A 72,089-nucleotide genomic window follows, 5' to 3' on the forward strand; every position below is an offset into this window, starting at 1 on the left:
TCCTATAAGTTGTATCTGTATCTGCTAATTTGAACTGTGTACATACAAATTGTGTGGAGTCATTCAAGCTAAGACAATTACTTTGTTCTCTGTTGAAATGCCAATGCTTAGCTTTCTGCATGAAGTTTCCCTCTGAATAATAGCAGATATCCAACCAAGAACCAAAAGGAAAAAATCTAACTGCTGATTTTCTGGAGGGTTTTCCCTCCAGTGACAGAAGGATATAAAGTACTGTTAGTTTTATTTAAAAGTAACACTCAGAAAATGTGAAACCTAGAAGAAAAAACAGACACAAATGGGTGAAATCATTGGCTACCATATGAAGAAGATAGCTAACAAGAGTGCAAACACTCTTTTTCTAGGTAATGGCTTTAGTGATTCATAATAGTTTCCAATTATTTACTACCCGAATAAATGACAGCTATAAACAGAATATATTCATTTTCTAGAAAAAATACCTATGAGTGTTAGGCATTAAAAAGTTTCTTGAGGCAAGATAATTTCACACAACTTGCTCCTACTTTAGTTATCACCATGCCAAAGATGTTAAATCTTCCAGACTTACTCATAATTAAAATTCTGACACACTATGTTATGCTATCAAAACAGAAAATAAAGACAAACACTTTGGAGTTTGCCTGTATTACATTATTCTTTAATATAAATGACATATAAGTTTTACAAATTAGAGAGATTGACCTTGGAGTATTAAGAGGCTGCAGAAGATTCTCTTAAGGTGACATTTTTATTGAGTATATGTTTAGCTTTGTAGATTGACAGTAGAAATGTGCAGCCTACCTTTGATGTGCTTGCTACCTACTGGTATGGGTTGAAGAATCCTAATTTGCAGAGGGCTTCAAATCACTCTAAGAAGATACTTCTACGAATGATGTCCCAGCAATGTCCGGCTAGGCCCTGCAGTTATTTCACTTCACATTTTGCTATACTTATGATTTTGCTAATAATCTAAATTTCACAAATTCATCAGATGGGAAGCCTGCATATCTCTACTTGACAATTAAAAACATTGTTTAAAAAACAAAAACAGTAAAGGATGCTGACAAATGTACAATGCAGAACAAGTGAACAGTGAACTGCTATTATTTTTGGTTTAGATACATACATGGATTGATACCAATGACTAAACCCTAATACCATACCCTGCAAGGCAGTCTCACTGAAGTCATTAAAACTGCTCTTGTGACTAAGGTGAGAGGGATTTGCCCTAGAGAAATTTAGTCATTGAGCTCCAGACATAGGTTACAGGTTTTGTACTGCAGACTACTCGTTATTTTTTTCAATAGGATTATGTTAGGCTAATCCTGATTAGCGTTGCTCTAGAAGAATGGCAAACTTTAAAGAACTATGTGTACAATATGAATTTATCTTATTTTTCCCAAAATAATGACATTAGCAACAACTTTATTTGCATCTGCTAAATAGATACATTCAGAATTAGCTTAGTGTTATAGTGGATATTTTTAAACCTCCAGGGCTTGAAATAAATTTAAAGGAGGTAACTCTCACCTTCTCAAGTCTCAAGATGATTTGAGAGTCTTTTTTCCCTCTACTATTTCTTTTTTGTGTGGCTATAAAAATAACCTCAATCACTATCTTTTTTTTAATATCATAGCTTGACAAATATTTACTCCGAATCTCATATACAGTGGAATCTGAAAACCTGTAGCATTCAGCAAACTGAAAAATACCACAGAAAGCATGCTGGAAAAGAAGGCTGAAATAAGTCAGTTTAAAGCACAATTGGCAATTCTTTTTGATGGTATGCTTGACCTTGTACATCTGCAATGATTCATTTATTCTACATCAATGGATCATCTCCACTTTAAAGTGAAGTTTCTGGTGTTTGGCATTAATTGTTAGCAATAATTTTTTGAACAGGCCTATTACAACAGGTACTTTAGCTGAAACACAACCGAACCCCATCTTTAGACATCTATTTGTAATTTCCAATCTGTACTGCAGAACGTTCATGGATACATCGGAAAGCAGAGGGTTGGATTTCCCAGTACTGCACGGGGTTGCTGAAGAGACTCACACCGGAATAGCTAGCCTTTTTGGTGTTGTACCCAAGAGGGCAAAAGTCGTTGATACCAATCGAAGCAATTTTGTTGTTATGAAGATAGACCACCTGAAAAGCATAGAATTACAGAAGTGAGACATAGAGCTACCATGGCAAATAAGATAAATTATTTGATGTCAAATATTAGGTATGTATTGTGCAATGTTGTACAGAGTAACAATATATCTTTTTTTCCAAACAAATGCTTGATTCTGCTTACCTTTTGCAATTCCTAGAGTATACCCAATTAGAAATAATTTCTACAGAAAGAGCAGAAACTGTGCAAGGCAATCTAATAACATTACTATCATTTGATCATACTGCAACCAAAACAGGAGTCAAAGATGTGGAATTATTAATACAGTGCTGTCGTTCAGAAGCATGTGCTGTATATAAAGAATGAATTTGGTGCTAATTGGTTTCTCTCCAGCTCTAATAGTTTCACTGTCATGACTCAGAGTACAGGACTGTACAGGACTCAGAGCCAAAGTAATCACTAATGATGATTTAAAATAGCTGATGAATATTACTTTGCTCCTGAATCACCTTTTCTGATGAATTTTCCCAAGCTACATGCAAGTGGTGATTTACATTTGGGAGTCTTCATTCTTTAGGAGCTTGTTTTCCCGTAAAATCTTAGTCCAAGTGAAGACAGATTTCAATTCGTTCAAAGAGGCCATATTTCTAGCTATGCAGCCACACAGACCATAAAAATACGGCTGATGAGAAATGCATATTGCATCTCTTTGCCCTCCTGAAGGCACAGCTTTGTGAGATACCAAAGGGAAGGTTCTTGGGAAAGGTTGCAAAATGTCACTGAGTAGAATCGAAAAAAAATAAATAGAAGAAATGTTCTTTGAAGGCATTTTTGAGTAAAGAGGAAATCAAAGTACACAAATAATCCCATATTTGTTGTGTTCCCTCAGACACACAGAGATAATTAGGCACACCTCCAGACCCATACACCTCCATAGCCACATCCACATAAAAATCAGAAAAGAGTCTTCCTGTTGTATGCAACATTTCCATGCCTATTCAACAGTTTATGAAACTTGCATCAAGTTACCTTTTGCACAAATACCATATATGTTTCTGTTCAGGACTGAATAACCACACAAATACCATTTGGAATCTTTCAACTTTGGTCTCTGAGGCAGTATGATAAACTTTACCTGGATATATTTGTGTTCACCCAGCCCATTAGGTACTCTGACAAGTTCATTGTTGTTCAAATGGAGCTCTCTCAGATGAGGTACATTGTTAAGAGAGCCATTTTCAACTGAAGAAATACTGTTGAAGCTGAGACCCAATCTGAAAAAAAAAACCAACAAACAAAACCATATGTTAAATTTGCCCACATAACCATCTTTCTTGGGTTGATTATTTCTCTACACTACTGTTATAGAACAGACCAGGCTAATTTTCAGAATTATGTATGAGGTACAGAGTCACCACAGAAAACTAGTTTAGTTAAACATATTTAAATAAGTTTGACATGTGATGTGAACATGTGATAATTATCACGATATCATTCAACTTGTGCCCATGGTACTGCATACTTTCATGAACTATATGACTAATCCCACTGTAAATACATACTGTGTACCTCCATAGGCACCAGTCTTTCTTTAAAAGCTGAATAAGAGTTTCTTGCATGACTTCAGGAGCACTGACTGTAACTTTCTTTGTCAAACTACATAACCCAGGGTGATCAGAACTGTTATGTTTAAACCTTCACCACATCCTTCTAAGATACTTATGTAGTTAGAGCTGTGTTACAGACTGGAAACAGGAGCTGAGTCATACATAATGATTTGTTCAGCAGGACACAGAAGTGGGACATACACATTTCCCCCAGGTTCCAGTGCAGAGCTTTCATCACAAAATCATCCTTCCTGCTTTACACATCCACATTCTGGGTTTACTAGCACAGGTAATGTCCAATTTGGAAAATCTGGTCCTATCTGTGTATTTCTGTGTTAATACTATTTTGGTTTGCAATTACTGAACTACAGAATTTTTTCAAGACACTCTCATAAGTTACAATGCTCTGTGTTGCAGTAAGGAATTCAGTGGTAATTCTGCAGGAGTTGTCATCATCAGGAGTGTTGTCCTTTGAGAAAATTATTTCTATAAAGGCTAAACCTACTTCATTTAGTTTGCTTTATCTTTTTTCTTTAAGCAATCTTTTTTAACTTTGAGGGAAAAAATTCCCTGACATTTATTAATAACTGAATCAAGTAAAGAATTTAATATAGGTAATCAGAATCCTTGTGATAAAATAATTTGCTATGGATGAGTACTTTTAAAGAAAGTCTTATTCATAGTAAACTACTACCTGTAATTCTCTGTGGCTTGTGCCAGCTTCAAAAGTCAGAATCTGAACCTAGTATAAAATCACAGAACTAAAAATTCTTCTTTGATCTTTATGGCAGATATGTTTCCAGAAATAATGCTGTCCAAGAATAGAAGCACATTTTATAAATTTCCTTTTAAAAATAAAAAGTCAAAGAAATATCTTGTTAACTAGTATTATTTATAATACAAATAGTCATATCATACTCATTTAAACATTGCAATGTTGTCAAACTGTTAAATGACAAAGGAGAGCTTACTGAGATCTCCGACTGACATCAACAGGGATTCATTTCACTCAGAAATCAGTTAACAGTATTCCACATCTTTGCTAGAATTTGGTCAGGAAGACTTTTCATTTAAAAGTTACTAGAACAAAATTCCTTCTGAGTACATTGAGATTTAGGAAAGCTTGGGGGATTTGATCCTACAGAGCAATTTGGTCTGAAGATCTACAGAATGTCTACAAAGGACTTCAGTGATGGGTGCTCATAGTGAACGTCTTTAAAAGGATTGGGAAAACAAAACATTTTGGCAGAAGGCTATAAATTCTTGGTTGACACATATCTAAATATATGCTCGCTACATATGCAGGTCTACAAGCAGATGTGTCACACCTAGGGAGACCAGAATGAAAAAAAGCAGGTTTGACTTTCGTATTGGTCTGTTGAAGCAAAAGTAACCACTTTACACACCACAGGGATGGACAAGATCCAACTCGGCATTAGCTCATACAGGGAAAGACTTTTTAGGGAAAGAGTAAAATTAGAGGATTCTGTAGAAAAGTGGATCTAACTCCCACAAGCAGTGAAATTATGTGTAATTACATCTCATCTAAATGTGTTACAAAAACTCTCAGTCACTCCCGGCTATGTTTACAAATGAAATAAGTCAATATTAGTGTGGAAAATACAGGGTCATTAAGAGTGTTAGGAAAGAATATGGTCTTTATCTCTGTTCTTTTTCCTATGGGAAAAAAAAAAGAAGAATTTGAAAAATCACTCTTGCTTAATATATTGACATATTCCTGCCTTTTATGTTAGTGAATAGGTAACATTTTTTCTGGTGTTTTAGCTGATCTAGTCACAGTGTTCTAAATCATTGAAGCATATCATCAAAAATGTATCTAAAAATTGAAGAAATTCTCAAATATTTTTCACCTTCTTTTGTCTCCAACATCCCTGCTGGCCCATTTCCACTTTTTTTTAACAGACTTCATGTTACTCAACATCATTGTTATTCTGGGCTTGATGCAACTCCCCGTATATGGACCTAGATCTTTTCAGTAAACTTTAATAGGGTATAGACATTAGTAACATCAGTTGTGTAGTGTGTATATCCTCCTGTGGAGCTCATTCCTGCACGTAACCAGCAAAGTCTTTGTTCGGTTTACATTCGTGAGATAAGTTTTTTTTCCACTGCAACACTATATGAAGACTTTTGAAAGACTTAAGAGTAATTTTACAAGGAAAACAAACAACAAAAAGGACAAATACTGGCGGTCTGCTAGAACTCAAAAATTTAAAAGAGAATGAGCAGTAGATCTACACCGAGCTCTTATGTGGAACATTTTACAGTTCAAAACACCTTAACACAGTCAGAAAAATGACCTGTTTCTCAAAGTCCAACTGTGCTTTAGGGCACCTATTAGACTGTTGAGCATGAGTTGACACGATCCAGGAGGAGAGTGGTCTTGACCCCGTACTGATGTTCCTGAAGACTTAGATGTGTAAATAAAAGCTGGTTTTTGGTAGCTTGTTTCTGTGGCGTAAGGGGCATGCTGTCCTTTAGATTTATCCCATATGCTGTCCTGCAGCTCTCCCATAGCTCCCTCCTTTCTTCATCTGTCTGCTCTGTTACATCCAATGTACTCCTTTTTGGCCAATCTGTATTCTGCCTTACTTTTCAACTTTGCAAAAGAGCATTTCTGACCATGCTTAGGTTGCCTGCTTAAGCACAGGCCAGAGAGCAGTTTAAAACTCGGTGCCTGCTCTGAGCAGCTCCACATTTCCACACCATGATCAACAGAGTATCTTGTTTCTCCGTACAGTACAGCTACAATAGAAGCAGCCCAAGGTTAGATATTTTTAGTAGTTCATCAGCACTTGCTGCATAAAACTTTATGTCTTAAGAAGGACTTCCAACAATGTTGTCCATGTAATGTTGCCTGTAGTGTTTCCCAAGTGTGAATGTGAAAATCAGAAAAAATCTGTCATCTGCAGGACAGCTGACACACCCCACTCCTCCCTCCTCCAGTAAAGTAAATTACAGTCTACCTGAGTAGTTATGATCTTGGTTTGGGTTTGGAAGGTTTTTTTATAATTTCTCTGGAGGATGTTACATTTTATACTAAGCCTCTATCATAACCAATAACTGCTTCATAGTCCTCTAACCCGTAATTATGGTATTTTTATTTTTTCATTAAAATCCAGGAGCAGACTTTTTGTTGAGCAGGGATGAATCTGTGATCAAATATGAACATCAAACATGAGTTGAAATGTCTTATTTTACAAGTTCTAGAAAGCTGTTCTAAACTTTATCACTTGGAATTGCCAGATTCGAAATACATGTTAAGTTACTATATAGTTCATTGCATTGAACTGCTGTCCAAGCTACCATAAACAGTGATAAACTTCAACTTGAACTCCTGTTGTTCAGTAATCTTTCTTTGATTTCAGTTTTCTGCCTTCATTATGACAAGCAGAATAATTAAGATGAAAATCCAGGAATTAGATCCAGTAATCTGATTAACGGTCTTTTAGATCAATTACACTTCTATTTTCATACAAAGGTTTAAAGTATCATAGTATTAAAATACCTTGTAGTAAAGGTCCATTTTACTATTTTAGCATGTTATCTAATGTGAACTAATTCACAAATAATTCTGTATGTCTATAACTGCTCTTTGGGAATTCTCCTTACAGTTTCCTAGAGTTAGAGAAACTTATTCAACAACATATTCACAGATTAGCAAGGTACAATCACTCTGAAAAAATGACACTTTTTCATTTATATTGTATGATTAATTTTTTGTCATGTTCCTAGACTCATTGCAGACTTGCCTTTCTTGAGAAATGAAGGAAACACTTTTGCAAGCAGTTTTGGTTCCCATGTGCTTTTTTCCTCAGTTTCCAGGGCAAATTGCATGAGTAATGCAGTGTCCCAAGAAAACTGCATAAACCAAAGATGGAAATACAATGAAAGAAGCATAACATAATTTAAAAATCTAATTGCTCTCTTTATCTTTCTTTTTGGTTTTTTTTGTTTTTTTTAAATCAAAGAAACAGTTGTCCTGGGCATACATCACTCATAATCGAAAACAGCTGGAAAGTGTTGCTAGAAAAAAAAGTGTTTGTTCTCTTAAGTCAGTACACAAGTCCTCAGAAGCTTTTCCTGCTAAGTTATGTACTGCTTCAGTGATGATAACGGTCATGAAGCTCAGAATGATGTTTTTTAATTGTGTGTGTGGTGGTTACAATTTCAACTAATATTTTACGTGAAAAGAAGAAATGAATTCTTACTTCGCCAAGTTAATGAGTCCAGACAGACCTTCAGCATCAATTTTGCTGATTTTGTTGCCATCAAGATGAAGTTCAGTAAGGGATGGGGGAAGGCCTGAAAGAGAGAACACCATCAAATTACTTCTGATAAAACTGGATTATTATATTTTTTTAAAGGACTTGTGTTATACCGAGGCTCTTTTACAGTAACAAAAAGATTTTTACTAGACATGGCCAAGAACAATTCACTGAATGAAACAAGGAACTTTCACAATCAGGGAAATTGAAAACAGCTAGTAACAATTTATTTGGCATGAAATAACACCAAGCTCCTAAGGTCATCACAGAAGACTTAATTCTTTAAAAATAGCTAAATGAAATTCTTCTCAGATATGAATTCTAGCTTTCATGATTAGGTAAATGGGACATATATAATAGTATAGATAATAGAAAGAGCCTTCACTTTAGCCAGACTATCCACATACATAAATCTACAAATATTTGGCACCTAGATATTAATAAATAACGGCAGCAGAAAATGAGATTATAAAGATGAAGTAAAATAATTTAAATGTTATTTTATGTAGGGCACATACTAGTTTGCAAATTCTGTTTACCAGGAAAAAAAAATTGGAACAAAATATTTTAACTATCTGAGGTCCCTCTAAGGAACATCCGAAACAGGAAATGTGGGAAGAAAGAAATAACAACTAGTATTAACTTTCAAAAAGTTTCAGCTATTTCAAAACAATCTTCTGGCTGAAGTATGAATAAATTGAATATAATTTCCTCTGGATTGGAACCATTCTGGTTTGTTTTGTTTTGTTTTGCTTTAATAGGTTATATTGAAGTTGTTCTTATTTTGTAGCAATTTGCAATTAAGTACTTTTAAAAATAACAAATGTTTCTGTTTTGTATAGGCATAGGATTTTTGGCTTCGAATCCACAGACTTGTGGAGGGCTGATTTTATGCTTGTAGAAATTCAGTTAATTCTACATGAGTTTACATCTGTGTGATGTTGATCAGGCTCACCAGCCGGGGCTGGAGGGTGAACACATTCTTCCATTTTATGTTTCAGCTATGAGACAAGAAAAGCAAAATAAAATAAAATGGCTTACTCTTGACAGTGCACCTCTTGTGGAGCTTCTCATAATAGAAAACCAAAATTTTCCAAACCAATAAAAGTCAACTGACCAAAAAGTGAAGTAGTCAAGTAATGGATACTCTACAGACTGACTCAAAAGGCTTCCATAATAATTTTTTTTCGAGCTGCCTAGAAGTCACTAGATTATACCTGTGTAAATCTCTGAAATATTAATTGAATTTCTTACCTTTTGGGATGCTAGTAATGTTGGTGTCTGCGATACGGATGTAGGAGAGCCTCTTCATCCCCTGAAAAGCTCCGTTTTCAATGCCTGAACTCTTGATTGGATTGGTGCCTAGTTCTGCCAACAAAACATGGTCGTGAGCTGTGCTGCAGTGTAGGTACCTATATCCTTCAGGTCAAAGCTAATTTGGAGGTACAATTTATTGGAGCATTTCTTGGCTTTCTACATAAAATCACTGATTGAACTAAAAAGAACATCTTGAAAAAACACTGAGTTGATTTTGTTATAATTTCTCATGCTCGTACCTAAGACAATCACTTGATTCAGTCCGTTAAAGACAGCTTTCCTCAACTTGGAGATCTCATTCTCATGAGCCCGTATCTCCTGAAGAGACTTCGGCATGTTTTCTGGGAGTTCCTTCAGGTTGTTCTTGGACAGGTAAAGTCTTTCCAGTTTCTTCAGAGGAGCAAAAGCTAACGGGCTTATTTTGCTGATTTTGTTGTTAACAAGGATCAATGCCTGTGGAGTAATAATGAAGGAGATCTCAGATGAACATTAGGGCAATTATTTTAGGAATGAAACATTTTAAAATTATTATTATTTTCTAGTGTCTTTTGATGGCCAATCTATTGAGCTGAAGAAAATGCAATGCAGTACTAAAAGAAATAGATTAAAAACTTCTGAAACAGTGAAAGATAAACAAGGCCTACATAACAAATACAAGTGTAATTTCATTGCTGAGGTATATGCAGCTTCTGTTAACAACAATAGTTTATACCTAAGAATAAGTACAACCCTTCCATTTGAAAGCTCTGAAGAACAAGACATTCACATAAAACTAAAATTATCAGCTTTATTTGCTTTTTTTTCCTGATTTTGTTTATTCTGAGGATACTTTAATACCTTATCCATCATCACACAACCATCCTAAGCAGTTTTTCCTGAACAGAAAATTCTGTGACTCAATACAGTGAAAGTGCAACCCAGCTTAATAAAAATATGCATATCCTCACCTCTTTCCTGTTATTCTTATAGACTACACTTATTAGATTTCTGTCTGATAATAACTTAATTTTTGCAGAAATATGCGCTGTTTTTTTGGTAAGCATAACTTGGTATGGAAGGGAAGCAGTGAATTAGGTAGAATGGGCTGTATAAATATAGATATAATAGCTACCTAAATTTATTACTAGAGAATAGCTATATAACGTCTTTGTTCACTAACTCCATTATGGTATTTTCAGAAACAGAAGACAACAGTTGCTGCTAAACCACAAATTTTTATATTGCATATACTATAGTTAACATCCAGTACATTTTTAGTATTTTCAGAATTAAACTTTAGTCTGCTTCTTGGAAGAAAATTGAGCATTCAACTCTTTCCACAATAAGTTAAATATTAAAACAGTGCCAAGAAATGTATCGGCATGTGTGATAGCACCTCTGCATCATGGGAACTGAAAGAGAGATGAGAAGACAGTTTAAAATGGTATTTGATGTATGTCTTTTCCCTAATGGACTCCTCTTGCAGATCATCCTGAGCAAAGCAAGCAGCGCGTTCTGTATATATGGTTTCACTGAGTATATGTAAAGCTGAGCATGTCTGGTTTTAATTTTGTATGCTAGCTAGCAATAACACATTTGCAAGAGGAGGTAGAAAAGGTCACTCACAGTTCAGCAGAGTATTTCCCTAACAATAAGCCTCTCCCAAAATAAATATATTGGTCTGTGGAAGCCATGGTCCCAACTCTCTTTTATTTGAGCCTGAGCTATAAGAACTGCCATGATAACACATGGGGTACACATGGGGTGTGGTTTCCTGAGTCATCATTGCCAGAATTGTGATAGAGATGTAGATTCTGCCTGTAGTGTAATACAGCTACCTGCACAATATTCGGGCATGGGAAACAATCCAGTTATTATGAGGGATACAGCTTGAATTATGCAGATGAGTCTCTTTCATTGTTTTTATCATAATAACTGAATAACTAAATGTGCTACTGCTAATTAGATTTTTTTTTTCTGAATTTTACCATGGATTTCTTTTCCATAGAACTCTAAGTCAACATTCAATGAGTTTAGACTCATCTTATCAGCACTTGAAATTTTTATCCTGCATCCTGCTTTGCGCTGCCTGGTCATTTATGTCAGCTAAAAGTCTGCCTTATCTTTTTTTCTTTTTTATTTGATTTGTTTTTACTTTGTTGCTTTTTAGATAAAAAGTGTTTGGGCTATGATTTTCACAGCTGATGATTTGATGTGAAATATTTCTTGCTGGAAGTAGATAGGTATACATTCAGCTAGGCACTGCAATGTAAATATTCTCAGAGTAGTTGAAGTTAAGAGGATTGTTACAGTTCTTCAGAGCAGAACTGATAGTCCTGACCAAAACCAGAAATTATCTAGGTAACTAGGATGAACGTGTTCTGCTTTGCCAGTGCTTTCTCCTGAATATGATCATGTTATCTTGGGGAAACACACAGAACTGTTGTTTTATTCAAACATTCAGAAAGTGCCTCATTTAGAAATGATGGTATCTATCACAGGTATGTTTAAAAATACTGATTTCACAGTGGGAACGTATGTATAAAGTGGGAAGGTATCACAAGCCTGTAATTTTCAATTTTTTTATACCAGAATATCATTTCCCACTTACACCCTGCTCTGCAAGTCCCTGCTCCCAGTATTTTAAACCTGCATTATTTTTCCACACTGTTATGCAGCTGTAAGAAGAAAAAATAACCCCACACTTCAGAATTTGCAAGAGAATTTTTACTGTCTCCCAGAGCAACAGCAAATGATGAGGATAACACACCAGCATAGCACCTGGCAAGCCATACCCCTGGGTTCCTTTCCCACTTCACAATAACTCTATTATATGCAAGACTTAAAGAACTAAGTTATTAGCCTTGGAGCAATGCTGTTTACTTTCCTCAGAATGTGCCCCGTATGGTTTGCATGTAACAAAAGTTAAAACAAAACAAAATAAAATAGAATTAAAAACTCAGGGGAATTTAGAGGTCAGTGAAAACAGGAACCAGAGGAGAAAAACCTAGGGAAAACATCTGCAGGCAGTGCTATTGAGGAAGGGATGTTAGGCAAAAACATGCCACATGGACTAGCTATCCTGAATAAAGCCCAGATGGCATGACGGAGCATTATATTAATCTTGTTAAAGGACATATAAAAATTTTGCACAGGGCAAAAAGTACTCAGAAGGAAAAATAAGGGTCAGCCTGAAAGTGCTGAAAGTGCTGGAGCCCTTGGCTACAGGTAGCACTTGTGATGCTGCTAGTATGAAATGATTTGACAAAAATCTGACAGCCTAGAACAGAGCCACAGGAATTGATACTTTTATTCAAAAATCTATTTTCTTCCACACTTCCATCTTTAGTGGAGGGAAAAAGATATTTCTTTTAAAATAAATGTACCTCTTCCCTGCCCCCTCCAAAAAAAAAGAAAAAAAGAGTTGAAGCATATCACCAATTCACAATACAAAAGGCTGAGCACATGAATGTATAGCTTTCAACATGACCTGGTATGGGTGTGAGGATATTTAGCCACAGGCAAGAAAAAAGGCAAGAAAGAAAGAAAAAATATAGAGGCACAAATACATCAAGTATTAACATCAAGTGTCTAAGCCTGACACTTAGTCAGGCTTAGAGGGTTCATAGCAATTTCCTATGGATAAGAGAAAAATTAGCTTCCATCCTCATTTTCCTGAGATAAAGCCTTTTTGCCTTGTCTTACATAACATGTAAACATTGCACGGTAAACATTGACTCTGTTATAATATTGCACTGTGGTAATATCTACGGACCACCTTTTCATGACCAGAAGTTTAAGCGGTGCTCAGAGAGGAAAATAAATCCAAGCTTTGCTCTAAAGATGGCTTACTTTTACTGAAACAACTCTGGTATTAGTGTAGTCAGGGAAAAAAAAAAAATCACTGTATGACAGGAATAGATGCTGGCTCCATTGAAGTCAGTGGGAGTCTGGCCATTTAGCTCCTTCTGGCCTGGTTTCTACCTCAAATATTTATTCCCAAAACACAAAGGAGGATTCACAATTCAGGAAAATTTTGGAACACTTGTTGGCAGGCTTTTGTCAAAATACACCCTGACAAACTGCAGAGGGAGTTTGTGGCAATCATGTAAGAACTAGCATAGGGTTCTTCTTCTTGGGATTACCAAAACTTAGAATTTTTGCCCTGTCTGGGGGTGGGGAGCAGGGGATTGTATTTTTTGGTGTAATTGCATTATGTGAGAATCTCATGGGATTGTTCCGAGGGGTTTTCATCCCTACTTCTGTTCGTCTTAGTTTAGAATAGTTTGAAGCGAGAGCCTTGCCAAAATCAGAAGTGAACTGTAAAATGATCAGCAAATTGTTATCAGCCATAATACATGGTGATACATCTGTTTTGCCAGCTGGGGATGGTACTCTTACCTAACATCAAATCTTTAATGATGCATGTGTCCTTCAGGGTTTAAACTGAAAAGTCAATCCGCTGACCCGATGGAATTTCTTTAATTTCCTGGGTTATGTATTACATTATTACCTGGTTTTTATTACAGTTCTGCTAGGAACAGTAATGCCTTAAGAATTGTAAGCTCAGGAGTCAGGCATCCAAATAAAAATAATAATAAATTTTGTCCTTTTTGTTTGCCTTACGTTTTCAGTCATTAAGTCATACTCTTAACCTGGACATATAGTTAAGCTTTTCTGCCAAATTATTAGGAGTGGATGTACACTTAGGAAAAAAAATCACAACAAAGAACACAAAAAATATAAAAGAGAACTTGACTTTCTTCTCTAATTGTGTTACACCAGGAGACAGAATTCTACAAAATAAGTATTCATTTTAAAATTAATTTTAAAAATCATAAACATTGGTAAACTTGAAGGAACCAAGAGCCTCTGAATCCAAGGAGGTCTCTGAACAGAATTCCAGATGTTATTTCTCTGAAAGGCACATGATCTACAGTTAAGGAAGGAAAAGGATAAAGGTATAAAAAACATGATGCTGTAATTATTCTTTATTTGTTCTTACTTAAATTCTTTGGTAGGGTTTGGTAGTAAACCTACCAAACTAGGATCAAGTGGACATAGCTAAGAAAGGCAAGGAAAAAGGGATGACATAGAAACAATAGGGAAGTGATGAATGACCTGTGAGGGAAGGAGATGGCAAGGCACTGAAACAACAGCCTGTCAGTATAAACGAAAGAAGATTGTGGAAAGCAGTTTGATCACATCCACAGTACCATGTTGAATAATCCTACAAAGCCAAGGAGCCTGCTGCAGATCTGATTTGCATGGCATTTGAGCTCTCACTGATAACTCTTGTGTAACATGACTTGCACAGATGACCAGGGAGCAGCTGGCTCCTGCAAAAAATAATTTTCCTACTCCAGAAAAAAATAATCCTAATGCTCTGGAGTTCTAGAGAATCTTTCAACCCTGTCCTTGTCTACTGAGGCAACCATTTTGGTCATTCATTTTATCACAATTTACTTGTTTATTTTAGTGTTGTATACCATAAAATTTCCTTTTTTCATTAGCTTAGTATGCTGACTCTCTCCAGAATTTTACGGACCTCAAAGTATTTTCTTCTGTTGTTTTCCTCACAGGAAAAGATCTTTACCCTCTGCACATTAAAAATGTTTTGCATGCATGTGGTGTGTTGCATGCTTGTTTCAGTGGAAAATCTCATTGTGTGTTAAGCACAATGCAAAGGAGAGTCTGAGGAAATGACAACTCTCTAAGGGAGTGCTGCATTTCAGAAAGATTAACTTTTTTTTTCTCAGAATATTTGTTGGAAACCTACAGCTGCACCAAGTGGGGGGAAAAAAAAAATAAAAAGAAGTATCTCTCAGTCCTGTTAAGAATGTCTGCCATTGATGATAGTGGGAATTGAGTCCAGAGGTAGAAACTGGACAGAGATATCTGTATTTGGTTTTTTACAGTATGCCAGTGGTTACTGATTCTTCATTCTGTGATTTGCAGAGCATATGTTTCCTTAACTTCTCTTTTAATTATGCCTGGGAAAAGGGAACTGAAGCTATAATGAGTCATCAGAAGACTGTGTTCTTTCATTAATATTTTTTGATCTGTGAGAAGTTTTTCTGTATCCCCGGAAGATGTTCCCAGACTTTTCTTCAGTTAATCTGGGCTCTTGTCCTTCCACAGGGAGCCTTCTTTCGGTTAAAAAAAAAAAAAAAAAAAAAAAAGGAGTGCATGAAACTTTTCTAATGCAATACATTATTTTTCCACTTGATATTATTACAAAGAGTGTTTCAGTTTATTTGCGCATACATTTAGTGTTGATAATCCCTTAGTGTGGATATGGTCATAACCTTAAGTCCCAAGTCTAAATCTTTTATCTCTTTCATGCAGGTGTTTTCTTTCGGTATAAACACAACTGGATTTACCACTGTTGTATGCGCAACCATGGCTTTGCATAGTTCCGCCAGCTTAAATTAAGCAATGTTCTATTTGATTTCAGGCCAATAGCACATTTGTCTTCTTTTGCTGTACTAACACTGTGCCATTGAAAAATTCCTATTGGAAAAGCATGCAGTCACTATTTTGTTGTTTGTGCTGTTCTTATAGTGATCTAATACAGAGTAGTTTCTTTTACCTCTTTTTCCAAGTGCCAGGCATTATGCTGGTTTGCTTTGGCTTTGCCACACAGCATACAACTCCATGTGCTGTTTTTGTAGACTCCTCCTTCACTCTGCATGAGGGCTTACTCATGTAGTATTTTGGATTCTTTATTGTGTCCATGGGGTCAAAGTACTGTACTCTATCCAGAAGTCTGCCTGGAAAATTCTGACAGTTTCATAGAAGATTTTTTTTCCTGGCTTTTCGAATAGCACCTCTCTGATTGTTTTGCCACAGGTCTAAATCATAAGCAAGTTTTTCACGTAATATCAGACAGTTTTCTGAAACTGCAAAACTCAGTCATCGGCCCTAAAAAAAGACTGTCTTCAATTTTTTCCCTCTTCTCCCAAGTCTTCTGGTAAAAAATATATCTTATCTTTCATTTTTAAATAGTGTGAAGTCTCACTGAGTTTTTATAGTACAACATTAATAGTTTAGCCACTTTTTCCTGGATAAATTAAAAACTATAAAAATATCAAGTGCATCAAAACTGTTGACTCGGGTGTTTTCTGGCAGGCATCTATTATTTGCAGATAAATACTCCCTTAGTTGCATCCTTTTCTAATTGCCTGACATATTTCCACAGCTGCAAATTTTAACTGCTCTTTTACTTAGGAAAATTTTCTGATACAATGAATATTTTTGTAGGTACTAATTTCTCTTTCATTTCTATCTCCGTGTGTTGTGCACTCAGAGCATAAACAGTTACATTTGTGCTGAAAGAGAAGCCATAGGTGAGTTTTAGGTAGATCCTTTCTTTTCTCCTTACTTCATCTGGTTTTTAGTACAAGTTGAACTTTAGGTTCAACCCAACTTGTTCATTAAAATCTCTACACCTCTGGTTGGTGATGTCTATAGGATTTAGGAAGGAATTTAAAAGGAATATTCAAAAGGAATAAACTGAATATACTGACCATATTTTTCAAGATCTATGAAAATTGGGATTTAAAGAATTGTTCCCTTAAGTGATCACTTCATGCAAGATGTTAACTGCAGTTCCTGATAATTTTAGGTTCTGGAATAATAATACAATTTATGTAAATCTTCCTGTTTTAGTAGAGTATAAGAAAGTCCAGTAAAGTCTAGGAAGTCTAGAAACTTTTGAACATCATTCTGTCAAGTGTAATGTTAACACAAGCCATATTCATCAGGGAATATGATTAAAACACATATACATGATACACACACACACACACATATATATACATCACACACACATATATCTCCTTAAAACAAAAGTGACAATGGAGCTCTGCCAACAACAAAGCTTTTGAGTTATATTTATCTAAAAATGATATTCCTCTTTCACGATGACTCTGAAGAATATTTAATTGCAAGGTGGGGAATGGGAATCGTTCCCAGATATTACACAAGAAGAAGAATGATGCCTGCTGAGAGTAATGATGGAGCCTAGTTATATAAATGTACTGCATGGCTAAATTATTATTTTGGGTAGGAGATGAGAGGATCGTTTATTGTTCTTGAGTAAATCCAGGAAAACTGCTTTGTTTTGAAGCTTATTTGTTAAAACTTATGTTACTATTGTCACTCTTCCGTATGATTTCCACTGGTCCCTAAGCATGTACTGGATACTTTTGGGAGCAACACAAACAAATAACCTCTTCCCTGAAGAGTTACCTATTTAATTCACTATTAAATTATATCTGCTCTAATAAAAGAAGAAAAAAAATCCATAGAGTTAACCTCAATGAGATGACATAGTTCACAAGAGCTTAACTCACAGCAGGATGTAGAACAGAGACCTGAGCTGCGTGCCAAGTAGGCAGAAGTCACTGAGGGCAGTGCTTTTCATCCGCAATGCCATGCTCTGACTCATTTCATGCAGTGTCATGAAGAAGGATTGCAAAAAGATTATTTCATTGACAAGACTTTTCTCTTTTTCAGCACCTTGCAGGTGATCTTCACTGAAAACACAGGACTTCTCTCCAAGGTGGAAGAAAACCAAAACAAGTGGGCAGGAATTAGGGTGTCGAATCTGTTCAGTAGCCAAGCAGAAGAACTGAAAAAGAAATCTGGGGCACAAGTCATCTCATTCTAAAACCAAGTCAGATGAAATGTGATGTAGAAGCACCTACTTCTCTTTGTTGACTGTAGAGGTTATCTATGTAAGTAGCTCAAGTATAGACACCTATGCTAAAATTAGATGACATGAACCTCATCATGATTTACTCATGCAGCTCCCTCCACTATGGACAGACTGGCATTGTGCCTATTCCTAGAAATTTTTTAAAACATTTTTCTTGATGTTGCATTAAAACAAAAATTTAAGAGGGAATTTGGAAGTAATTAAGGAGATAAATGTTTATGGAATTTTTTTTTCCAAGTATGAGTGGCTGAATGCAGATTCTTGTTTGGAACAGTGCTTGTTTCAGTGATGGCATTGGCATCATAAATGGATAAAAGGTGGGAGCTGGCTTCTTGGTTGTAAATGAAAACAAGAGAATAGAAAGAGGCTGTGAAGGGCCAGGAAAGCAAAGCCAAGTAGTTTATATTGGTTATACTCAAAAAGGATCAAATGGAATAACAGACAAAATAAATTGAATAGGTGAAAGGCTAGAAAAATAATATTTTCAGAAATATACTTGAGTCAGGGTATTACTTTCAAAGGCAGAGAAGTAATAGCCTTTTTCTGATTTGGAAAGAAAGAGATATTTCAACAAAATTGAGGCAAGACTATGAGGTATGAATGTTAAGATGTTGGTTAAAAGTATAGAAATCAGGGAGGAGGACCTCAGACAGAGAAACAAAAATTTGGAAACAGAGGAAAGTAGTTGTCTGATGGAAACTTGGAAAAGAAGAGGTGAACCAGAAAAAAAGGCAGTCACATAAACCAGGGAAGGAAAATATTTCAGCAAAGAGGAAAACAGACAGCAGTGTTGGAAGAGACTGGCAGGTAAAGGAGGATGAGGATGGAGTTTTGCTAGGAGAAGGTTATTGCAAAAACACAATTTCGTTGTAGTGCAGGGGGCAGAAGATTGATTGAACTAAAATTAGTACAGAAAAACTGCTGACAAACATGGTATATACAAATCTCCGTGAGCTCAGAGGTGGGAGGGGAAGGAATACCGTAATAAGTGAGTGAGGTGGCAGGGTTGAGATGGATCTGCTTTTGAAATAGAAATAACCAAGTCACTGTGCCAAAGGGACTGAAAACATAAATAAACAGGTGAGAGAAGTTATGATGCAGAGCAGGAAACTGAATGGACAGGAGACAGGTACGAAGAGCTGAAAAGAGATGAGAAACTTCTGTGGTATGAGAAGAGAGTTTGCAGGAGAGGAATGGGAAAGGAAATAAATAGTCTGGGCCGGTGGAGGAAGATCACAGAGTATTTCATCAGTTTTCCTTAAAAACCTGAGTACCAGGCCAAAACCACATTTTCTCCCCATTTTGCTTTTGGCAAGTGCTAGTTCATTTATACACTTACATGAAGATTCTTCAAGTTCTTGAAATCTCCTTCTTTAATTTCAGTGATTTTGTTGTTCTGTAAGTCCAGCAGGGTTGTGTCGGGAGGAAGGTCTTTTGGCACTTTTTCCAGACCTAGGGACAGTGAAAAGAATAAACAATTGACTTTGAAAGAAACTTTACATAGGGGTCAGTACTTTTCTTAGCAGCATTTACCTTTCAGTAAACACCATTTCTAGAACTCATTTCCTGAAGAAGCTTATGAAGACTTATCTGAAAGTATTTCTGTCTCCAGCCAGTCAAAGGGAGTTTTATTTTGCGATGTCAAATCAAAACTTATTTATTCACATTTCCATTATGCCCTTTTCTGAGACTATATCTGAGTTATAGCTTGAAGCAAAGGATTGAGTTTGGGAAAATTATTTCTAACACGTTTAATTCCACTGAATTGTGTGAATAAAAATTGCTTTCAGAAGGAGGTATGGTATTTATTAATTTCACTGTGTGTTAGCTTTTGTGGACAGAGAACATTTCCTGCTATTTAAAAGGTAGTAGGCTTTTTTGAAAGAAGTACGATAGTTAATTATAATCATTTCCAGAAAAAATACTGTTTGTTTGACAGTAACTGAGTAACTTGCAGTAAAGTCCACCTTAAAAAAACCCCAATCCACCTCCCCCCTTTTCTTTCATCTGAAACTATGTCCAAGTTTTCTGGAGAACAAATCTCTTGGTTTCACTACAACTGCCAAAAGAACATCAGACAGTTTAAATTAAAGACTCTCTTTGGGACTATTTTCTGAATAGCTGATATGTAAGTCCGATGAAGTCATGGAAATGAAATTATTTAGTGTTAAATAACACTTGCTTTACCCAGCTTTCCTTTCATACTGTGACTTGGAATAGAGCAAATCTTTTATAGTCATTCTGATTTACCACAAAATTAAAATGTTCTTTCCTAACTAGTCTTTTTTTTTTTTTTAACAGAATGTGAAATGCTAAATGAATGGTTGGTAGGAAAAATTTATAGACACTAATAAAGTCTCTATACGGGCATCTAACAGAAGTGGACTTCTCTGGATAGAACAGTCTTTTTACCAGTAAAATTTTTAACAAATATTTCTGAAGCTATATTTGAACCCTCCTGGGAAAGATCTCTCTGCAAGTATTGCCAGTGTCTCCCCAGTATGATGGTGGACTGCATGATATTGTTCTCAGATGAAAGATATATACCTATATATATTATCTTTTTAAACCTATATATTTTAATCTCAAGCATGGCATTGCAAACACAGTGAGATATGCTTGCCTAGAGATAAGATATGCTTTGCCCACAAAGGTTGTGGAGTCTTCATCCTTGGAGGTATTCAAAAATTGACTGAACACATTCCTAAGCAACCTGATCTAGCTGACCTTGTTTTAGCAGATTGGTGGACTAGACAATCTCAAGAGGTGACCTCTAAACTCAACAATTCTGTGGTTCTGTGTTGTTTAACATTCATCACAAATGTAAGTGTTTTCACACCTGGAATGTAGGTTTCTCTCAAAATCCAATGTTAAGCACAACCCCTTCTCTTTCAATCATTTTTAGAATATATATAGAGAGAGAGTTAAAAATGGTTGGCTCTTATTTGGAAGGATTATGGCAAACCATGAAAAGAAGTATATGTTTGGTACCATATTTAATCCTTTAAACCTACATAAAGAGCACTATTCTATAGTTACTACTATAAGACTTTACCATAAAATCTAGAGACGCCACAGTGATATGTACTGGAACTTTTTACTACAATTAGTGACACACTAAGAATTCATTATAGATTTGGCCATATTCTTAAAAATATCTGCATGCAGATGAGGCCTCCAATTCATTAGGTGCCTGGTCTGAATCTTCCAAAGTGCTGAGCATCTCACAGATCCCACTGGTGTCTGTTACTGCTCTTTGGTGCTTAGCAAATTCTAGAAACAAGATTGCTTTTTTAGTTATCTATATATGGGTGCAGGAGACCTAAACTTTTGAAAAGTGTTTGCTCCTTTTAATCTTACTTTTGAATTGATAATATTAGTCTGTATAGAACATATTCTGTTCTACCGTTACACCGTTCTACCGTTTGGCTCTGATATTTATTAAAACTGAGTACAATATGGATTAACCTGGCTGAGTTTTAATCACACCAGCATCTAAAAGTTTTAAAAAGCACAATCATCCAGCCTGGGATGAATTAGTAAAAGCTTCTACTGTACATAAAATGACAAAAGCCAAAGCTCACAACTCATCCTATTTACCTTACTGATATTCAGTGCGTGAAGGTATGATACAGATTAAGATTCTTCATATTACTAAAATAACCTTTCCTCATTCAGGCATGGACTTCATTTTTACTGAAGGCAGTTGCAAAACCCTCATTATTTTCAGAAGCGTAGAACTAGAGTTCCAAATATATAAAAATGTGATACCATATAATTTGTATGTTGGTTGTCTTTGGACGGTTTCTGTCCTCAGCGGACAGGAATGATGTCAGCAACTAAAAAATCTTTCCCAAAAAGCACTACTTTTTCAAGATCATAATTTTGTTATAAGAAGTTCTTACAGTCTAGCAACTTTTATAGCATTTTTCACATATAAATACAAGACATGGTTTAATTATTTGTATTCAAAATAATATTACTATGTTCTGGTTGTCAGTACATTAATATTAGTAGACTGGTATCTTTAAATAAGTTCTTAAGGCAGAAACTGGGGCACGAGAGCTATACAGCTGCCCTTTACATGATGCCCTTGGAACATACTTTGTAAGAACACTTGGATTGCCACTGAAGGGATAATTTCCCAGATACTAAACTTCAAACTAAATTTCCAATTGTACATTTCAAGCTTCACGTCAGCTCCTAAAAGCTCAAGTGTTATCCGTGAATAAGGTAGAACTGATAATTTCTCAGAGCAATGAAGGAAAACTTTAAATGTTTCATATTGTAACAATAAGACAAATTTAATAATCATCCATTTGTGAAAAGTGACTTATAAAAGCTTCCTATCTTGTACTAGAAAGTAGAAGGATGCACAATACGATAATTAGCTGTGCATGCAAAGAATATAATTGCCATCACTTAAAGTGTTAAGCTTGTTTGATTACCTATATCATGTATATTCTGTTATGCATTTCCTGAAGCTGTTTTTAAAAAAGTTTCAGAAAACAGCTACAGAAATTAGATTTTATTTTTCTCGTGACTTGTCTGAGCTTTGAAGAGTAAAGCATAGAGGAGTACAGCATGAACCCTGGGTGCTGGAGAGACATTGCGTTATCATTAAGTAGTCTAGTACATCCTCCATCTGAAAGCTACATCAACTGGAGCTCTCTAGTGAAGTAAGAGTTTATAAATGGGTGGATCTGGACGCTGCCTTGTAAAATCAGCAGCTAAATAATTCAGGACTAAACTGTGTTTGAGGTGTGGACTGGATCCAAGTGTTTCACCAATTGTCACATCTACATTGGCTTCAAGAGCTGTGCTTCAGTGTGCAGGTCCAGGTCTCTATATAGGTAGATGTATCTCCAGATAGATACATGTAGGAGGAGCATTGATGTAGTGCAAACTAGTCCCTGTGCTGGAGATTCCCTGCTTGGAGAGCAAACCTTCAAACCTTTCTGGTCAGGACAGGTCAACAGACAGCCAGTTCAGATGAATGGGGGAGCCTGAACTAAAATGACAGCATGACAGAATTTGAACCAAATTGAGAAAATTGTAATCCTGCTAGAAGCTGAAATGGCTCTTGGCTTCTGGGATAGAATTACTGTTTCCCAGGAGGATTTTTTGATTCCTCTGTCTGGGACACCGAGAAGTTTAGAGGGGAACTGTGGGCTGTCCTTACTACCCATTTCTGAGAAACTCAAGTGATGCCCGTATACTTCTGAAACCATGTTGTACAGTATGACTGCATGTCCACCTGCAAATGCCTTCCAGTGAAATTTATGTAATACCAACTGAAAGGGGAACTGATGTTGGAACATGTCAATTGAGTCACCTCTCAATCTTTTTAAGAACAGTTTACACAAGTATTCCAGCTCTTGGCTGTGATTTTTTTTACACATTAAAGCTTGCTTCTTAAAAAGCCATATGAAAATCTCTCATAGCAGTCTGACTTTTTACGTGAATAATCAGTGCTATGTAGCTTGGTATTCAGTTCCCTGGAAAAATTTCAGGCCTCTGGTTCCTAAGATTAACTTATAACTGACTAAAGATTTAGATTCTTCTGCCTTTCCCACTGTGTTTTAAATTGAAAATACATATGTCTTTATTTATTTTGGTTGAATAAAACTAAGTCAGTTATTATTTAAGTTGGTAAATACATTTTAAAAAATTATATTTATTCAGAAATAAGTAGAAATGGTATAGCTCCACCCTTCCAAAATCCCTGTTTACACCAAAATTAAGAGCCTAAATATTCTGGAATTATAAGATATTTAATAAACCAGTTCATGTGTCCTTAGTCATAGAGACCATTTCGGTTTTCACTAAAATATTTCTTTGGGAGAAATCATGACTTCCTTATAGAAGCTGAACAGCCATCAGTGCAGCACAGGTCAGATCTGTATTATTTTCTGCAGATTTCTACAAGTAGAAATTTTCTTCTGTTCTACATTATCAACCTGTAGCACTCAACTATTCCCACCAGTGTACATGTATATGTGTAAAAATGCATACATATGAAAACAAATAAAGAACAGAATATGCCATAGAACTACAAAATGGGGGAAAAAAAAGTGTGTAAGCTTGAAATATTTCCTTTTGTTAGTCAGGATTGGTTGAACTTTTATTATCTGTGGCAGAAGTTTTCCTAACTTTTTCTTACACTAGTCGTTACACCACAGATTTTTGGAATAAGAAACACAATTAAAATGTATTCATCAAAATCCAACAGAGCTGGATCATCAACAGATTTCTTTCATGCAGACAACAAGGACCCACACTCACTTTTGGAAGCACTGAAAGGCTCATCTACAGTCACCTGGAAGATGTTTGGTGGGGAGAGGTTAAGAGGACCAGGAATCCCTCCTTAGTAGGAGGATGGAGAACGTAACTTTGCAGAAATCAGGCTTGTCTCTGTGGGATCCTATCTATGTGGGGTGTAGTTTTTCCTGATAATTTCTTAAGCAAATTAGAGCATCTGGTTGTTTAGCTGTGATTGCCTCACATCCTGGAGAGGACAGAAAGCTGATGGGTCTGGAGATTTTATGAGACCAGAAATTAGGCAGAGAAGAACCAAGGCTGGTATAATTCAGCCCTTATCCAGCCCCTGAGAGAGCAGCAATCAGTGGCTAGCCATCTCCTGTGTAGCACTGCACCAGTCCAACTAGCATATGCTGCCATTTAGTCAGTCAAACAGGTGTAGGAGATGTAGCAAGGATTTGGGAATAGTGTGAGGACTAAGGGAGATTAGGGGTTTTGGTATACAAGACAGGCTTTATTACTTTTGCAGCTGAGGGAATAACCTGCTCAGCTACAGGGGCTGTGATCAAGTGGCTGTGGAATTGTTTAATCCACAAAAGGAGAAGGGTGGCTTTTGAACCCTCCTTGCTGTGAAGGGGTTTCAGTCCACTGCTCCAGTTTCTCAGAAGTGAGAGCCACAAGTTAGTCTGCAACTTGGCATGGAGCCACGTTTCTGCTGAAGCCATACGACTAGGCAGAAAAGGAATGCAAGATTTATGGGGCCAGCGAGGGAGACTAAACAAATGGGAGTCTGAGTCTGTAGCCCAGAGATGAGGACACTTCCCTGAGAATTGCATCCTTGCAACATGGAGACCACATAGTCAACAAATATGTGAACAGTGCCAATTATAAACAACTTTAACAACGCAACAGAGCTTGTGGTTTGATTTTTTTGTTTGTTTGTTTGGGGTATTTTGTTTTTTTTTCCTCCACCTACCCATTTTACAACCAGCAGGATGGGGCTTATTCCTCTGAATAAACCTTCCCTTCCCCAGCTGGAGAGAAGGGGCCAAAAGGCAGAGAGACATCTGAATGCCATAGCTCCGATACATGTGTTATTACATTGCAACACTCACGATTATTATCACAGGGGCCATAAAATGGGGCTCTTTTCAAGACTCCTCACAAACAGCTGCTGCCAGCTGAGGAATTTGGGCTGAGCTATATGGAATTCCCAACTGTGATCATCAGCGGCTGCTCTCTCGGCTGAGGCAGCCTCTCCAGCAGCTGCCTGCGCTGCCTGTGCACGCTGCTGTGTGCTCTCCCCTGCTCCAAGCCCAGCTCTGCCGCATCCCACTGACAGACAGCAACCCTCCCGTGGATGAATGCCCTTAGTAATGCCCTGAGTGGACCCTGGGGTGAATGAGGAGAACGGCAAGCTTATGGGTCAGGATGCTTAGTCACGGAAAATAACAGGACTCACAGACTGCTTTCTGCAAGGATGGCAAGGAGCTTAACACAGCTTTGAATGCTTTGACTTAGAAAAGTTCACTGATGCTTTCCCAGGCTATGTGCTTCAGTATTTACTGGAAATTTGTTCTCTATTGTGTAGGATTTGCAAATAGGAGTAATTTAATTATTTGCATCCTATCATCCATAAAATAAGAAACAATTGTCTTTCTCTCCAGAGAAGTACCCGCAGCCTCCTCTCTCCCACTTTCAAAGTAAAAGTTTGTTCTCCACCTTCCCCTCACTTGCGATGAAATCAGCATTAATAAATTATTTCTGAGAGATATAAAAAAGCAGTGTCCATTGGAATGCATGAGACTCTTAAAATACATCTTCTTAAAGGTGATTCACAACCATTTTTCAGACTTTTTTCCTGCTCTTCAGTCTATAAGACTCATCTTCCGTTAAGACCCATTTTGGACTTATTTTTAGCACAGATTATTATTTTTGTATACCTCTGACCTTTCCCATAGGAAAGAACAAGAAAATGAACTCCATTCCCTGCTGTGGTGGCCTCTCACAAAGGTAGACCTACTGATATGTTACTACACTGTTTTGGTTTTTTTTTTCCAAACATTTACAACATTGCTTCCCAGAAGAGTGAGGAACATGGGAAAATAGGAACAAAGTCACACATTATGATCAAATGCATAATTCTCCATTATGACAGTACTAATAATTATAAAGGCCCTAGCAAAGGTTTAAAAATGAATGCATTGCTTTAACTGCTCTTTTCCATTTCCACCCACTCTGTGTAGTGAACACATATTTCAAAGTATAACGGATATTGCAAGCTACAGATGTTATGAATTATTTTTCAGTGCTAGTCACATTTTTGGTACAGATAGATTCAGTCTCCTGGCTCCAAAAGCTAATACCTAAGAGTAATGGTATATTCTTGAAACTAAAAGTCAAACAACTTATATTTCTGTGTTCTTTCTAACTAACTTTTAATTTCAAAGGTCTGGAAGGTATATGTCTTCTCAAGAATCACTGAAGTATTTTAGAAAGGCAGAAAAATATTCTGAAATAATCATGAGACTTCAGGGATTAAGACATTAAGTAAAAAAAATTCAAATATTATGAATTTTCCGAGCTCCTAGAATTGCCAGCTTTACATTTCCCACTGTCATGGTTACAGACATAAAGCATCCCATCAGAGAACAGCAACTGTCCTGTGTGATTCATGCAATCTGCCAGCACCATTTGCATAATGGATTTAGTCAAAGTGGATGCAATGCAGATGTGCTATCTATGAGTACTCATCCATTAAGGTGAAACATTTATTTCTTACGAGTATTTTACAGCAGTCAGAAGAGAGCATTTCAGTGACTCAGAAAAGTGAGCATTATCTAACAAAATACATTTTGAATGATCCTTTGGAGTAATATAATTTGACTTTTGCCTGGTTCACAGTTTAAGCAGCAGGCAACAGATGACAATTTAAGGATAGGTCCCTCAATCTTTACTTTGGGATTTACCAGAATTAACACTAACATAATGTAGTAGCCATAAAGAGTCATTTGTAGGGGAATCTTCTCTGGTTTCAAGTAAACTTACCCCTTCCTGTTCTAACCACACAGTCATTGCACAGCCCTAGTTTTATTATGACCTGAGGGCAGAGATATGTTCCTGGTTATTTTGGGTACTTCTAAACATAACATGGCCGTTTTTCATAAATGTTGTAGGATTGTTTTCAACCTAATTTCATGCAAGCAAACAATGGAAGGAGCTGCTGTGACTGTGTCTGGACATAGTGAATAACATTTAAATAAATGTTGGGAGAGAATTTCCTGACTGAATCATGGAGTCTGCAGACCTGCTAGTTCCTCCTTTCTAATATACGATGTATATATCCTGGTAACTCTTAGGTATTTTTGCTTTGTTACTTATTTATTTTGTTAGTCATTTAGTAATAGGCTTTCCCTAGGTCAGCTATCGCTGTAACAGTCATCTCCAGCCCAGAGGATGCAAAGTCTCCACCACAGAGTGAAAGAATAAAGAAGAGAAAATAAATTTTGCCCCCCTGACCCTAAAAACAGTAAGATTTTCATTCATTTCTTAAGTTCCTTCTTCCTTTTTCTTTTCCTGAATCTGAAACTTTCTATACATCTCCTTTTTTAATCATTTCTGGTATAGTTTCCCTTGAAAAAGCAAGATTTTCCCTTTCATGTTCATATTATCCCTTCTTTTCTTTTTCTTTTTTGGGCTGCTGCTACTATACAAACGTTATTAGCACTGTTTGCCTTTCCTTTCCCATTCTTATTTCCTAGTGGTAAAGGATCAGTACAATCTTCCCAACTTGAAGGTGTGGAAATCAAAGCTGAAGACCAAATTGAACTTACAGAAAGAAATGGCATCAGAGCGGAATGATAACATAGCTTTTTAGTCCTGTTTCGCTAACTCACGCCTTTGCTCTTACACCTCTTAAGTAGAGATATTCAGCAAAGAGTTTGGTTATTGCACCACTACACACACTCTTCTTCCATGTCACCCTAAAATATGAATTCATTGAGAGCCTGTTTAGTTTCTGAGGCCCACACTGGAGCAGTAGAAGGGAAAACATGCACTCCAGCATGGAAACTGAGCCTTTCACATTTTAGGTGGTGCAGGAGGTGCAGGCAGAAACTGGTTCTGGGATGACCTATTGCACATTTCTGTTGTGCTGATGATGTATTACAGAACCAGACTGTAGCCCCATTTACACTTGCACGTTTTAAAAACTGTAGCATTTCTATAAATAATCTGTCCATTTGTTGTTTTGCCATTAAAACCCTAAAGTTGCCATGAAATTAGGTGGGCAGAAAAGGTTTCTTTTCACTGCTTTTTAAAAATATGACTATTTATTGCATTCCTTTTCTTATTGAAATTAAAACTGCAAGCATCCTCTCCTTAGCAGATTTTTATAGGAACTCAAAGCACTCCAAATAGATCCCAGGAAACAAACACAAAGCTGGTATGGGATGCTCTCTTGGGTGCCCTCTCACTTAAGAGCATGCATGCAGAGAGCACACAAATTATTTAAATACTGCTTTTCCCTTTTTTCATTCCCTATTGACTGCCTAAGAAGTTTGCAGTAGAGTAGCCTATATAGCAAATGTAACCCTGCTAACAACAGGTCATTTGTACAGAGCTGTTCAAGTCCCATAATTGGTCCCGTAAGTTGAAAACTCCAACTCAACCCCACTACCCCTCCAAAAAAACCCGTGCAGGCATGGTCCTTGGTCTTAAGGTCCCTTGCGTACATTGTTTCCATTTCTTTCCTTGCAGATAAACCAATGAGTTCTACTCCAAGTTCTACTCCATCTATATACTCTGCTTTCATAGTGTAAAGGACAATAATGCTCTGTATGAATGAGCCCTTAAATATAATACAACTGAAGAGACCTAGAATTCCACCATTTGTCAATATTGTTCATCATGGCAGGCATGTAAAACAGGAGAAATAAGTTTAAAAATAATTTCCAATGTATTTTGAAGGATATATTCTTAGATTTGAACTTTAGGAAAAGATAAAAGTATATTCAGAAAAATACTCTCTTTTTCTGTAACCTGATTACTCTCTTTTTCTGTAACCTGATTATCTTCTTTTGGCCCACTTCCTTTTAATCACATGACAGACCCAGGACATGGGTAAAGCAAAATATGGACCAGTCAGTCCAAAGCTGATAAGGAAGGCATACTCTCAAATTTGGGTTAGAGAGAGTTGTTTTGAAAATCTGCTTAAAACTAGAATCTTTTCTAAATACTAGGGTAACTGGACTCTGCGAGCAGAGTTTTCCTGAGTAGCTGGAGGCTAGTATTGGCAGTTCCTTGCTGTTATCATTGGTGTCTTCAAATAGGACCCAAATTCCTAGGTCTCCTCCCTGTTGGCAGTGGGTTCTCAGTGAACATTGGGAAGGAGCCTTCGGGCTCTTTAGCTCTTCCTAAGACTTGGCTGGGAATCTTTCACAGTTGAATAGCACAGGCTTTACGTTGTGAAAACGTTTTTAAATAGTTATATGTCTTACCAAGTAATACATCCTATAAAGGTGTTAAGAACATAATACACATACTATAGATGTCCATAACACTAGCAGGTGTCAGCAGTGATTACTTAGTATGTTTTAGGCACTGTAATCACCTGCTATGACTTATAATAGTTGACTCACATTTTACTAGCTATCTATTAGCTATTTATTTGTGCATTGGGAAATTTTAGAAATGAACCCTTGTCACAGTGCAAACCAGAAAACAGTCACTTCTTGTATCACTTAGACTTGGCAGTCAGGATTTCCATTCCTGCCACTAGGCTTTCTTAAATGGCATTTCCTAGTCTGAAGCAAGCAAACAAATCTAAAAAAAAAAAAAAAAAAAAAGAAACCTGGTAACTGTTACCTCGGAGTAAGCAGCTAATAAAGAAGGGATGTGTTTAGAGTGGATTAATTTTCACCTAGAATCATATTTATCAACTGGAACTGGAACATCAGCAATTCAGGTTGCGATGCAACAAGGCCTGTCTTTTACTGTTACACTGGCAAAACCTAATGACTTCTTGGTAATATAAAGCAGTCTACATCCAGGCCAATATATTTTTTTTCTTGACAACTTTTCAAGGGTGTTTTCTAATTACTGAGTTCTTGGCTTAGTAATTTTTCAGGATGTACTTTGTACAGGGCTTTAATTCATGCTTTCTTTAACTTCCAAGGCATCCCAAAAAATTGTATCTAAGCAGAATATATACAAAAATGTTAATAATCCATGGCAAATTTATTACAAAATAATGCTGGTAACCTGAGTTTATTTTTTCCATGCTTTAATTTTCTCACACATAACTTCATTAATCTGAAAGTAAGTTGTATAGGCTCGAGTGGTCATTGAGGCCCTGTGTTGGCCGTTTAATTCTCCAAGAGTGATGTATCTTTTCTGTCACTGACATCCACCTTAGACAGGATGAACTGCCCCATGAGGCGGCTGACCGACTCTCCCCATGGCTGTGAAAGGAGCCCAGATGACTCTTAGATAGCTAACATCACCTGAGATCACTCCTATATTACAGATAATACCTGTAAAACTTCATAGAGATCCTCCAGTCTGTTCTCCAACATGTTAGAGTATTACAATTCACCCAGTTAGCATGTGGAAAGCCCAATACTTGTGTTTGATGACAGCATAAGTTATGTCTGGCTAAAGAATGTTGTCCAAAAAGGCATTTAGTCTTCAGTTTTAAGGCCATGGTATTGTGATGCACAAGGTACTCTCAGTATAAGTGACAATGTACTTTCCCAGATTTCATGGTTCCATTTTTATTGATAATATTTTTGTTAAATGATCCAGTTCCGTGAATTCTGGGAATTTCATGAGAATCTCAGCTTCTATCAAACATAAAAGGAATAAGTCTCTAGTCCTTATTGTTAGAAGGAAAAAATGCATAAAACATGGAATAATTTGTCCTAAAGGCTCAGCAATTACAATGTAAATTAACAGAAACTTTTTTATTTAAAAATTATATTTGTTAATGTCTGACCATTTAAGGGTCTATGCTTTCTCTTATTACATCTTTTAGAAACCTGTAAGATTTTGAGCTGAACATTTAGCTTTAAAAATTATGTTTTTTGAAAGGTTGGTAAACATTCAAATAATGGCAGGGATTCTAAAGCTAAGTGCACAATAGTGAGTAATCCTATCTGTTTTCTTGAACTCATAAAATGACTGAGACTGATCACCAATGAGGTACGTATTATCTTTCTTTAAAAAGATTTTATGTTGACAACAGAAGTTCAAATCAAGGTATATGCCAAAGGAGATAATTTCCTTTATAATGAGAGACGAGGTTCCCAAATGAGGTCATGATCAGAAAATGGGTGTTCAGATGTTTCTGGAAGATTTTAAACAATGAGATAAATCATCTTTTGTCAACTAATAAATTAGGTGTTGTCACATTACCATGGTTCAGGTGTTGAAGAGCCATCAGTTAATAGAGTTTAGACACTGTATGAGTTCAGATAAACTGCCTCATGTTACCAGATCCCTGGAATAATGCTTTACATATCTGTGACCTTTTCACCCACTGATCCCAAAGTGCTTTTCAAACACACACTTCAGCACCCATGCTGAGCTTTAATATACCCTTCTTTACTTTACAACTGGAGAAAACCTGCATATCTGAGCTGTGAGTAAAATCCCAGTTTAAGCTGTAATACTGTTTGAACTTTGATTACTGACATCCATCTCTCACACACCTTTTGGAGACCACAAAAACTCCACGGATGTTCATGGCAAGAGGACTGGAGGGACCCCCCTATGTCCTGTGAAGTCCCCAAGTGAGGCGATCTCATTGCATCCTGCAGAACACAGACACTGCTCACTTCATAAGTGGTTGCCAGACTTATCTGAAGGTGAAATAAAGCTCTGACCACCACCTCCAAACACGCTTATGGAGCATTCTGCATCTGCTGCAGGGCTGAGTAATCACACATGCGTCCTCCTGCCTACCAGGGCGCTCTGGGAGGAATCTTTTCTTGAGACTCCCTTTGAGAGGATGAGACTTGAAATGGAACAGTTAATCCTTGCTAGGGCTTTTACAAGCCACGTTTGCCTGGCGAGCTGACTGCACATCTTCCCTGTATTTATTATTTTAAAACATGAAGAGCTGCCTCAGACCAGCTATATCAGCTACTCCACACCTGTAGTGTGTGCTAATAAGGAAGATGTTTGTGATTCTATGGAAAGTCTGGCTATAGCATAGTAATGCCTATACTGAGGCATGATTAAAAAGTGAACCTGTGTCTCCCTTTTAGCAACAGGAGGCAGATTCAGAAAAGGCAGCATTTTTATAAAGATACCATGGTGGCTTTCCTTGATGAGACCCTTAAGCCTGTTGCACAAAGGTAATACATCTCATATAAGGTAGGCACATGGGGCTCTGCTCTCGATCTGTCAGTAACCGCAGCTCAGAGAGAATTCTTCTTCAGGGTGTGAGAAGATGGCGTTCTGCTTCCTGCTAACTCAGCTCTTGGCTTGGAGGCAAAATAAATTAATTTAGAGTTATGTGCTTAGGAAGATGTGACTGAAGCTTAAAAGTACAAGAATGCAAAAATTCAGCTGACAAGAGTGTAATTGGACCACTGGGCATTTTTTTCACTATTTTCATTGGATTCGGCTTTTTTATTATTATTATTATTCCCATCCAGTGCTCATGAGACAGGGGACAAACCTGATCTCTGGACCCTGGATGTGATAGGTCTCCTATGGTTTATTCACATAACTCTGTGTCAGATGGCTTTTTCCTTATGAAGCAAGAGTTTACAAATAGCAAATGCCCCTTTGGGCACAAAAAGAAGCATGCTGAGGAAGAGGAGACGTCTCCATAAGTAGCCTATGTTAGGGTCCTCCAGCTGCCTTGCTCTGACATGCCTTCTGCACCCAGGGGTTCCAGGCTGCAAAGAGCCCTCCTTCCATGCCAGAGGGTGAGTGGAAGAAAGGATCTGGATCCAGATTTCAACTTTCCTTTGTGGGACTTAATTTAGTAAGCTCTTAATATATTCCTGGGAGGAGTCTTGTTATTGCCTGCAGTTTTTTTTCAATTAGTGCCCATGGGACTAGATGACTAAATTTGATAATTTTGGGGGAGGGAGGTAGCTAATTTGGTTGGGTCAGAAACGGCTGGAGCTGAAGGGAGAGGTGGGCCAAGAGCAGTGGTTAGCAGAGAGGTGGAACTGTCATTGCTGGTTTCATGGCTCCTATGTGCATATTGCCTTCTTGATTGCTGCACCCCAAGCACCCTTCATCCCACAGCCCAGGAGCATGCTAGGTCATCCTGGCAGGACCTCCAGTTTGCAACAAAATTTTGAGCTCTTGGGACCAACTCCTGGTCTTACCAGGAGTAGGTAAATTTGACCTTGTCTGAGTCTGAGTCACACAGAAATGGATTCAAGGCTGGAAAAGAGGAGAGCGGAGGGCAGATTTGCCTGCAAGCAGGTAGCACACACAGCTGTCCTGTCCCTGCTCGCAGGGGCGGCCATCGGACCTGCACCCTGGGGAGCCTCCCTCTTGGGCCATGACCCATCAGGGGCTGTCGTAGCCACATGTGACAAGGATGGATTAAACTTAATGCCAAGGCTAGGGAACTCTGAATTATTATTACTTCCTTGAGCTCTGCCAGGGAAATATTATTTATTTTTCAGGGCTGTATATTTTAAGCCCAGAGAGATCTCTCTTCCTTCTTGCCCAGAGGCTGGATGTTATCATCCCAGCCGCTTCAAAAGCACAATCTTTTCGCTGCAGTATCTGCAGCATGTGGGTTTAAACCAAGCTCAAAATATATCTCTTTCTTATCATCCCTCTCAAAATTATCTAGGAAACACAGACTTGGAGCCTTAATTGCTGTATTTCTGAGTCTCCTTGTCAGTATGGGACTCTATTAACCCAGAAGCATCCGTAGACAGTGGACTGTAGTGCAGTCCTTTGGAAACCATGTGTGTGTGAAGGAGAACTCAACAAACATGGGAGCAAGTACAGCAATAAAGGGTCCCTGTGTGAATATCTCTACTTTTTTAGCAAGTGAAAGCTCCTTACGTTCTGCAGAATTGAAGCAGACTGGAGACAAGTTCCCAAAATAACTTAAATTCCATCAGTGTTAGCCAGTGTAACAACAATAAAACCAAAGACCTTCATGGCATGTGGGGCAACCTCCTCCCCAATCCCTGTCCCATGTTTGCTACTATGTGGCACCTAAAAGGTAAAAAAAGAAAATATCTTTCAAAAGGGGCAGTATTGTGAATGCTTTATGAATGCATGGCTAGGTTAGTCCATGCTCATTTGTGCAACTTGGCTTGCATTGTTCTCTGGGTCTTTGCCAAACTTATCTGTTGTGTAATTATGTGGCTTGCATTAATAAATTCACAGAAGTTTCTAGGGATGTAACTAATGTTTCCCTTTCCTTTCTTTAATTATACAAGACCCACCACAATGAGACCCAGGTCCTAATTGGTGGATTTGTGCCATGATTTACAGTAATTATCAAAGCCAAAGCAATGGCATAGGAAAATAGAAACACCCAGCTATACATTTAAACAGCTGAGAGAAGACTTTTTTTAAAAAATAAACTCTATAAAATCATTAGAGAATTTATTTGTCTGTCCACTAAATAAACTGCCTAATTTCCTTTTGAGCAAAACCAACTTTAATTGATTTTCTGCACTGCACACTGGCTTAAACTGAATAATACTGGCTTAAACCAAGAGGAGTCTCACTGAAGTCAACTTCATTACTTGAGATTTCTGCATGGAAAAGTCAAATACAGTGATGGCAGGCATGGCTTCACATCCTGTTGGTCTGACTGTGCAGACAAGCCCTTGTACGTGAGGGAGTAAGGGGAGTTCGTGAGAAAGGTTCTCATGGTTTCAGCTTAAACAGTGTCTAAGAAAGATATTTAATAAGGAGCTCTAAAATGTGTTCATTGTTTTGGAGTGTTTCCAAGCCCTTTCCTCCAAAGAGCTGGTTCCAGCATATATGATTCAGGGTTGGTTATTCCGTGCTCATGTATTCCAATGGAAATGGGATGATTTCTATGTTGAGGTACTAGACAGTATGATTAAGGGTGTTGGAGCTTGGAGCATGCAATTTAGAACCTTTTAAAATATTTCCATCCCCACATCTGACTTCACTGAATTTCTTTAATACGCATTTGAAGGAATAGCCTTGAAAAGTTATTTTCTCTGCAACAGAAATCTGTGGTCTTTCAAAGAACAAATGAAATGTACATACACAAAATAGACATTAAAAAATCAAACATTCTTCGTGGTCACAACAAATGTCCATTTTGTCAGGGCTTTATGGCCTACTTCATATAGTACATTCTAGTTAACAGTAGCTGTAGCATATTTCTTTGACAAAAACACAGTTACAGAGTGGCGGTAGGTAGCAGCCTCACCATCTCAGCTGCAAACCTGTGGCTAGAATGTAAATATATACCCTATGAAGATACTCTTGGGCTTACCTAGGTCAGAGCACTGCACCACGCGAAGATGGCACTGGCAGCGGAAGGGGCACACTGGTCCAAATCCAGATATGACAGGATCATCCGTTGGAGGCATATCGGCCGACCCTTCATCCTCCAGCATAAAGTCAAAGAGGCCCTGCTGGTGGAACGGCTTGGCCAAGCATGCTGGCAGCAGTAGGACGAAGAGAAGAGCCAGCCTCATGGCTTAGTTCATCGACTCCGTGCAGAACCTAGGGATCAAAGCAGGGGATTTACAACAAAAGTAGCAGTTTCACTTAGCTGCAGAGATCCTGCTGAAGGAGGTCCAGCATATCCACCAATTGCATAACTGTTCCTCTCAATAAATGAAAACTGAATTGTGAAAATAGGACAGTTATGTGATAGGAGTCTGGTAACTGCTTGTCAATAGGCTTTTTTTTTACAGAGTAGTTTAAAGGCAACTGTAAACACATCTGTTTGCATATTTGGAGTAATATTTATTAGGAACAGGCAGCGCTGTCAACTTTGTTATGCAAAACAGTCAAAACAATAAGCCACATTTTCCATGTGTCTGTTTTCTGCCAACGTAACAGTCTATTTGATTTCATTAGCATTTGTTTCATAGCAATGAGTTTGTCCCCTGGGGATGAACCTGAGGTTCCCAAACTCACTGTAATGCAGTATTTCATGTCTCGAGAAATATTTTTTTACAGTGCCAGCTTGCTGTGTGTTTTAAATTATAGCCTAGTATAACTGACTGAGAAAGAGTAGGATCTAGTGACGGGGTGGAGAGAGAGGGGAAGATCTTTAGTTGTTTAAATGAGCTGTACTTCTTTCCCAGTTTAAACAGCACAATAAAATGGAATACAATGTTGTGTTATATTGGATATTCTTGGCTTGCTTTCCAATTTTTTGGCTAGGGGATTTTATGATATAAACAATACACCCCAAAAATTCCCTGTTTTGCACTGCATAAGCATTTGAATTGATGCTTGTAGTATTGTCAGCACACTTTCTAATGGGACTTCAGGGCCTCATTCTGCAGACTTTCATGCTCAGGAGCAACTTTACACAAGTATGTATTACCATAGATATTAACAAGGAAAACTGCTTAAATATGTGTTCTCAGGATCTAGGCCTAAATGCATTTGAACACATTGTACATTGTGCTACCTGTGCTGTTGTGTGCTAAGGAGAAATTACCAAACAGCTGTTTGCAGGTTTTGTATCAAGGCTGTATACATCAGCTAATTTTCTGAAAATTATTTTCTTTTACTATTTATTTTATATAAGGAAGCTTATCTCTTGTAAACCTTCATGGGTCTAAAAACAACTGACAAAAAAAATATGAAGAAACCTGTCTTCAAGTTGGGAAGTGACAGAAAGTCAAACTTGTAATTTATTTAGAAGCCTTTTCTTAAAATGGATGGCATAGTCCTGAATACAGATGTTGCTCTTTGTAATGAAAGCAAAAATGTCCACTTGTTTCTTCAGGTCAACAACTTCCGAAATGCCTTGTCTGGGGCTAGCTGGGATTAATTTTTTTCTAGTAGAAGTTACCTAACAGTTAGGGGTGTGGTATAGAATTTCTCAGCTCCGTATTGACTAATAGAAAGATAAAAAACTAGGGGAGAGGCAGAGGAGGCAATGTCTCCCTCTCTACATTGACATATGGAACCTACCAGGTAAATGACTAACATGGGCAGCTGATATTAGGTGAGAGTGGTATACTGAGGCCTCTCTTTCTACAATACCACATCCAAGAACTCTAACAGGAGTGGTTAGTATAAAAAAAGCTAAATAAATAAAAAACACAGGCCTGGAATTAGGTACGATCTATATTGTGCCTGGGTTCAATTTCCTTTATGAATTTCTACCTACAGATGCCAATAATGCAATCCTGAAGAAACCTTTAGGACTCAGTCTTGAGAGGATGATAAGGTTACCTTATAAAATATGCTAGTGTTTTAAAATCATAGCTTACATTTCTGTCATCTACCTATAACAGGAAGACAGGTATCTAACAACTTCAGATGTCCCAAAGACTTCAAAAGTACTTCATATGGAATAAAACACTGTTTCTGTTGTCTCTTTAAGAGACATGGTTTCTTAGTTGGACCTGAAAGTATTTTCTCTTCCTGGAGCAGACATATTACCTACTGCATGCCCTGAGGGGTTTTGCAGACCCCAATGTCAGCTAGATGGTCAGAGCATTTTAGCATGTCTGTTAGCCTAACTCAGTGCTGTGTAAACTTGTGCCATGTAGCAGGGGCAGGCTGTGTCCCCATGTGGGCCATCCTTCCACGCTCCCTCCTGCCCTGGGCCCCCACTGACACTGGGGCTGTGTCCCTTCCCCAGCAACACCCCCATGATGCATGCATAGTACACACTGACAAGTAAGGATGTCCCAGCAAAGTGGTGTGAATACATGGTGGTGAGTTCTTACCACAGTTTAATCTAAAACAAGATTTTTGAAATAATCATTATTATGTATGAATTATTGTAAAATAACAAGGCAATTTATTAATAGTCTGAAACGGGAAGACAAATTTGCTAAATCATCGCTATTCATCATAATAAGCTGCCTTGTGAAAATGATCAATAAAACGTTACCCCAGTACAAATTATTTTTCAGAATGTACATTAACATCAATAAACATTAGGAATGCTGCACACCAACCTTGGCATGGCACTGGCAGTCAGTACTTTTTAAAGAGCTTCCCCAGCTCTTTTTTACATATTCATATATTTTAAAAATATTTTTAAATATTTAAAATTGCTTGTATTCCCCCCTCAGGGTCACTGCTGAAGCACCGTCCATCCCAAGAATGCACAATCAGGATCCCATCCTGGAGTTAAATTACTATCCCTCAAAAAAACCCCAAAACAATGCAAAGGCACTTTGGAAGTGTCTTCACACTTTACTTCTTGTTCACATTAATATTGATGACTTCACTTATCTCAGTTAAACCTTGTAGTAGGCCTTTTCCTTTGGTCCCTATTTTATCCAAACTATAATCAAATCAGTAAGAGCTGTGTATAAAGGAAAACTGTGGGACAACAAAGGATATTAAGGATCTAATCTGAGGACACAGCAGAGAAAATAGCAGACACAAGCTACATATTCATCAGGAAATAGGAATAGATATGTGTCTGCATATCTTTATTCGTATACATATTTGTAATGCAGGCACACATATCTGTTCCTATTGTTTGCATGTGTAAATGAACATAAACAGAGAAAAAATATATACAAAACTGTACTAGTAAGAAATGTTTACATTTCACTTACAAAAAAATAGAGAGGGGAAAAAAAATCTGAATTCTTAAAGGTCTGTGACACAATATTTATGTCTGCAGGACATAACTGTTTAAATTTGCTTTAATTATGTGTTTACAATGAGGAAGACTTTTCCACAAACAGAGGAAACTATACCATAGACTTGGCCACATTTCAGTTTAAAATACCACTGGAAATATGCTTCATCAGTTCACGTCACCACTGTATTGGTGGTCTTCTTGTCAGTTTACCTTAATATTAAGTTTTAAATATTAGTTCACCTACTGTCAGAAATCTCTCAAAATGCCACAAAAGGCAAGTTAAACAGTATGTGCAGTTTAAAAAAAAATCCTCTACATTATATGTTTTACCCATTTTGTGTAATAAAGTCTAGATGTGCAAACATAGGATTTGAAAGTTTTAAAGAGATTAAAACTCTGTTAACAGGAGTTTCAACTCCAGGAATTTTCTTTTCTACTACTTCATTCATAGGAACCTTCTTTAAATGTGAGTCCGTTGTTTGTACACTGTAACATAGCACTTTCTAACATTACAAAGGCATACACTGAGCCCGTTTAACTAACTACTACGTATTTTCTTCTCTGAAATGGAAATTATATTCATTAATGTTTGGAATATATATGAAGAAATCCGAATGAAAAAGAAATCACACAGTGCAGTTTAAAACAGAAATGTAAGAACTCACGCATTTTTTACACTCAATACATCACCGATTCTAAACACTGGATTGCAAACAGAGAATATTACTGCTGCAAAAGTTTACAGTAAGGAAAAAGAAAGGACTATAGCAGTCCTTATACAAATCAAAACAAGAGACAGAACAGTCAAATAAACAGTAGGAAATCTGCACAGTCCTTGAGAATGCATTCTCATGTTCCCAAGAAACAAAAGTGCTGGATACAAAACTTAACATTGCTAACATTTAGTAGGATTTTTGCCTTGCTTCTCTTAAAATTCAACTAGTTCTTGCCGTAGACTTGCCTGAAGTTTTATTAGTGCAGCATAGTTCAGGAGAATTACTGAAAACCGTACCTTTTAATCCAGGGATTTGCAACAGGAGCTCTCAAAGCTGAGATGTAATTAAACTAAATATTCAACCCAGGCAAAAGGCTTTGCAGGTGTGGAAAGGAGGAGGGGGTAAGTTCAGCTCAGTGACTGTCACTTGGTGGAAAACCCTCCTGCTTCTATTCCATAGCACAGTTAAAAAATAAGGTTTCTCTCAATGAACACAATCCAGGCTGACACCCACATTAGATCATATGGTAATGATATGTCTCCTGTATTGTAGCCAGAAACTTTATCAGCTCTTTTGCTTTCTTTTCCTCCTTTCTCTTTTGCTTTATTTCTTTTTCATCTGTTTAGAATCCCAAACTACTTGTACACTATAAGACAGATGCTTAGCTGTAATTCATCTTACTTATTTTATTTATGTCCCTACAACATATATTTAGGAAAGTTTTCTTGGTTTTAACTACGGGGTTTTTTTCTGACTCATTACTGAGAAAAAAGTTTGGCTGTTCCTCTTGTTTATAGTATTTGTAATTCAAGGAAATGATATAAAATTAATCTTGGAGTTAGTCAAAGTGGAGATTAATATCAGAAAAAAAGGGGTAGCTTTAGGTAAAACTATTTAAACAGATATCAACCTGCCTTTGCTTATGCTATAATCATTGTCAAACCAAGTGGTATATAGTGTACTATTATCCTGTCTAATAATAGAGTTTTTTTGTATTTCTTCAAACTACAGCATGTTTTTGATATATATGAAAATCATGTTTTCATTAGTAGAACGATTCTAACATTTGTGGTTAGAATTGCTTTATATAAACTTTGCTTTTTTTACTGCTTTCTCACTAGGACAGCAAAGCAGAGGGGAAATTAGCTTCAACTGTTTTTTTGGGGTGGGTTTTTTTTGTTTTTTGATTTTTTTAAGAGACTGGAGATTTTTTAAAGCATGAAAGGAAAAATGTATCTGACTCATTGTTAGATTTATATTTCATTTTAGTAATTTCTGTTTTGATGCAAATATCAATGGAAGCTAAAATGCAGTTTCTCTATTCCTGCACAATTTTAAAAGTCTAGCAAACTGAAAGGAGAGCAAATACAATAATTACTATTTATTTAGTTAACCAAACACATTGTGAACATGTGTAGCTTCTCTGTGCTGTTAACTGTCCTATCTAAATCCTAGAGGCTTGTGTCTCTGTGTTTTGACTTGTATCCTTTTTTTTCTGCCCCTAGGCTAAGACCAGGTGCAAATCTGAAATTAAAGCCTGTAAAACATGAAATGATGTTTAAAAGAAGTCTGAATTTTTAGAAACACAAAAACCTCTTGAAATTTTAGCTATTCTCTTCATTTAATTTCAAGAAGAGCCATTAGAACAGCTCTTATAATTGTTCTCCTTTGGTGGAAGAAAACATGGTAGCATAATTGACTGCTAGTTTTGGTCAGTGTAGCACAAAGGTGTAATTAAACATCTTACATTACAGCTTCTTTATATAGTTCACTCTAAAAGTTAAGGATCACTTATTCACCCCTAGTCTTTGAGCTAACTTCTTTCCCCTGCCTCTCCACTGGATTCAAGACTGCTAATGATTTTTGTTGTGACATTTTTCTACATATGATTAGTGGTGTTCCAAGCTTTCATGCTTACAACAAAGCCTTATCTTTGTCCAGAAGTGTCGCCATGAGGCTTGCTGAAATCTTGGCTGCATCTTAGTAATGTCAGTTATTTGAACCTTGGTCACCAGCTGCATCTGGTGTTTAAAAACATTTCAAAGCAAGATTTTGATGAGGAACAGGTCAGGGTAAACTTGTTGTCAGTTTGCTTCACAAAGCCCATTCATGTCCTTTCCCAGTAAAATCACAATACATTTGTTCTGATATCTGTGATGGGGTTGAAAGGTGTTATAATTTAATAGCTTAGTCATCTGTTTGGAGCCACAGGATGGGATGGACAGCCACCTCTCCTTCTTTTTAGTCTTAGGCATTAGGGAGAGTCAAACAAAAACATGAAGATCAGTGTGGGAACAGATGGAGAAGAGGGTGCTTGCTGGGTGGACTGGGGGCTCCTACTCTGCCTGCAGAGGAACTGCTGCCCATAGAGGGAGAATTTTCCTACTTTTTCTGTAATAAAGTCCATCCCAAGAAGCTCAGAGGGGAAAAGATGTTACTGCCTTTAGGAATTATGAAAACACTTATGCTGCCTGTCAATACCCAGAGGTAGGAGGGTATGTGTTCGGTGTCCAAGTCCTCCTGAAATGCAAAGTGGAGTATGTGGAGGACTGAGCAACTGAATGGGAGAGGACTTACAACATTGAATATTGGTGCACTACCCTATTAATGGTTTTAAGTCATTTGTGTGCTTTTATGGGAATGTGGGACCCTTTCTGATATAAGTATTGCTTTAACCCCACTCTTTGCCCCCTGCTATGTCACTGAGAAGATAAACAACTTTTTAAAAAAAACATCCCAACAACAATATTAAGTTACTATATAATTTTAAGGCCCATGACCATACACAGGGCCTGGCATTGATAAGCTCTCCTTCCCAGTCTGACCTACTTTGACTACAGCTTAGTCAATATAAATAAATCATGATTAGAACAATCTTGGTTTCTATATGATTTTATTACTCCAATTTAGCAAACTTACAGGGCTACATGCTGCTCCAAATACTGATTCCCGGAAAGTTACAGGCAACTGCATGTTAACGTTATTTATATAACAGTCTTTTTATTAAATTTTGATGGATAGCATCTGCTTCATTTGCTCACAGCTTATTTTGTGGACCTTTCAAAGGGCAGTGGTGGGAGAGAAGACAGGAAGCCTGCCTGCCTGCCTGCCTGCTGTTGACTGCTCTGCCTGGGTCCAGTGGAAGCCTCTGCAGGAAAGAGATGAGCAGCTGCCCTGTGAGAAGCAAACATACCCTGGGGGAAGAGCTCCTGGAGCGTGGGGCTGGGCTGGGAGAGAGGCACATACAGCAGGCACCCAACACTGCCAGCACAGGTTGCAGACTCCTCAGAAGAATGGGGAGCTGACATAATCTGCGCCTGGGGGTGGAAAGAAAGGCTTTTTTTTAGGGAGCCTGGGAAAAAAAAGTGTAGCCTTTATTGCAATCTGGAATGTTACTGGAATAAAACCAAAGCAGGAGGACAGGATCTGTCCTGCAAGAACATGGTGGCCCACAGGTTCAGGTTCTTCCTCATTCTAAGTTTCCACTACAGAAAAAGGTATTTTTCTTGGGCTGCCTTCTAATAGATCCCAGCTTTGATGATCAAAGACTGGTTAGCATTGTTGTGGTTGCTGTGGTGAGGAAGAGGGGCAGGCAAATCTGCCTCAAAGTCTTCATGAACCAGCTAGGTAAGTGCCAGTTCCCATCAGGAAAGGACAAAACCAGATCCCCTGTTTGGCTGCCTCTCAGGGGCCCTCTCCACCTCCTCTATCTTTATATCTCATGCCTGGGCTTTACTGGCTCCCTAGCATGACATCCTCCACATTCTCTAATATACTACTGCCTGTCTCTCCTTTCTACACTATGTATAATAATTTCTTCCAATCACCTGTAGTAAACTGTTCTTTACTATAGCAATGGAGTTCCTCTACTAAAAATGCAAGTAAATATTGACCCAAGCTTAGTAAACATTGATCCATGTAAATATTGATCCAGGCACAGCCTGACAAGGTAGCTAAAGAGACGTAAAAGTAATTTCTGGATATTCTGAGTATCAAAGATTCCTTCAGCACTCTGTGACCTCAGAAATTATAGTCCTGAACTTCTTGACATTTCTACAGATCAAAAGGACCAATGTATCAGATTTTGGATGTGTGCTACCAGTAGCATTATTTTTCTGCGGCTGTGAAAGCGCTTCTTGTATAACTGTTTGGACAAAATGCAACCAAACTTCAAAAGAGAAAGCCCTCTCTTTGAAGGAATAGTCTCTTCCGTCACTGTTTGTCTTCCCTTCTCTCCCTTTCCCACTCTGCAAGAGCATATACTGTGTATCCCTCACGGTCATCTCCCTGCTCTCTTCTGAAGGGAGTCTGTGGGCTCTACAGGTCACTCCAGGAAAAAAAAAATCAAATTGTCCTCAGCTGAAGTATCTGATGTGTGACCATGCCCTTTACTTTGGTCTCTTTTCTTGGAAAGGCCAATCTGTTCATGTATTTGACACTGGCTTTCCTTTCTGCTGGCGTTTCTATTCTCTCCTAAATCAAACTGTTTTGTCCAGGTATATCCAGCAGCTGCAGGAGCTAACCACATATCAATGTAGCCTTACTACTCACTATGATTTCAAATGCTCTGAACTTAACTTCCACCCTTGAGGAGGAAGTCTGTCCTAACTATTCCTCACACTTTTGTATTGTAGATATACATTTTGAGATCACTGTTACCTCTCTCCCTCAAAAATGCAGCAAATAGGTAAAACTAGACTTTGTATGAGTCCTCCCAGCTCTTAGCCATCCTAGAAACAAAGAGTGAGAGAAAAGTAAAAGTGGTCATGGACCAAAGACCTCAGAACCTCACTTTGACTTTACCTCTTCACCTTTAATGAATGGTGAAGAAAACATATGCAAAAACATTTGCTATCATACACACTGAGATGCCTCTGTATTAGTGCTCAGGTGCTCCATTTGCTGTGTTTCAGTGATAAACAGCATTACATTTTGCTCCTGCCTGGCTTCTGTGTGAGTGTCAGCAGTCTCCTGCCCTCCAGAAAATCTCTTACATGAAGGAAAGAGTGTGCTGGCAGATGCCCCTCACCAAAGGTACCAGGAGGCTACAACTGCCTATGGAAGAGACCTTCCCAGGAAAGAGTGTCACTCTGGGAGTGTGGGCCACAAAAGAGGGAGTGATGACTGGAGAGGAGAGAAGATTAGTTTAGGTAAGAGGAGATGAAATTTCAAGTGAGCAGCTGTTTCATCAGATTTTGGCCTTTCTTTATATTTTGCAGTATCTTGAGTTGGAGTCCAGCCATTTTCAAGGTTCAGATGAAAAATACGAACCTTAATTGTCATTTTGATGGCCCTTAGATCATGCTCTGGACAAGCCTCATCATCCCAGCTGGATTACACAGTGCCCTAGAAAAGCATGACAGTAATTCATGCAAATGTTGGAACTATACTCCTTGCGTGTCCTCTGTTAGTCAGGGGTTATGAACCAGCATTCAAAATGAGACACATCCTGTGCAGCTCTGAACAGCCTATTCCCAGATTATGAAAAACATGGGAATAGCCAGGTCATCCTTGATTTCCAATTTAGTCATTACAGAGAGTAAACTTTTTCAGGGGGAGCAAGTGACTGTATTACTGAGAAAAGTCCTGAAAAAAGGAGTGGAATAGAAAAAAAGGACCTTTACAGCAGGGTTTCTGTCTGTGTGTCTGTATTAAAATGCTAATTTTTGCATGTTGGCAATCTGCTGAGGAAATAAGTAATTTCTAACTTCAGCGAAACATACAAAAGAGTGACTTTGAAGATATAAGCAATGACATCACAAAACTTACCAGTTTTGTTTGAATGGTGTGACCTCACTATAGAGAGGAACTGTTGAGAATCTTAAGGTGGATGGTGATGAGTTACATGAGAACCAACCCTGTCTAAACAGGGTGTGCCCTGTGGGGTTCAAGTGAAAAGGATGTGCTTTTCATAACTCTTGAACCTTTGAAGTAACTCACTGCATTTGAGTCAATTTAAAAACATAATAAAGAAAAATAATCATGTGGGAGCAGAGTCCAAATAGCACAGACGATAGCTAGCATTCAGGATAGAGAAGTGATCATGAGAACACTATACACTGTACTCAAATTTCACCTGATTTGAAGACATGGAAGGGTAGAATACAAGACTCTTCAAGAAGGGTGAAATGGAAGTTCATAAAAAAGGGCAGTAGGAAGCTTTTAAATTGATTTTCACACTATCATGGCTCAGAATTAAAAAAAAAAGTCTGGAATATTTTTAAAATCTTTTTCTATCAATATAGAATCAGATTTCTTCCACTTCCAAGATCACTTTCAGGTTACAGTGTTGTTCAGGAAACAGTCTTCAAAATATCCATTGCATTTCATTAAGCATTTGAAGAGTTATTCACTTTAACTTGTCATTAACCAGATATGGGCTTTCTTTTGACTACAATTTAAAGCATATTCTACTTTTATTCTTATAAATAAGCTCTTCAAAGGATTGCTCTGACCAAGTAATTGCATTGATGTTCCTCAACAGCAATTTTCCATACTCAACCTGGATAAAACATAGTGAGGTTTTCTAAACAAAACAGAGTTTAATTCTACATGTAAAAACTTTTAATGTGATGGCACTTCCTTCACCTATGGAATCACAGTGGAATGTTTACTCTATTGGTAATCAGAAAAATTAAGGCTACCCTTTTTCTACATTATTCATTGTTTTATTTTCTTCTTTACAACATGTTTTTCAGTTCCTTCTTTGTTCCATACCATGTTCCTGGAGCAAACTTCTGTTCCAAAAAGACCAGCTACATTTTAATTTAGAGGATAACTCACATGTCCATTGTGTTTCAACTGAATAAAAGTTAAACAAGACTTTGATTATGAATATTTTTTGTTTGCATTTATTTGTCTCACTTTCATTTTTTGGGTTTTTTTTTTGTTTTTTAGATCTGCGTACGTAATGGATGAATTTATGAGCATGCTAGGACACACCCCCAGGAGACATAAATCATACCATCTTATTGAAATTGCAGCATCCTGTGATTTATGCCATTTCAAAATTTAGCCACTGAATTTCTTGACTCATCTTCATCTATCATAATACACCAGGAACCCAAAACCTTAGAGATCTAAGTCAAGATTTGGAAAAGTGACTAACAGTTTTCCAAAATAGCTGTAATAAGTCTGATTTTCAAAGAGAAATTCAAAGAGCATTTTTTGAAAATCAGGTATTGCATAACGCACTGGAGGATGGACACAGAAAATAGCCAGGCACCCACACCAACTAATCACTTCTGAAAATCTCAGTGTATTGAACTAGTTTGAATCTACCAACTAAATTTAAGGATGGAGTTATTTTGCCTTACAAGTAAAAATTAAATAGGATGTTTCAAAATGAAGGTATCAGCTTTTTATAACAAGATGGCAAGCTTGCCTCTGAAGAAGCCACACATATGCTTGCAAGCAAAAATCTCTTCAGACACTGTTCTTCATTTATAAAACCAAAACCACTGCAAATTGAGTCTTGAGACTTGGACAGGTTGTAACAGTCATCTGTCATGTTGTTAAAGGTCTTCCACTGTGTTTCTGCACCCTGTGTCTCCTCAAAATTATTTGAATCAGCTCTGCAAGAGGAATTAACTACCCTTCAGTCACAATTAGAAAATTCAGCTCTCCAAGGAGGAGTTTACACTGTATGTAACCCGTTCACAGTCTGCAATGCCATTTTTGTGTCAATTTAAAATGAGAAACATTTGGCAAAGGAAGCAATGGAATTAAGTCACAAAAATAAACAATTATTTTTCAAATTATAGGATAAAAGAGAGAAAAACAGGTTTTAAAAATACATCTAAGAAAATGCTAATAATTTAGAGGACTTTGTAGAATCTTTCAGGCCTCACAAAAGCCTTACTTTTGTGGCTTTATTGTTTTTTTTTTCACCTATCCAACTATGGCTATGATTTAGGTTATATTTTAGCCTAAAGGACTAAAAGGCTATTTAGTTCGAAGTGCCTATCTAATAATGATAATCTGTTTGTCAAATGCACATCCAGGACAGAAACCTATATGGCTTACAAAAAGTCCATTCTGCAACCTCACTGGTCCCTCCGGGTCCCAATGATGTTACATTCCCCCAGCTCCAACAGAATAAACCTCTGGATTATGGATTACAGCAAGTTTGCAGGGGCAAGTTAGGGTTACTTAGGGTTAAGATTACTTTAATACATTTTTATTTTGTTCCGTGGCCTTGAAGTGCTAAACTTGAAGTCACCTGAGGTCACTGGGATCTCTTATACCCTTTGTTATAAATGTTACCAGGACATGCAGGAGATGGCATTGCCAAGCTAAGAGGCTCAATGGCCTGACCAGTCTGATGAGCTCAAGTATTCAACTATAATGTCAACAAAATGTGTTGCTCTGGGGATAGATCTCTATTTCATCCCTTGGCACCACTTTACATAGCCTCATTTCTCAGTATATTCTGACTCCTCTCCACAAACATTACTGACCAGTCATTTTATATGAATTTAGTACAGAATTATGGAGCCCCTGCCATCTACTGAAATTCACCCTCCTTTTCTGCGAGTCTCCCCACAACCTCTCAGATTTTGTGTTCATTGAGACAGTTTGGTACTATTTTCCAAAGCAAGCAGCTTCTTCATAAAGTTTATTTTTCAAATAATGAATTGATAATTTATTATGGTATGTTTCAGATTAAAGGAGAACAAAATTGGTGGCACCAAAACAGTACAAAATGTATAAAATGTAACTGCCAAATATGCTGGAGACAGCAAAATGGTTTTTTGTAGTTTTTAAAAGTATTCTTTGAATCCTGAAAGAAGTTTCAGCCTGTCTGAGAGTATTATTTTTTTATGACTTCTCTTATAAGATCATACCTCAGGATATTTTATTTTTAAAAAATGAAACCATAATATGGCCTTCTGTTTATAATAAAAGATTGGTGACTGTAGAAGATTAAAATTCGCATTCTTGTATTTCAGGTCTGAAGCTTTAAAAAATAACATCAGATATCTTTCATCAAGGAAAAACAGAGTCAAATTACTGCTTTATAATTAAAGTTTGTACAATATTTATTGTAGCTTGACTTAGTTTCCTTACCAGTCTGAGAACTGCTTGGCCTGTTCTGAAAAAAATGTGAATTTTGCCTTTTACATATTCCCGTTCTTCACCAAAACAAATGTTTAAGTTTGTATTGTCATCTTGTCCAGTTAAACAGTGATTTGCACTTAGGGATTTGCCATTTTGTACTCCAAAGGAGAAGGGATTGCTGTTTGATACTGAGGAGAGATAAGCCTGGTGCTGGGTGCTAAGTGGAACTATAAAAAATATTGTGATGACCCTATGATTCCTATGACTCTAAACTCTTGAGGCAGGGCAGCTGGCAATTATACAGCAAATTAGTACAAAATGTGACTTAATTAAATATGACATTTCTAGTGATCCAGAGTACTTTACCCTCTTTTTTTCCTAGTTTCATTTTGTTTGTAAAAAGCTGGTGAACAGAAGTGACTGATGTGACATATGCAACAGCTTTACTGATCTCTGACCTAAAGTGTGCCCTTTGCCCAGACTTCCCAGGCTTATCTTAAGTGTAAAAGCTTGGTTTTGGTTTAGATCTACTGCTTACTGAATTTTGGATTTCTGTGTTAGCTTTTCTGAAGTCCAAGAGGTAGTCCAAGACCCATCAACTCATGATTACATAAAGCACAGAAAACTGTACATCAGTTTCTTAATTTTTCCAGTCTCTTTGCTTTTGGAGAAGAGTGTACTCAATATAGGCAGTAACTGGACACAATGATATTCTCTATCACCATGAGCAATGGTTTTATATCCACATGTATTTTTATTTAGAAGCTTAATAATTAAATTATTTTATCAGAATATCCTTTTGCTTGTCTTTATAATCATCCAGCTGTTTGAAGAGAAGAAGACCCAAAATCATCAGATAGAAAATCTGATTGTCTTAATTGTGTGTATGAAAAAGTCCGAAATATTTAACAGGAAACACAATTGGGTTTGTATAGTATTTTTAAAACAGCCAACACAATCAAATGGAAAATTAATGGAAAACTATATTCTTACTATAGAGCTCTGTTCTACATCCTGTTCCATGTAAAAATTTTGTTGAAAGAATCTCATTCATTATTTGATTCTCTTGGGTTTTGAGTCATTTCTATAAAAGCATATTTATTTTATTCCTATTTAACTCAATAAGATTTTTCAGTAAGAGTGACTGTAAGCTGGAGTCCCACATCTCTTTTATTTAAATGTACATTAGTCATTAACCAGCTATATATTACATAGTAAATATGACATAGTGTTTACAGGGTTGCCAAGCATAATGGATTGGTTTCCTTCTTGTTCATTAATTTCCAGAAAAAAAGTATATTCTATCTAAGGTAAGCTAACACAATTAATTTGACACAAGTGTCAAGTGTTGCAGGCCTGTAAAAACTGTAGACACAAGCGTGACAAACGCTCTTTTGACGCTGATATGCTTTTGAGCTGATAACCCATCAGCACTTTATAGTATATAAACTGCATGCTATGCCTGTGAAGCAGAAGCTCCAGCACACATTTTCTCTGTAGTGGTATTCTACTGCAAGCTTGTGACAAAGTGCAGCATGAAAATCACACTAATAATAGCAATGTAGGAGAGAGAACAAAGGAGACCATTTAGTCCACCTTCCTGCTGTGAGGCGGCATCAAGTAAATCACCTCTCACAGATGCTGATTCTCCCCCTGTGACTGTTTCTGCTCTCTGTGCCCAGGCAGATCCAGGAGGGCTCCACTTCCCAGCACTGGATCCTGTTACTCAGCTTTAGATGGTTATTAAAGCTTTCCCAATATCAAACATGAGTCTCTGCTGCAAATTAAGCCAATTGCTCTTTGTTCTACATCTTGTGGGACAACCCATCACAGTCTTCTTCATAGCAACCTTTTGCATACTTGAAGAGTGTCATCATTTCCTTCCTAAGACTTCTCTAAACAACTGCTGATCCTCTAACCATTTCTCTTAAGTTACACTTTTTTTCCCAATCCTCTGATGATTCATTTATTCTCCCACAGATTCTCTTAACTTAATCTTAAAAAGGGGTGCCTAACACTTTATGAGTTTCACCAGAGCCTAGAAGGGTGGAGCAATTATCCTCTGTGCCTTGCCTGCTACACTAGAAAGTCTTGTGTTTTTATCTCTATGGAGGTATTTATTGTCAGCAAAGAATTTTCAAAAGGATTGACTCTTGTCTAGTTACCTTTTCCTTGAAAGTGATTAAACCTCTTCTCATTTTTAGCCTTAACAAATTGAAAGGAAAACCTGGTTTTGGATGAACAGCCCTTTTCTTGAACGGATTTTGTCAGTGTTATGTTCTCTTACATGTCTTCAAAATATATGAAAAAGAGCAAACCTCCACCTTCATATTCAATACAAAAGCACCATACCACCTACCACGTGAAAATTATAGATTATCTCAGATTACTTTATCACATCTTGTAGCTTGGTTTCCCCTTTTGTGGAAGAATGATGACACTGACTTTCTATGAAAAGTATTCTTGAGCTTGCCAAGGATTTCTACATCTTGATGGCATTATAATAACATTTTAAAGAATTGTGAGGTGGATTATTTGAATGCCTGGACTTCCTTCACAGCCTTTAACTACCGGACTTCCAGTAATGAAACAAGATTATCCAGTGGATAATTCTCCTACTTCAGAATCCAACAAAATAGTTCAAAAATCAAAAAGAGTGGCCTCTCTGAAAACAAAGGTGACTACATATTCTGAAACGAGAAGGAAGAGTTGACACATCATCTTCTGGTTAAAACAGTGTAAAAAGTGACTGTCTTAAATTCCTGTTTTTTCTGTAGACTTCAGGATTGGCTGAATCAACAAACGAGCGTTCAGCCATTGAAAGGCTAATGTCTAAATACCCTCTTCAGGGCTGACAGTGAATATCAGTGCCAAAGCTCTGAAAACTATGCTAAAACTAGGGGTAGTAACATTTTATTTTGGTAGCTTTTGTCTATTTTTGTGTACTGATGGTGTGCGCACATGAATCAACAGAAGCAGAACCCAGTAAACAAGCTCTGATCAGATTGGAGCCAAACTCCATTGTGTCTTGGAGGCAGAGTAAGAGATCAGCAACAAAAATATACATATTATCTGGCTGTTATTTCTGAACATTGTTCTGCATTTAACAGAAAATGAATGAAACTGGACATCTACTTCAAATGCCTGGAGTAGCAGATCTTTCTGAGACTGTACAAAAAAAGTTGTGCACAAAAATTACTGTTTTCCTTGAGGGATTGCAGACTTGGATTTCTTCAGTTTGTCTGGTGTAAATATTGCAGAATAAAATTTAATATAAGGCTATGTTCAACCTACTATAACTGGATTTACAGCAGTCATTTAAATTGGACTGATTTAGTTCTTTTTACCCTTGCAGAGATCATTTGTAACTATGTCATGGGAAGTACATATTATTTCAGAGAAATCTTGTGGTTTGTTTAATTTGGTCCAAACAAAAGATTCCTATCTTTTAATGTGTCTGAAGTAAGAAATTATGGAGTAAATTTGCAATGCCATTGAGCCTGGGTTTTCCTCTTCACTGGTACAATAAAAATGTGGATGCAAATTTTATAGCAACCCATTTGACATGAACCAGTTAGTGAGGGAACATATTAACCCTGGGACACACAATGATGTGATTTGTAGACATGAAAGAATAGCCAGGCAACTTTAAAATTGCAGTTCAACAGGATTGTGGAGTTGTATAGAGACAGCAGAGTTTTTTCTGGCACTGAAGAGACTGTTTGCAATCCAGGTATTTTCTTGTGAAAGCCATTCTTGGAGGGTGGATATGGAAAAGGCAAAGTAGCTATGTTCATTATATTTTGTATTGAATGACACTAAATGTAAGACATTCCAGTATGCAAAAATATGTATCCCTTGAATATCTGAAAAGTTTATGCTCTAACACATAGTGCTATAAATAATGAGTGGTATCTGAGAATGAGCACCTCTTGTGAAAAAAATCATCACTCGTATAAGACTGAATGTGAATAAGTAAAAGTATTAAATAAATTAAAGGGGAAAATCAAAAACATAAGACAAAAAAAGGGGGAAGGGGAGCGCTAGATGAAGAAAGATTAAAATTCAAGCTACGCCTATTGCTCGCCAGACTGAATCACTTAAAGGTTTCCTCCCCTAGCACATATATTTTTCTGACATCTTTTCCCATTATTCACCAACGTGACTTAAGAAATATGTATGCTTGAACACTCCCACAGGGTTATACTTCTTTCTACTTTCTCTCATGCTGAGAAATTTCTTCGGTCACTTCTAGAAAAAGGAACCTGTATTGTTACAAGGCAAATTCTATGTTCAAAGTTTCTTAATTTAAAATTTCTTTTAAATTGCAGTTCAACAGGCTTTTTAAAAATTTCTAAATGGTAGGTAAAGTGGATTGAACACTGGAATAATATCATTAAGCACTAGACTCCTTTCAAGCTTGTATGTTGCACAGAGGTCACTGAAAGCAATCTGGCTGCTCACTGACCACTGCCAGACAGGGCTTTACCTGAATATTTCATCTGGGCTGCCCTGGTGTAGTTCTAGGGTTACACAGAGTATGATAAGGGCAGAAGGGTAAAGGCTGTCACAGACATGTCAGAAAGCTTGTCTAGCTTATCTAGGATGGGCCCAGAGGGAAGCATAAGGCTCATGGGCATTCATAAATTAGTAGGCAAATCTGTTTACTAGATATGCACTGTGTCTTTTTTTTCATAAGGTTTGTTACTCAAATATTTGTTTCCTTTATTTAACAAATTTTTATTTGCTTTATTTAAGAAATAATGCTGCTCTTTGGAGCAAGTTATTCAATAACTGAGTTTCCTCCAAATTCCTTCAGCTTTGCACATAATTTTAAAGAAAACTTATTTTCTTTTTTTCACAAGCAGGAAGTTCTAAATGCTTATTTAAAAGAGGGCACTGAACACTTCGCAGTGTGATGTAAAAGTAAAATAAATACCATTCTCAGTCACATATTGTTCAGACAGACACAGTATAAATAGATTATATTAGAGGCCGTGAGAAAACTGCCTGAATTAATAAGCTGAGATACGAAAATAGTTTGAATAGTATTATTATAGTGCATTTACTCAAGGGTATTTTCATTTTGCTCCAGATACACCTCTTTTGCCTTATGACAGAACACTGAAAAATAAGAATTTGTTTTCTCCCAAATAGTTTGTAAGGAAAATTCTGTGTGATATTCTGAATAAGAAATATTGTAATATATAGGGTTTTGCCACTGTTCTTTATCAACAACCATTATGGTAGAAAACACTTAGAAACACATTTTCCAAAATAAGTGTCAATGATCAGAAATAAACATTTTCCTCTAAAACCAAACCTTTTTACCAAATTCTGTTTAGGTATTTTAAAGATTCTTTTGACAAACTTTTGTTTGAGTGTGTGCCTAAAGTTAAAGGACTTAGCAAACTCCTCCATCTTACTGCACACAAGGGAATTATTTTTTCCTTAATTTCAGTGGATGTTGGAGGTGACCATAAATAAATAGGTCAATTTTGTGCATCAGCTCAGTTGTGTTTGCTCAGTGGGAGATGTGGGAATTCAGCACTTCTAAAATGAGACCACATATCTGGACACAAGTATGTATTTTGGGAATTGTACTAGAAAATTTAAGCTACTGTGAAATAATGTATGAATAAAACATTACGGGAAGAGTAACCAGATATTTCACGTACTGAAAAAGAAAAGTGTTGGCTCACATAGACTTTAATAAAGATTTGTATATTACTTCTGCAGAACACATTTAGAAAGACCACTAATTTCACTAGTATGGACTTTGTCCACACTGTATATTTCTCCACTAATGGTAAGAAACCATTTGGCATTCCCCAGCCCCAGTATCTAATACTTTATCTTTCCTTGGCATGGGATTGGGCTGATGTTCTTCATGTAGGGATATTTGTGAAATAGCATGTAATATACTGCTATGTGTTAGTTACTGCTGAGTTTTATTTTATTACCATACACATGCATAGTATCAGAGTAGGCAGAGTACCAGCCGCTGCTGGTGAATTAACGTTCATTGTATTAGCCAGACAGAATGCACAGGCTTCTTGGCAGCATTCCTCTTTGCTAATAATACCACTTATAGCTTTTTAATGCACTTGGAGTATTTCTAAGTATCAAGTAGAATAGTTTTATATGTCAGAAAACATATTTCTGCCATCTGAAAAGTTGAAACAATAGAAAGTTTGAGGCCTTAAAGCTTTTGATTCTTTGACTAGAAGTGTTTCTTATCAGGTATTTATCTAGTAACAAGAAAATAAAGCTTAGCTGTCATTTCAGGTCTCTAGGAGCTACGGTATAAATCTTAACATTAAAATGACATGTATTTAAGTGACATTTGAAAGACTGATGTTTATGTTCCATCCATGTGACCTTTTTGAAAGATGGAACTAGTTTGCACTTACCAGCACTCATGAAAGTACAGGGATGTTGACAAAAGCAGCAAGTAGAAAACAACTAAAATCACTGAACCCAAGTAACTTATTCTTGGCAAATAACTTGTCTTTCAAAAATGGACTATTTCTGCCTTTGAATTGTTCACTGTCAGTGATTTTAAAATATACTGACATTTGTTGTAATTTCTTTTGAGCAAAGGGCTGAGAAATTATTGGAGGTAACATTCAGGTATTCATTTGAAACAACTTCCATGTGTACATAAATTCAGTAAAAATAAATACAGAAACCAAAAGGAATGTAATTTACAACTTGTTTGAATACTTGAAAGTATTTTGCCCTCATATGCACTAAAATGTAGTGATAACTCAGAACACTTTACTTCCAGTAGGTGTGTGAAATTTCCAACTCACACATTTTCATATAAAGATTTCCACAGGCAGGTGCTGACTCTTCTTAGGGACAACTTTACATTTTCTGAATATTCTTCCATCTGTTTGATATTTTGGATATGATTCATGGAGACGAGCAATCTCTAGAATCCTACAGATAACTTATTGCTTGCATTATTCTGGGTTAAAATTATACCTTATAAGATGGTCATAAATTTTAGTCAACCCACTAACTGTAAATATTAGGTAACATACTGGTTTTGACATGCACGTTCATATTTCTGGATACACCTTGCAGATACATCCAAGAAGTGTGGATGTAATACGGAATTGAAATTGTTAGCTGGGAATAATTCTCTTCTCCAATAAAAGACATAGCTAAAACATAAACCACCTATTATTAGATATATTGTCTGAACTCTTAACTCAGTACTGTTTTGCTCGTTACTAAACAAACCTGCTGGACCAAACTCTTGAAGTCTGCTTCTTAAGCGCAATAGCCAACAGTAAATAATGAGAAGGGGCCAAGAAATTACAGGGCCTGTAACAGCCTCATAAAACCTATCTGTTCCAGGCATCGAAACATATCCCAGAACTCCCAACTATGAAAAAAATAGGAAAATATTCTTTATACCTGACTCTTTGATGTTATTTCCTAAACAAACAAGTGTCATCACTTGCTAAACATGCATGTCTTTTGTGCAATGATTTCTGGCTTATGGGTAAGAACCGCAGTTTCTTCTTTTACGAAGAAACCTGCAGCTGGGAGGGATGCAAAGACACCTGTTCCCACCTGGAACTGGAGGGCAGGGCGAGCTGTAGCCACGTCCTGTCCGAGATGCCCTCGCCCAGCCCAGGGCACTCAGTGACGGAGGTCCTACAGCTCTCCAGGCAGCCGCCTCCAGCAGCAGTGAGGTGACCTTTCCACGCAGTTGGAAAGGGTTTTTTCCCACAGTCTACCCTGAAGCTTTCTTGCTGCAGCAAAGCCCATCATTTCCTCTTCTACCAGAACTGAAAAGGAGATGAGATAGTCCATTTGGAATCTTAGTAGTTTGTAGGCCTTTATCTGTGCAGCTTTCTTTTCTAGCCCCCAGTTCTGTCAGTGTTTCCTCACAGACCATGATTTCTTGTCCTCTGATCTTTCTCAGCATTGTCTTCTGGATTTTTCTGTGGGTCCACATCTTTACTAAAATGCAGTGCCCAAAACTGGACTCCAGCTGATGCTCTCCCAATGCTGACTATATCTGCAGGTTGTAAAAATTATTTTGTATATCTCACAGGCAGTATTCCTGTATACGTATGGCAGACTCTTTCTTTTTTTTTTTTTTTTTACCTTTTCCCCTGTACCATGACATAGCTGACTCATGCCAAGATTATTTTCTGCAGAATTAGTACGAAGCCATTTGCCCTCTACCCTGTGTTTCTGCCGTTGTTAGTCCTGTGTAAGTCTGAACTATTTCACACAGTGGAAACCTGGTTAAATCTGTTAATTAGGGCATTTTCCTGATGATTTCCTAACAGCTGAGTAGACCATTGAATAGATGGTTTCTCTTTATTTTACCTAAGAGCTAGTGAATTGTTCTTCAGAATACTGTGAGCACATTGCTGTTGGTTTAAAAAAGGTGCTCTCAGTAAAGAATTGAATTTACATCCAGGTCTTTACCATATAAATATTCCAGCTGTGTACTGCTGGTACAGATATGAATTGTCAAGGTATATCTTACTTCTAGAGTCATTTTGTTTCTGAAAAAATTTGGCCAGTCACAATTTTTTTCCCCAGTTTCTTTCAAAGTCTTGGTAAAATGATGAAAGTTGAAAAGGTAAGAGCCAGGGGTCTCCCAAAAAAACCTGGATTTCCTGTCTGTGCAAAGAGCGAATGAAGAAGTTTGGTCCGAGGCTCAGCTGGGGGCTGCTCTGGGGAGCAGCGCCGATGCCCTGTGCCGGGGCACCCCCTCAGTGGCACATGCAGGGGTGCATTCGCCCGCAGGGTGAGCGAGGCAGGCTGCCTGGGGTGGCCTGAACCGAGGCTGCATCTGCAGAAGGTGGACGAAGCGAAGCTGCTGCACCCGCAGCTGCGGCGGTGGGCAGCCGCTTGAGGCACAGGGCACAGCCGGGGACCACTGAGCCACAACGGCGCGTCTGGGGGGACCCTTCGCATGTGCAGTAAAGTGCAAGCTAAGTACCAAAAGGATTAGAGCCTAATTCACACTTTCTGGGCAATTAGGAACAGGCAATTTGGAAGTTTTTGTATTCATTTTTATTAGGTGCCAACTACTTTTTTTACAGCTATTTCGGAATGATAGCCTACTTCCATAGGCCATCCAAAAAATCAAAATCTGAAGAATGTGAAAAGACAGATGGAAGGCTGCAAAACGTTAATGATTGCATGAAATATATTATAAGCCTAGACAAATTCTGCTGATAAGACAATAAGATGGCTGGCTTAGCACCTTTAGCACTGCAAATATGCTGTCTCTATAAACTTCCTTTGGAAATGTTTTGCTGTTAATCCTGCTGAACCTGCATGAACATCATTTGTAAACAGACACAAAAGGAAAGTGTTTGAGTTTACTAAACAGTGTTTGGGTTTACTAACTAAAATTATATTAGCATTCTGTATGCTCCCTTAAAACTAATTAGATAACAGACAGCTGACGAGCTAAAAGTAAAGCTAAAAAATTGGGAACCATTAATAGAAGGCAAATGAAAGGCAGTTTTACTCCTCTCCACTATCAAGAGTCATAATAGACAACTAGTACTATGACAGTTGCTTAAATATTTAGCAGAATCATGCAATTTATGCACGAGAGAGTATAAATATAAATATATCTGCAGTCAGGAAATTGTACAAGAAGAAAAAACTGAATGTAAATTGAAGCCAGAAGTATGGAGATGTTCCATTGTCCTCTTTTCCAGTGTGTGTGGGGGTGTTTTGCATATACGGATATCAGCAGGGGACCTTGGCCTCTCTATGGGTGTAGGGGTCTGCCCCATTTTGTCAATTTTAGGCCTGGTGCCATAGGAAGTGAGCTATTTCATCATTTATGCCAAACACTGATACTGATTAGTGATTCAGAGTTCTCTGTCACTAAATGCAAAATTTTATCTTTTCACCTTTTCCAATGTATACACAGACAGCTTTCCATTGTTTTGTGTTGCTATGGGAAATGGGATAATTTGATTTTTCAACTATAGGAGAAGAGAAACAAGAAACTAAAAATTGCAAAGCTATCAAAAATGGAAAGGGACTGAAACTTACTTTGACTCCTCGAAGTTGAGTACACTTCAAATGAATATTGCCTCTTTAAGGCCAATATTTTTTCCTTATTTCAGGTAAGGAGAAGCATTAATAGTAGTTAATGTAGTGAAACAGTTCGTGGTTTTGTGCCATGTTCTAAGTGAGTATAATGATCAGAGGTTCAATTTCTTCCTTACCAGGAAAGGAGTCAAGATAATAGCTCTACTACCCAAACCTGAGAGACTGAGTTTGCTGCTCAAAAGATGGAAGTCACATTCCTGTAGCAAAAAAAAAGAAAAATGTTATTAAAAAGACTTTTGTCACAGCAAAAGTGCTTCTCTCAGAGTAAGGCCAAAGGCATTTTTGAGTCTGAGGGAGGAGGGGAATGCCAGCAGCAGTGACAACCACTGTATAAACCCCCCAACCCGCTGTTCCAGAACAGTCAACTTCGGTTTCCTTTGCAGCTATCTATCTCAGGCTTCATATCTAATTGCACAACCTTTTCTTTTTCTTTTCAGAAAAACAACATAGTATTTTATTTAAAAAATATGTGAACTGAGGGGAAATTGGCAGCCTTAATTATTAATGTTCTGCCTGTCTGTTTGCTGGTTTAAAATATTTCCTGATGAAGTATAAAGACATTTTGTGCCTCAATAGCATGATTACAATATTCATTGTTTTGAATGGCTGACTTAGATGTCGAAGGATTGTCTGAGCAGCTGTAATTTGAAGAGCATATAAGAAAACACTCTCTAAGGAGTAACATGATATCTTTAGACAAAAAGGTTGTTTCAAATGAAACTTTCAGCGGAGTCCTGCATATTAGTAGTCAGTTCTCAAGCCAGTCAGTAGACATGAGGGCAGAAAGTCCAGTAAAGACAGCAGCATAGGCACAAGTTCTTTGTAAACCCGGTATTATCCAAAGCCAAAAGAAAAAGGTACTGTTCTCACTACTTATACAGCATTTCAAGTCTTAAAAAAGCTAAATAGTACTGTGGTTCAGATGCTGCACTATCATCAGACAGCTGGGTTTGCAGAGTTTTCTATACTGAAGACAAAGAGGGAGGTGTCTGCTGCTGTTTTTAGGAACTCCCTCTCATCTACTGTTTGCTTATATACAGTTGCTGAACTGCAAGTTCTCGAAAGGAAGGAGGTTTTTGGTGGAAAACTATTGAAAAATAAAGGTAAGGCTAACATATCAAAAGAGAACAAGAAAAAAACTTGGTATAAAGGCAGAAACTGATAACTGAAGAATTCCTACTTACTTGGTGTAAAAGAGCAAAATTTATTCTTCTCAAGCCTGAATTTGGACTCACTAGATTAAAACCCTTGCCCTAAGTAAGAAGGGACATTGGTGGCAGAAGGAAGCAAATCACTGACACAGATTGTTGACCCTCGAGCCAATTCGGGAACCTGTTACTGTGACATGAAGAGGAAAAGGAGGAAGAAGAGGAGGAGGAGGAGGAGGAGGAAGAGGAGGAGGAGGAGGAGGAAGATGAAGTGGCTGCCATGTGGCAGAGTGCCACTCTCCAACGGTGTGAAGAAATGAGGAGAGCTGTTAGTGGAGAATTATGTCCTCTAAAGGCACCAGAGGCCCTCTGTTGCATTATGCTAAGTCTCACAGCCTCATACTCAAAAATTGTATTAAATGTGGATAGTTGTTAGATACTCAAAGACAAGAATTTCCAAGGTGCTAAACTCTTATTGCTACCAGCTGACTTCACAAGACTTGTGGATGCTACATAGTTAAGTGAGAAGGAGTATCAAATTAAGCAAAAGCATCTATAAACAATAAAGCATAAAAAATCCCCTCTGAAAATGCAGTCTTTACCTCTCTTGCCTCATTTCTTCAGGAGCATAAGAGGAATCATATCTACTGCCCTCTTTCACAGTATGAAAACAATTACCAGTGGTGTACTTGAAAAACATTTGTCACATGAAGAATGTTGCATTTCAGTGTCAGAGACCTTTACTCTGTCTTTAAAATCCCATTAAAATGTTTCCAAACAATGGTGCTTGGGAGTGTACAGGAACGGGGAAAAATACAGGAGAGAAAATGAGGAAAAGATTCATAAACAGGCAGACAATCAAACATTCATTATTAATTTACTTCTTGTATTTTTCATTAATTTACAAATTATTATACCACCAAGTACGATTTCCTCTCCTCTCAGCTAGAAGTGCCATTCTTGCTAACTGGGTTGAAGGAGTGGGGTATTAGTTTGCTCAACAGTATTCAGTCTTCTTGCGTATACTAACCTCTTTGATTACTTTCTTAACATATTCTACCAAAACCAGTTCTCTAAAATCACTAGTTTAGGTTTCAAATATTGCTTTAAAATGCCAATGTCTGAAAAAATGTCCCGTCTAGTTGTACTGCCTTTCTACCAGAACAGTAATTTTGAAATTTATTTCCAAGTATCCAAAAATGAACTTTTCTATAAGGATTGAGTAAAGCAAATATGAGGACATTATTCTTACTGTAATTAATAAAATACTAGAATTTTTCTTTTCTTTTTTTAGTGCCTCTTGTCAAAGAGTTTTGCTAGTTATATAGTAACCACACATATCTGCACAGATTTGGGCAAAGCTGCTTGCTGGCAGATAATATACTAGCCTATCTATAAATTGCACAATTTCTGCAATATTCTTCCATCCTAAACTGATTATTCCAATCTGTGTTATTTCTGAGTTACATTGTTACCATGGTTTCTTTTTTTTCCCCTTGTGTAGCTGTGTGACTACATAGCCACAGGTATCCAGGCACACTGCTTACACTATTGAATGACATTTAAATAATTACATTTTAAAATGTACTTTAAACTACCTTTGCAAGCAGTAGGGTAGAGGAAAAAATGCCAAGCCAAAAGGCTTCTCAAGTCTTTCAAAACTATATGCAAAAGTAACATTTTTGTAAAAAATAGCTGACATAGGAATTCCAACAAATAAGTTTGCCAAAGAATCCCTCTTATAAAACTGAAATATTTAACCTGCCTAGCGCAGATAGAAGAAATTATTAGACATACAGAATTCTAATTATTCTATTACTGTCGCTTATAATATGCATCTTAAATAATAGTAGAGTAGATTGATATTCGTTCCTGGGATGTTCCCAGATTCCCCAACTCAGCTTAGCATGATGACCTACAGAAGTAGTAATGTGGCCCCTACCAGTTTTTTGGGAGAGGCAGTGAGAACACTAACCTAGGTGTGGAACAGATACTGGTTTCTATTTAGCATCCAGGAGCTGACTGCACACTTTTAATACAGAGATGCAGAAGAGGGACCCCATCTCCCCGAGAAGGTGAGTGATCTTCTCAGTGGTACTCACACTCACTGAGATCTCAGACCCCTAATACCCTCCCCAACCCACTAAAAATGGTTTACTGAAAAGCAAGAGTAGCTCCAACTCAGTCTTTCTGGTTGGGCAAAGCTTTAAGCAATGTCCTGGAAATCAGGGTAGGTAATCTTGAATCCCATCAAACTGAAGAGCATAAATCTAAGTCTTCCACTTCATGGCTGCAAAAAAAAAAAAACCACCAACAACAAAAAAGGCCTAGCTTCTTCTAACTTCTTGTTGGACTCAGCAGTATCTCTGAGGTTTGCTCAGGCTGGGTTTCCCAGAGACACTGGAAGACCTTTTTCTAAGTGATAGCTGAGTTTTGGCATGAGCTAAATTTTGAGAAGTTATTTCAACCAAGGTTGTCTCTGCACAGACAAAGCACATTCTGAGGTACCTAAGCAACTTCTGTATGTTGCTTGGTGGACTTTTTATATCTATAGTCAGATAGGGTGCTGGTCATGACAGGAAAACCAGTGTGAATGTCCCCTGCATTCACTTCTCTGCACCTCCAAGACCACTGATGTAATCAGAGTGAAGAATAAAAACATTTTCTCTTTTCTAAAAAGCTATTTGTGGTAGTTTCAGTGAGCTATTTGACAACTTAACACTATGACCAGTAACTCTACAACTGAGGAGATAGCACAGGAGAGGAATTAATGACCAAAGGCAGTACACAAGGGGTGGGAACTTCCCATGATGGTTTTGCAGCTGTAGCCACCATCTCATGAATCTATAGTCTTGTTCCCTTAGTAAACTTTGCCCTTAATGCTATCCATTTTTGTTCAAATTCCTCAAAGTGCAGACCACTCGTGCCCTGTGAAGATTTTTGGCACAGAACACATCTCTTCACTGCTATCTACATGCTGTCACTGCTAATTAAAAGAAGAAGATAACTCTCTGTTCGCAAAGCAAAACCAAGAATGTATCCTACAGCTGCCGATATTCCAGTTTAATCAAAAAAGCATACATGCCACTCAGTTTAGCCCATGTTCTTTGCATTAATGCACAAACCATCTGTCATTCAAACCTCAAATTTTGTTTTCAGAAATCTCTGGAATTCCCATCTGCCATGTCCACATGTATGAAAACCAAATTTCTTAGCCACAGCTGTGATAATTTTCAGCAGTTTTCTCATTAGTTTTTAGGTGTTAGGAACAATTCACACTCCACACCAGAAAGTGGACATGTTTCTACAGGGAAAATTATTTTAAGCAAGGATATGTGAGATTTGAGAGATACTATGTTTATTTCCCAGGTGATGGTTGGAGTATGTAACTAAAAGTAATTACATGAATTACATTACCTTTAGGTTTAACATGCTAGAACCAGAAGAATCTGGCCACAAATGCTATATAGGGACAATCTGGTCACAGTTTGGCTTTTGGAAAAAAGTAACAGGTTAAAGTTGATTACTGTGGTTTAGGATTTTCAGACATTGTGAGACTCTAGAAACAAGAAGATATGTGGGAAAATTAAGGAACTCCAATTCCATTATTTAAGATGCTAGCAATCCTTTAATGTGAAGAGATAGTGATAAGTGAATAAAGCAATGTGGCACTACAGTTCTTGTGCCCTCATTCCTTCTTTTCTTCCCTCTTTCCCTCCTTCCTTCCTTCCTTCCTTCCCTCCTTCCTTCCCTCTTTGTCTTACTTTTTTGCATTGTCTCTTCTCTTATACATTTAGAATCATAGATTCAAAGAATCTTTAAGGTTGGAAAAGACCTCTAAGATCATCTAGTCCAAGCGTCAACCCAGCACCTCCATGCCTACTAAACCATGTCCTGAAGTGCCACGTCTGCACGTTTTTTGAACTCCTCCAGGGATGGTGACTCCACCACCTCTCTGGGCAGCCTGTTCCAATGCTTGACCACCCTTTCAGTAAATAAATCTTTCCTAACATCCACGCTAAGCCTCTCCTGATGCAACTTGAGGCAATTTCCTCTTGTCCTATCACTTGTTACTTGGGAGAAGAGACTGACACCCACCTCACTACAACCTCCTTTCAGGTAGTTGTAGAGAGTGACAAGGTCTCCCCTCAGCCTCCTTTTCTCCAGGCTAAACAACCCCAGTTTGCTCAGCCGCTCCTCATAAGACTTGTCCTCCAGACCCTTCACCAGCTTCATTGCTCTTCTCTGGAAATGCTCCAGCACCTCAATGTCTTTCTTGTACTGAGGGGCCCAAAACTGAACACAGTATGCGAGGTGCAGCCTCACCAGTGCTGAGTACAGGGGGACGATCACTTCCCTACTCCTGCTGGCCACACTATTCCTGAGACAATTCCTTGGAGTAGGAATCATCTCGGGATATTTTCACAGGGCCTATATTAATGTTTCAAGACCTGTGATCAAGGCATCAAGTACAATTGTGGTATAATTTTACCACAATACAAATAACCAATACAATAATATCACTAAGTAGTGACATACAATAATTTCATATTGCTAAGGATAAGACTATATATAACTAAGGATAAGAATAAAAGAGCCATAAGAGAAACACTGACAGAACAGGACAATGGAAACAAAGGAGTATGTCTGAAGGATAGCAACTGGGTTAGCAGATTAACAGGAGGGAGAACATAGGCAAGCAAGGGGAACAATAAAAGAAGGAGAGAGTCTGGTTCGGAGGGATTAAGAAAGCAGGAATGACAAGCATGATGTGATTGAGCAGAGGTCCACTAAGAGAAAGACGCCAGAGATTTTGGTGAGGAAAGTTTTAGTGGAGCGGAAAAGGGAAGAAAGGAACCTTGAATGAATGCACATCACCTCCAGTTCCTCTTGCTACAGGACAGTAGTGTTTTTGGTTGACCTTAGCTAATTTTGTTTTCACTTCAAATGCCTTGGAGTAATTAATATTTAGTGTCCTGGTTGTTGACAACTGCAGATTAATTAAAGTTTTGCCATAATTAGATATAATTTTAGTGTATCCACTGTTCCTACTGTATGTATGCTTAGCAAGTTTTGTGAAGTGCCCACAAAAAAGTATACAATACATGGTACTTGCAGGTACTGCACTGCCAAAGCTACATTAAGCACTCAACTCAAGTATCTCATAGGTCAGAAGTGGAATACTTATACCATGTTCTGCATCTTTGCCCAGATCTGGGTAGAGACTGTAAGATGCCAGAGGTCTCTGAAAGTCCCTACTTCTCAGAAAACTGCAGGTTTGAACCTAGGGTAGGGCAGTGCTGCAGACACCCACAACAGAGCAGGCTTGAGGCTTCTCTGATTCCTAAGACACATAAAAGCTCCTGTGTTCCAAACATTCTCCACCTATGCTGAGCTGGGGGTCTGGCCTTTATTTAGAAAACAAAAATGTGCCGTTTGTTGGGTTCTGGTAGAATACCCAGAACTGTCCATTTTCTCCATTTCAATTCCTAGTTCTATTCTCAAATATACTACTGTATTGAATCAAAGTGATAGTATCAAATACACCAGTCACTACAATTGTATGCTATTTTAGCAGTGTAGCACTATATTGCTTTTCTCATGTAACTTGGCAACAGAGGCACTGTGTGAGAGAGGTCTTATACAGTGAGCCCTATAAATCCCAACAGCATTGCCTGGATCTTTTGGTTAATATATCCCTCCCTTGAAAACTAAGATCACTAGACTGTTCTGTAGGAGTGAAATCACCAAAACAAGGTTTCCATGGTTAAAAAATATTTACAGTTCATTTGCGTATATTCAAATATACTACTTCTTCCCAACCAGTAGGAGATTCTGAACTAAATGATAACTTTTAGTACTAACTCCCAAAACCTGCAACAACAAATTTATTAAGAGAAGGGAAACGGCGGAAAGTGAACTTCCAGATTAAGAAACATGCCTGGAAAATCATATTTTCTATTATTTCATCACACCTAACTGCACTAGCCATACAATAAGACACCCAAGGGGACTCTGGAACTGAAAAAAGATTGATTCCTTTTTTATAGATTCCTTGTTTATTTAGGTGTTAGCAACAGGGAATGACTATACATTAGCATCAACCTAGAAGGCAGCCCTAGAAGAATCACAGCTGCAGCTTGCAGTGCGGTAGATGCAAAAAGCATCTACTCTAAACAGGCAAGACAGATAGACTCCTGAATGGGTTTGACACCACAAACATGACTCCTGGAGTGGCAGCAGACCTAAGGCTGGTGGTAGTGTCAGGGAGAGGGGTGATACCTTGGAGGAAAACACTATGTAGAAGGAAAGATAGGGAGAAAGGGGACATTGAAAGGAACGGGGGTAATAAAACAGGGTAAGGGGAGAAGGCAGTAGGAGAGGCAGCTGTGGCTTAGACAGAGGTGAGTCAGCACATGGTAATGACAGGTTCAAATCTCCCCTAGGTAGGAAGTTTTCCAAATGCTCAAAGAACCCTCCTTAGGTGACATCTGGAGCTGCCATTGTAGCTGAAGTTTCTGACTGGATCTTCCCTCTGGAGGATGGGTAGGAAAGGAGGAAGATTACTTGAATTTTAGTTTTTCCCAAATTCTCTCTTGCGTGGTTCTGGGATCAGAGTGATACTTGGGAGAGTAAGAGTTCCAGCTGGGCCCCATCATATCCCTTCTCCTCCAGGACAGCTGCCCATGCCATCTGGTAGAAATGTGGTTTCTACCTCACACAAAGTGTCTCTCTCACCACACAGTTACTACAAGTCCTGTTTATTCCACTGTTGTAGCATATTCCCTCCATTGCATTTTTCTGTTCCCACCCATCATTTATTCATAACAGATGACATCGTCGCTGGACAAATATATGATGAAGGTGTATTCAGCCTGTGTAAAAACTCTAAACCATGTGCAGAAAGTCCATTGACAGACTCATCATATTTATTAGCTTAGGTTTGTAAAAAGCTCTCCCCCTCTGTCTTTTATTTTTCCTTTTGCTTTCCTTCCAAATAACAGTCTACATAGATGTAACACAAATATTTAGGACCTCAAGCTCTCAAATGTAATCCGCTCCTGTTAATTTTCTTTATGGAAAGTAAGGCTGTGATTAGACATGAAATAACTGTAGCTAATAAATCTGCTCCCAAGGACTGAGTAATCTCATTACAAGTGGGAAATGATGGTTTATTCATCAACATATGGAGTGCTTTAGAAGTGCTGGAATAGCCAAACTGATGTGGAGAGGCAGGGAAAGTCAGCTTGAAGAAAGGAAGGAACCTCCGGTGATGTTTTACATATGTAGCGACTTATGTAGGAAAGAAGAATAATGTATCCCATGTCTACCCTGGAAAATAGTTCAGGCTAAAAGTAAAGATCTTTGGGGTGCAAGGCCTGCATAAATGTTTCCCATTAATAGAATAGGTTAATTTGAATGTTCTTAATAGGGATGAGAGCATATGTTATACGTGGTGGAAAGGAGGTATAAGTGTCCTTTGGAAGTGCATTTTCTTTCTGTTTGGAAAAGTCAACAGACATCTTTTCTGGAATTGCAGACCCCATGGTGAGGTGTCAGTCTGGTGTTATGTGAAATGTAAGATTTACTTCCAAAAAATGGGATCTCTTTTGAGCTAATTGTGTTTTTGCTGGTTTAATTCAGTTTGGGAGAAAAGGAAAGCTCTGCAATTTTCCAGAGAGAGAATCAATCTTTCTTCAGAGTTCATTTCTTCCTTTCGTGATTCAATACAATGCCTATAATGACAGCTGTTTCCACAGAGATGGAAGCTGCAATATCAGTCCAAAAGAACTTGTAACTGTTGACACTCAGCATGGTTCTAAGAACCTTGATTGCCAAACTAGAATGTTTAATTATCACATTTTTTCTCTTTTCATCTGTGAAATGTGTGTGCAATTTTTTAATTCACACAATGAAATCTGAACAAAAATCTGGCCTTAGCTGTCTTTTGTGTATTATTTTTATGAGTGGCTGTAGGAGGGTGTTTATCTTTGGGGGTCAGAGGTGGTATTCATTCATCAGCTGTGCATGAGTTGAAATGTTTAACTTTTCCATTGGAAAATAAAGCGCTATGAACATCTCTCTTGGAGCTGAATTAAATGTCAGCTTTATACCTGTCAGCCTACATCTTTCATACACTAATCACAAAGATGTTCTGGAGAGCTGCCAGCAAATATGTTTATAAGCCATGAATATGTGAATTGTTCTTCATTCTGGACAGACGGAAGAAGCTTCTCCTACCCAGAATAAGATGACTGGCACCCTCAAAGCCACAGCTCCAGATGTGGGCAATGTCTCAGCAGAGGCTGAGTAACATGGGTGGAGCTGTCTCCGCAAACTGATGAGAGTACATAACTGGGCATTTTTTGGTTGAAACTGGCTGCTTTGTCAGAAGCAGATAGAAATAAAAGCCTGGAAACAGTAAGAGAAACAAGTGTGGCCCTGAGAAGGTGCTAAAAGAGAAAGACTGAAGACTTGGAAAATTTGAGCAAGGTCTCCATCTACCTCCTCTTTTCCAAGCAAATGGGACTTGGTATTCATTGTAAGTAGACTAGGTTGTGTTAAAGAAATTTCTGTGTCATGAAATCATGTTCTCTTTACTGGGGGAAAAAAAACAACCCAAAACTACGCAAAGCCCTGAATATTGGCTAACTGCTCAGATGTCATAGGACAACAAACTTTTTTATAGAAAGTAGTAGAGTAATGAAACGATGTTGTCTAAATTTGTACATAATGTTTCTTACACAGCTAGAATAGGGAAATAAATTGAATATCAAAGGCCAAATGAAATTTAGAGAACAACCATCAGAGAAGTTCCAGTGAGCACCCAGCTGAATTCTAGGAAAGGGAAGGAACAGAAAGTCTTGTCAGTACGGAAAGGAAATTGTTGTCCATATTTTCACAGAATCACAGAGTGGTTGAGGTTGACAGGGACCTATGGAGATCATGTAGTCCACCTCCACGAAGAGCAGGCTGTTCAGGGCTGTGTCCAGTCTGGTTTTGAATAACTCCAAGGATACCACAATGTTGCTGAGCACCTCTCCAGGCAACCCCCATGTTTTAGCAATACAGACAGACTGAATGAAGCAGACAGGTGTCAAAATGAATATTAAAAAGGACCTGTGGCCCAGGACTAGGAAAGACAATTAAAGCTGTAGGAAAAATACTTAGACATATCCATACAAGGAGCTCAAAAGAAAGAAAAATTCAGAAAAAAGTCATTTGATGGCCTTACAATATAAGGATATAATTAAGGCCATAAAGAATAGGCTCTACCCTTTGCAAAATCAGTCTAATTTTATGAAGTTTCAAGGTAAATATGAAACCTGGTGCCTCTGTAGCAAACAGCAAAATTCTCAATTACTTCCAGCATGGAAAGATATCACCCTAATGTTTGAGAAAAATATACATAAAAAGGTAAAAATAACGTAGCAGTGGTAAGGTAAGTACCAAAGAAAAATAATCACCAGAAAAAGGAGTCCGTGCATTAAAAAATTTCAGCTAATTGAGATCAAATTAAGAATGGACCAAGGCAGTATTTTAGTAGCTTCCCATTAAGCAAAGAATTGGGGACACTTTAAAGCAAGGAAGTAGACAAGACAATGTCACCACCATGACAGTTCTGAAACTTGTCAATAAGAGGTTCCAGAGGAAGCAGGAAAAAAAGAGTAACTCCAGGGACAGAAGGAATCCTTCTAAGTTGCATCTCAAGATGTAGACTAGCTGATTGAGCTCATATTGCAGTGAGGCTGCTTACAGCACCCTGATGAGCTTGTTTTGTCCATGCCAATCTTCTACCCCAGATTAGGAGAGGGTACAGGGGAGAGAGCCATGGGGAACTGTGGCAAAGTGTGGATAGGTTGTATTAAGCCCAGTAAGGTTAGTTTGAAAGAGAAAAGGCTCATTAATGCCATTGCATAAGGAAGTTCTTATCAGATCCAACTTCTGAGACACCTGAATACCTGACAGTGTGTTGTCTACCAGGCTTTTATGAGGGGTGGTCATTGTGGTATGACAGATCACGATATCAAAACACTCCTGAAGGGTTCAGCTGTGCTCAGATGAGCTAAAGGTGACCGGAAACCGTAGCATATTCCAGGTGTCACTCCACTCTCCTTCAGTTGTCCATCCTACTATTCTTATTCCTCACAGTTCTGAGAACTATTGTCAAACCTATTTCACTACCAGCAAATCCTCCTTTCCTCCCTGTTGCACAGATTGGCAGGAAAGTGAACATTGACCTGAGTGACCGAGCCATTTAATGCCATGGGAACACGGATAGTAATAACATAAATCCAGGAGACCATGAAAAAAGCTGGATGGAACCAAGCATCTGGACTACCTGAAAGGCCTTGATAATAAACGTATTGCTGCTGAGACTCCAACCGTATTTGTAAACATGAAATTGGCAGTGAATTGGTAAATACTAAGGGTGACAGGAAATCCAAAGTGGGGTCCACATTTAAATGTTTAAAGTCTCACAATTTTGCATGTGAGCATAAAAGTAGCACCCACATTGCCTGTGAGTCCAATAGATGGTTAAATGTCCAAAACTTAAATGAGAGACTGCTGTTTATTCATAATATATGTGAAGCTGAATTTGGAAAGACCACTCAAAAAGAAAACATGTCCATAAATGCCTTGTAGAAACTGCATATGTCATTGTGGTGTGCTACTGATAAAATTTAAATTTCTTGTTAACTTTTAAAGAAAAAAGGATAATCCCCCTTCTCAAGGACATGACTGTAAAATGGCTGATACCACACAAGAGCAAGGGAATTGCAGGGGAGACTCAGGGTTCACAGCCATAATTTTTAAAAAGAAATACTAGCTCAAAATCTTTTGCATTCATGCCATCCTTTCACTCTTCCTCTCTATCTGACACTGTAGTGAGTGCAAAGCTCTGTTCTAAGATGTCTTGAGCACAAATTCAACAGGGGTGGAATATTTTATATAATTTATTTTTATTTCCTTTTTTGGGATGTATCAGTAATCCTAAACAGTCTTTGGCAAACTAAAGAAACTATAAAGCTTTTACTCCTCCCTAAATCTGAAGCTCTGGGTCCTTTTTTACACCTACAGAAGTTTCACAAGTTTGAAGTTAGCCAAAAGCAGTTTGTGACAACAGAGTAGTGCTGAGGCCCAGACTCAAGCCCACTGAACACAAGAACAATGAAAACTAAAAAGAAAAAAAATCATAATCCACATACTACATGAACAATTTTCATTGGTGAAAAAATCCCCAAAAGAAAGACAAAGCCTCTTCCACAAAACACCTTAAAGTTTTTTATTTACGACAGGGTAGAAAGCAAAACTAGTTCAGAAATTTGGAAGGTGTTTTATTTAGTGATTTTTTAAGAGTGTTAAGAACCAGTACAGAGTGCAGAAGGATATGCTGGCAAACACAAATACAAACTTTATGAAACAGAAAAAATTCTATAAATAAATGTCTGGGAAGTCCTGGTGCTTACCACTTAAATGGTTGAGCCAGTCTAGGCAATAAATAAATAAATATTGCTACTCTTTGCCAAGCTGACGGGTAAAATGCTCTCACAATGTTTCCAGTACTTTATGCCTATGACTTGGTCATAGACCACAAGTAAAACTTTTCCATGAGCATTTTGGAATTTCCACTTCTGTACAAGATTGGGAAATGCAGAGCCACAATCAGCACAGAAAAAAAGGAGTTTCAAGAAACTTCTACCAAACTTCTGCACCACAACCGTGTTTGAGTCTTTGAGTCATTTTGTCTTCATACAGTGTGTCTAACCTATAGCACTCCATAACTCATTATTGTGATAACACAGCCACAGCACCATCCATAGCAGGGCAACCCTGAGGACTTCTACCCGGATAAGATCTAGAGCCTTCATGAAAAAAAAAATGTCTGGGGCTGTTCCGCAAAGGCCCCACAGGATATCAGAAAGTGAAGAAATGGCGGAATGATGAAAGTGGAGTCTGTGTGGGGAGCAGAGGGTGGCATGTGAGAA

General features: G+C 37.7%; 1 protein-coding gene and 1 long non-coding RNA gene across 2 annotated transcripts; one reads left to right on the top strand and one right to left on the bottom strand.

The window, feature by feature from the left end:
• Window positions 1-639: 639 nt before the first annotated feature.
• DCN (decorin) lies at window positions 640-40,272 on the bottom strand. The gene is made up of 8 exons (XM_072865148.1): window positions 40,075-40,272; window positions 35,760-35,992; window positions 19,371-19,483; window positions 9,570-9,783; window positions 9,268-9,381; window positions 7,957-8,050; window positions 3,253-3,391; window positions 640-2,149 (listed from the first exon to the last, which is right to left on the bottom strand). The coding sequence occupies exons 2-8, from the start codon at window positions 35,962-35,964 to the stop codon at window positions 1,955-1,957; spliced, it is 1,074 nt and encodes a 357-aa protein (XP_072721249.1). The 5' UTR covers window positions 35,965-35,992; window positions 40,075-40,272; the 3' UTR covers window positions 640-1,954.
• Window positions 40,273-42,862: 2,590 nt separating this feature from the next.
• LOC140661165 (uncharacterized) lies at window positions 42,863-47,962 on the top strand. Its single transcript, XR_012045655.1, has 3 exons — window positions 42,863-42,954; window positions 44,692-44,928; window positions 46,676-47,962. It is a non-coding gene; the product is annotated as an uncharacterized lncRNA (long non-coding RNA).
• Window positions 47,963-72,089: the final 24,127 nt, after the last annotated feature.

Source organism: Ciconia boyciana, chromosome 1 (assembly GCF_034638445.1).
Source record: "Ciconia boyciana chromosome 1, ASM3463844v1, whole genome shotgun sequence".
Classification (NCBI taxonomy): Eukaryota; Metazoa; Chordata; class Aves; order Ciconiiformes; family Ciconiidae; genus Ciconia; species Ciconia boyciana.

Bases quoted from the DNA above. Each gene is read 5' to 3' on its own strand.
- DCN (XM_072865148.1), bottom strand. From the start codon at position 35,964: ATGAGGCTGGCTCTTCTCTTCGTCCTACTGCTGCCAGCATGCTTGGCC. The intron at 19,484-35,759 runs GTAAGCCCAAGA...CACTGTCCCTAG, and splicing joins GGTGCAGTGCTCTGACCTAG to GTCTGGAAAAAGTGCCAAAA. The intron at 9,784-19,370 runs GTAAGTGTATAA...ATTACTCCACAG, and splicing joins AGAACTTGAAGAATCTTCAT to GCATTGATCCTTGTTAACAA.